A 70,544-nucleotide genomic window follows, 5' to 3' on the forward strand; every position below is an offset into this window, starting at 1 on the left:
ATGAAACCAGTGAGGGCTGAGATTGGAGCAACCCAGGCCACGGTGATCATGCGGGGTGTCTCCCAGAGGTGATGTCTGGGGCTTGCAGGTGGGGAAGGGAGGTGTGTGCAGAGGGCCCCGGGGGCTCCTGGTGGCCGGCTTATGTGTCCTGGGCTGGAGAGGGACCCTGGGCCTGATTGTGCAGACCGGACCTGGTAACTTTAGCCCCCTGACATCTGGGCCTCAGGGCCCCAGAAATTGTCCCTCAGAGCTGCTTCAGTCCAGAGAAGTCGGTGACCCCCACCAGGTCACACTGTGGTGGACCGGCTGGCTTCCTCTGCCAGCTAGTCTGAGAGGGTGGCTCTTTGAGGGCCCTGCCTCGAGGCCTGCCCTCCACCCTAGGGGGTCCACGTGCCCAGAGCATCTCCCCAGCGGGGCACTGGCCATCCTGCCACTCCCAGCAGTGCCTGAAGGACCTTGTGTTTATTTTCCTCCTGAGCCATGGAAAGATTTGGGTGCAAAGGGCCTGCCCGGAGCCAGCAATGATGGGAAGTGTCAGAGAAGTGTCCTGCCTCCCCCCACCCCCACCAACTGTGTGCAGCAGGAGGGCAAACCCTGTTCCCGATGAAGCCCCTCCCCATCGGGGCCCCTTTGCGCTGCCTTCCCTGGGGGCCTCCCCAGTCCCTGCACCCACCGCCCACGTGGGGCTCTTCCGAGCCAGCTTCCTCCCACTCCAACCACGAGGGAGTCAGCTAGGCCTCAAAGGATGCTGGTCTCACAGGCTAGACCAAGACGGTGACCCCAAGAGCCCCAAGAGGCAGCCGAGTCCTGCCTGGGAGCCGTGGGAGCCGCCAGCATGACATCACCCCCTGGAGTTTCCCAGCCCGGGAGGCAGGAGGCCAGGCACATCTTGTCCGTTCTGCAGGTAGGAAAGGTGACATCACACCCAGGGGGTCGCGAAGCCAGTGGAACTCCAGAGTCTGGATTTCTCTCCCGAGATACCAGGGCTTCCCACCTCTGGGGGAGCCTCCTGGCCTCAGGGTGGGCTGGGAGAAGCTGGGACCAGGGTTGGCTATGTTGCTGGAAGCTGAGAGCCTCAGGGGGACCACATGGGACGAGAGGGGGACAGCTGGACCCTGCATGGCCGAGGGGCATGGGTCCCAGGCCTGGGCTCTGGTCCACAGCAGGTGGCTCTTGGTTGATGAAGGAAAGTGTGTTAAGCAATGTTAATAAATCAAATCACAGTATAACAGCCCCACTCAAAGGGGGCGCAGAGTGACTGGGGTGTCCATGAGCTGTTCCAGGCCTTCCTTCTGTGTCGGGGACATTGTCACCTCCGGGTTTTGCCTGAGGCGAGGAGTGTCTGTGTACAGACATAGACTTCTGGGCTCTTGTTAATGATCCGTCCACCGCCTTTGGAAGGCCTTTCCAGAAAGCCGGAGAAGCCCCTCAGAAGAGGTCCCAGTTGTGTGGTGGTGTGAGGGAGCCCCCACGCAGGGGCCTTTAGGTGACCCCCACCCCCATCCACTCACCTGCGACTCTTGTCTCTCTGTGCTGCCCCGCACTTGGGCTGCAGAATTCATTTCTTTGTGATCAGGCTCCTTTTTTGTCCCCCATAAAACTGGGGTGTCCCTAGGGGCATGGACTGTCTGCCCCAGCAGGAGGGCTCTTAGGGGGTTGGGCTGAGCCCTGTGGTCAGCCAGGAGACTTCTGTCACCCTGGTCCCTCCAGAGCATCAGTTTGGCCTGAGGAAAAGAGTCCACTTCCCCAAGCACTCTGGCCCCAGGAGCAGGAAGGGGGCCATGGGCCTCAGTTCCTGATCACTTGCCAGGCCAGATAGCCTGGTCCCCTGGAACGGGGCCAGGATGGGCCTTGGGTCTGGTGCCTTCCCAGGCTCTGTGCCCACCTCCAATCTGGTTCTCTTTGGAGGTGGGGAGGAGCCCCAGGCAGGGCAGCTGGGTCAATTCCCAGAGCCCAAGTCTTCTTTGCAGTGTTGGCACACTCTGTCCTGCCCCTCGGTGCTTCAGGGAGCCAGCGTTCAGTGCCTGTCACTCTCCTTCGCTTGGCTAAGCTACGGGACAGAATTAGCTCTTTGCTCTAACTCTCAAGGCTCTCCAAGTGGCCGAACCATCCCAGGGAGGGAACTAGGATGCGGTCTCCTGGGAATCTGCCCAAGGCCTTTTCCCTGGTTCCTCTGGGAAAAGATCCAGAGAAAGACTGAAAGTATCCCAGTGGAGAAGGAGGGGGTAGGGTGGGAGCAGGCCTTGCCTGGCTGTCAGAGGAAGCCCCTAGGGCTCTGGGAAGACACAAGGTCCCACCGCAGCCATGACAGCAATTCTGTTCTCAGTGGTCCCGGGGAGGGCTGGCTGAGCCTCGTCACTCCCAGAGCCACTCAGACCCCTGGGTTCTTCACTGCATCCCTGGCTTGCAGGCCAAGTGTGATTTCATGGAAACCTCAGGAGTCAAATCCTCTCCAAAAGTTTGTGAGCCAGGCTGTGAGCATGGAAATGGGCCTGCCACTTGAGGATGGTCAGAAAAGTCGGGGCTCAGCAGACAGGACCCCCACTCCTTCCTCATCTATCCCTGCCCACTGAGATGTGCCATCCCCAACCTATCTCCTGTGACAGCCAGTGACGGGCACCTCGCCTGTGGCCCTGGGAGAGCAGGGGAGCAGGCATGCCCAGTGGACCCACCCACGTTGTGGCCACACGCCCAAGTGAGGTGATTGTGTGGGCAGGGACCTTCCAGGATTGGTGTCTGCAGCATCCCTTCCTGACAATGCACACTTTGGTGACACAGGTCCTCAAGGATCAAAATGAAAAGTGACAGATCCTGGCTTGGCGTCCCCATTACTTGCTGTGGTAAGCCAGGGGGTCAGATAGAGCTAAGTTCAAACTCTGGCTCTTCTGCTCACAAGCCCTACAAACTCGGGCATGCTGTTTCCCTGCTCTGAGCCTGTTCTCTCACCTCCAGAGTAGTCTTTCTAATACCACCCTCCCCTCAAAGGGCAGTGCCTCTTTGGGGCTCTGCTTAGAACCTGGTGTGTGTCCCATAGAGACCACCTCGTCCCTGGGGCAGCAGCCATCTGCCTCCATCCATCCTCTGCCTACGTTTCCATTTTTCCTTCTGTTCTTATCCAACAGCTCTTTCCACGGTGTAGCAGATTGTGTTACAGTTCAAAGTTACTGACCACTCCTCCACGGGGGTTACGTGCTCAGCGGCATCCTTGGCGGGCTTGACCACATGGCCTGCTCCGGCCAATGGAATGTGAGCAGAAATGATGTGTGTTGTTTCCGGGCAGACTTTCAGAGTCAGTGCGCAGGGGATGCCCAGGTGTGCCTGCTTCTGCCACAAAATGACATCATCCCAGACGGAGGCTCCTCTGTCAGCCGGGGCCCCAGCGTGAAGAGGACACAGAGCAGGGTCGCAGCCACCCTCAAAGGACAGGTGGCATCTGTAACACAAGCTCTATTGTTGGAAGCCGTGGACACCTGGGGGTCATATTTTGTCTGATATACGTTGCAGCTCTTAGAAGTCTTTAAGGGGGTTCCCGAGGGCTGTTTTTGGTCTTCAGCTGCTGCTAGGTGCAGTGGATAATTAACAATGAAGATGTTATGCCCTCAGGCGTGGTGGCCACTCGGCAGGTGCTCAATAAACAGTGGATGTAATCACGACTTGACATTTCTGCGCACAGACCAGACAGATGACCGTCTGAGCCGCCGGACGCGTCTTCCTCTCTCGTGAGTTGTGTGCAGGGGCAGGCTTTGTGCAACTCTCTGGCAAGCTCCTCCCCTGAACTGGGGCCTGTAGCTTTCTCGTCACCTCCTGGAACCGGCGCCTGCCCCCTCCCCCACCCTGCCACCCACCTGCAAGAGCTGCAGGGACAGAGGCGCCTTAGATGAGATTCCGTTGTCCACCTGTGTCCCCCAGCCCCCGGCCCAAGGTCAGGTTCATTAAGCTGGCTGCAGGAGGGGAGAAGGCACACCAAGAGGAACCACGAGGCACCCCTCCCCACGTCTCCTTGGCTGTAAATTCTCCCTGCTGACTGAGCCCACGTAAATCCCCTCCGATATTTTCAACCTCTCATTCTCCTTTGCCATTTCATGTCTACCTCTTGCAATCAAATCTGGCCCGGGGACCCATAGCAGCCCCCCGAGCACTGGACTTGTTGTGCTGGTGGTTGTCAGAGTTTTGGCTTCTCAGCAACACTCCCCTCTCAGCACCCAGCACATGCTAGGTAGACAGTGGGGGCTCGATAAAGCCTGGTTCTGCAATCCTGGGTTGGTAGCCTGGTGGCTGATGAGGCCGTGGCCGGGCAGAGGGCAGCTCTCTGTAGACCAGTTTGTGATGGTCCTATGACGGGTGCAGGTGGGAAGGCGAAGTGGGGACACCCCCCGACCCATGGCTGTTGGGAGCGCCCAGCAGAGCTGGCACAGAACCACCTACCCCTAGGTCTGGGCTCAATTTCTTTCCCAAGCCTTGCCTCCTTGCCTACATGACTCCTGGCAGCTGGGGACCATGAGTAGACCAATTCTCTCTCAAAGGATGGGGTGTTGTGCTTGGGACTGGTCCCCTTGCCATTGCCCACTAAGGATTTCAGCAAAAGAATTTGCAAAAGCCATCTATTTATTTTTCATTCCTGCCGTTTAACCAGTTTGCACAAGCTGAGGATGAGTGGATTTTGGAGGGGAAGGAGGAGCACATGGGCACAGACCCTCCCGGAAATGGTCTATGCACATTGCTGAGGCTGGTTAGACTCAAGAAGCCATTTAACAATAAACTCTACAGAATCAGAAATGTACAAAAGTGTCAAGGCAGCTGCTGGCAGGTTTCTTGCCTCCCCATGGGGGTCAGATTTACGGCTATCAGTCCTGTGCAAAGGTCCTGGGGCTGGCCTGGGGGTGGGCAGCCAGATTCTTCCCCAGGACAGGAGCAGTTCCGCTCACCCAGCAGAAGTGTGCCAAGAGACAGGCGTGTGGACATATGCCCAGGTACCCAGGCCCTCTCAGGTTCTGTGGCTTTCAAGCCTGTCTCTGCGTTCCGCCTTATGTCCGCCCTTTGAAAGTGTTCATGCAGGTGTAGGTTCCTGAGAATTTGTGGATCTCCTCGAGGGCAGCCTGTGGGAGTATGCTGGGGGAGCAGGAGGGAGAAAGGAAGACGGTCAGTGCGGGTACCAGTGGCCAGATCGCTGGTGGCCATGCAAGAAGCCTCGTAGAGTGATGATCCCATAAGCTCCCCACCCCTCTCTGCAACACACACCAGCTCCCCCGACAAGCCACCCACACCCACCCCTCCGTGGAGCAAGTGCTTTCAAAGTAAGTGGATACAGAGCTGATTACAAGAAAGATACAGGGTGGGTGGTAGAAACACTTTCAAAGCCACATTCTTAGCATTTTAGGGTCCAAAGGTATTTCCGAGATCAATTAACTCCAAATGCCACTTACAAATATTTACCGTGTGGGGCTGAGGTGTTAGGGGCTGGGTGTCACCTCCTCCAGGGAGGCTTCCCAGACTCACTCCTAGGCCTTGGCTAGGGTTCCCCATGGCCCTGCGCTTCCCCAATAAGCCCTGGAGTTGTCTTTGCTGTTTGCGTGTACTGAGGACTTCTCTGTGCTAGCCCCTGGGTACCTCTGTGGTAGGTATGTCATCTCTGACCCCAGCGCCTAGTGTGGGGCCCAGCATGGAGAAGTCCCCAGTACATCTGTTCAGTCAAATTGAAGGGCCCCACCCCACCCTAGGAGCAAGATGGGTTGAAAGGCTAGGTTGAAAGGCTCACTTCCAGCTGGAGCAATCTGGAAGGCTTCCTGGTGGTGGTGGCGGCACTACAGTGGAGCCTGTAACAGTTTCTCTCCAGGAAAGTGAAAGGGGGCACAGCACAGGGAAGGACCAGGGGTTCACCTCTGCTTCTTGTGGGAAAGTAGCGGGGGATAGACTAGGAAATGTAGGCTGGGGGCTTATGTGGAGAGTGCTGAGGTGTTCTAGACAAACTGGCTGTTTTCTAGAATGTTCCCAAAGGCTTCTAAGAAGCTTCTTGAGGGGGAGGTTCAGCTTGGCTTTGGTGAGGCTCCAAGTCTGCTCACGGAGCTCATGGAGGCAGCCAAGGAGCGTTTCAGGCAACAGTCAGGATGGCCTGAGGGAGGCTGAGGTGGGGCCGGTCTCCTCACCCCCATTCTGTGTCTCTGAAAGGGCCTTGAGTTTGGAGAAGGGACTGACTGACATGTCGCCTCCGTCCTGAGGTTTTCGTGCCTGCAGTTAGAGCGGCTCCTCCAATGCCCACCGCGACCATGGCAGCTGGAGGGGAAGCTGGTTTCCTGGGGGTTGATGTCTGATCAAGGCATCTGGGGGCTTCACTTCCCCAAAAGGCCTTCCAGGTCCGAGGGGTACAGTCAGCTGCGGGTTGGGGGCCCAGAGGAGCCGAGAGCCCACAGCCACTCGGGGCTCCAGAGTCGAAGCTATCCCCGTGCAGCATGACAGGACGGTGGGGGGGGGGGGGCCTGGAACGGCCCCTTCAGTGTGGGGCTGGGGTGGGAAGGGTTTGCTGCCCAGAGTCTGGAAAGTTCTAGGCAAATGTGACGCCGGGCAAACTCTGGAGGAGGACGGTCTCCTCTGTGAAGCCTAAGTCCTGAGGGGGCCTGCCCTGGGAAATCCCACCTGCCCAGCCCTGGGACGTGTCTGTGAATTCCGAGCCTTTGGCACCGAGGTCCCTGTCTTTCCCATTCGATTAAACTTCCTGAAGGCTGGGGCCAAGATTTAGTCTTTAGAGCGGCAGTTCTCAAAGTGTGGCCCAGGAACCCTTGGGGGGTACCTGAGATTGCTTCAGAGGTCTGTCTGCGAGGTCAAACTATTTTTTATTATACTATTGAGATACAGTTTGATTTTTTTACTCTCATTCTCTCACAAGTGTAGAGTTGAGTTTTCTGGAGGCTACCTGACATGTGACATTACAACAGATTCAAATCAGAAGTAGATATGAGCATCCATTTGTCTTCAACTAAGTCAGATAACAAAGAGCTTTGCCAAAATGTAAAACCATTGCATTCTTCTTATTACATTCTTTGTAGTGGGAAATATACTTAACTTTTCATTTAAAAATATCATTTTTTAAAACACTGAATGGATTCATTATTGCCATTTACAAATGAATACATGTATACATCCTATAAAATTTTTTCTCAGTTTTAATTTCTAGTAAATAGTAATAGAACTCACATAAACAAAAGCTCTTTGGGTTCTTTAATAGTTTTCAAGACTGTAAAGGAGTTCTGAGGCCGAAAGTTTGAGAACTGCCGCTTGGTGGTAAGGATAGTAAATCCACAGCACACAGGCCGCCACTCTCAGTTTTCGTGCCCACAGCAGACATAACTAATCGATCACATGGTACTTTCTCTTGCCTGAGGCCTCTTCCCAGCTAGGGTTCACTGAGAGAAGGGGGAATGGCTGGCATGAGCCTGACCCAGAGCTCCCTGCCCCGCCCCATACCTTTTCAAGATGATAAGGGCATGCATTGTCCAGGGGAGCAAGAGGAGGGCCTGGTTGAGCTGCACAGCTTCCACCGTCCTCCGGGCCACCGTCTCCGGCTTCAGTGGAGGGAAGAGATTGGGAAACCTGTATGCAGGAAGAGATGGCATGGGTTTCTCCTAAGAAGCAAGTACTTCTGCTGAAAACCAGCGTGGCTAACATGTCGGGTCATCCCCTTGGCTTCTCTCGTTTGGGAGACTTGAGACCCCCCTGGAACATCCTCTCCACTCCCCTGCCACCCCCAGATGTGTCAGGGGTTCCTCATCCCCTCACTCCGCCCAGTGAGGCTCCCCTTGAGAATCCACGGCTTCTAGCCCACCCACTTGGGACCTGTTCTCAGCACTTCAGAGGGCTCCTTAAAATGTCACTCTTGAGGGGAGGGGGAGGGGACAGCTTAATGACAGAGCGCATGCTCAGCATGCACGAGATCCTGGGTTCCATCCCCAGTGCTTCCACTGGAAAAAAAAACGTCACTTACATCATGTCACTGCCCGCCCTCCCAGGCCCCGGGTGCCGTCTTCAGCCTTGCTCACTCTGGGCCCCACTTCTCCTCCTAACTCCGCAGTCCTGGCCAATCTTGTCACTTAAGACCTTTCCCGTCTCAGGGCCTTTTACCAGCTGTCCCATCAGCCTGGCTCCCTCCTCCCATCCACTCAGAGTGGCTTCTGATCTCGTCCCCTTGATCATTCCCTTGACTGAATGTGCCACCTGGAATGGCCCTGTCTGTCTGCCGGTTTCCTGTGCGTGCCCTGTCTCCCCCGTGAGTTCCCCAAGGCCAGAGGTCTGGAGGGCCTTGCTCCCCGCTGTCTGCCCCGCGTGCAGAATCCGGGAGACAGTAGGTGCTCAATAGTTGCCGACCGGGTGAACACCGAACGACGTCGCGCTCCCCGCGGGTGTCCCGCCTGCCCTGTGTGGAGGTGGGGGCTCAGCCGGGGGCGCCCTTCTCTGCCTCTTGCTGGTTCACGCACTCATTCCTTGATTCACTGATTCGCTCAGACATCTACAGAGTGTTTCCACGGCGGGGGTGAATGAATGAACGAACAAGCAGACATCAGGGGCTTCTCACGCCTATTCAGAGGCATCTGACCTGAGACTCACTCAGTGACAACGATCCCTAGGGAGCCTGTGCTAAGTGCTCACCAGGCATCTATGCTAAGTGCTCACCAGGCATCATTTGCTCAGACTGACTGAGAGGGAAGCTGAGGCCCTGGGGAGCTGGCGGGGGATCCAGGATTCAAACCAGGCCAGCAGGAGCCCCAGGCCACTGCTCTGTCTCCGCCCTCCATCCCTTGCTCTTTGCCCCACCCCTCCTGGGCCTACAAGTGCAGGGCTGCTGCTGGCTCCAACCTCAGTCCCACAGAGGGCTGGGGAGCTGCTCCGGCACCAGGAGGACTGAGCGTGAGGAGTCACCTGGTGCTGGTGTCACCCCAAGAAAAAGGCAACTCCGGGGCCCCCAGCGTGCGCTGGGCTGGCCTCCGAGAGTCCACCCCCGCCCCGTCCCCGTGCTTCCTTTGCCATCGCGATGTGCTGCCAAGATGCCCACGATCCTGCAGCCTGGAAGGCCTTGGGGTCCTGCAGAGAAAGACGTTTTGAGGCAGCTCACGATGTTGGAACCCCATAGACATGGGACAGTCTGGGTTTGCAGCCCCTACCTGGGCCAGTTCTGCTACCAGGGGTCGGGAAGACAGGATGGAGAGACTGACCTCCGTGGGTTCAGGGGGCCCTTCCTGGTAAGACCCCGGCAGGAGAGCCTGCCAGAGGGGAGGCCTCACGCACGTCTGCTGGTGGACCCTCCTCCTTTCCCTCCCTGGGGTTGGGATGGGTACACGGGGAGCCAGCAGAGCTATTAACTCCCACGGAGGCTGCACGGACTCCTGGAAAGAGCACGCTCAGCTGATCTCTATCTGTGTGGCCTTGGGCAAGTAACTCTGCTTTCTAGAGCCTCAGTTCCCTCATCTCTGAAATGGGCATACACGCCCTCACAGGGTTGCTAAGGGCCAAATGCGGCAGCGTTTGTAAAGTGTCTGGTGTGGCTGGAACACAGGGTGGGTGTCAGTAACAGCAAATTACAAACAACAGCATCCACCTAATACAGCCAGTCTTACCAGAAAAACCATCAATTTTGTCCTAAACATCTGTCTCCCACGCTCAACCCTGGGAAGCTGCAAAGCATGATTGGGGAGGGGGGGGGAAGCCAATGCTTTTCTTTTCTTTTCTTTTCTTTCCCTTCTTTCAGGAAGTGAGAGTTGGTGAGGCACCAATCACCGATCAGCGATCAGCGATCAGCGATCAGCGACTCTTCTCCCGAGCCCTCGGGGCTCACCTGCAATCCACAGGTAACTCACCTTCCCCTGTGCTTACTGCTTGCCGGGGAGGCTAGTTGATTCACACAGGAGCTCATCTAACCCGCGAAGGAGGGGTACTGTTATCTATCCCTTCTTACAGACGAGGAAACCGAGGCTCAGGAAGGCCAAGTAACTCGCCCCAGGCGGCACAGAGCTGGGATCTGGCCCCCGCCTTTTGGGCCCACACTCCGAACCACAGTGGGAAAATGACTTGGGGGGTGGCTTTAGGATTTCCTTCTTTTTTGGGGGGAGGGAGATTAGGTTTGTTTATTTATTTGTTTATTTATGGAGGTCCTGGGGAGGTCCAGGACCTTGTGCATGCTAAGCAGGCAGGCTACCACTGAGCTCTACCCTCCCCCGGATTTCCCTCTTAAAGTTGTGGAGAGGAAGCGATGCCAGAAGGAGAAATAGGTACTGGGATGCGAGGTCTGTGACCGTCCCGCCCAGTTAGAACCATGGGTTGCCGCTGCTGCACTTCCATCCAACCTGCATTTATTGAGCACCTCCTGTATGCCCAAGATGAAAAGAAACCAAACCAAGATATCATGGGGGAAAAAACCAACATGGAACATTAACAGTCATCCATCCAGCCTCCTCTAAACTCAGGATCTATGATAATTTGCATGCAAGTCAGGTGGAAGTATATACTTCTGTGACAACTGAGATACCATCTGCAAGGAAGATTAATAACATGTGTGCTTATGAAGATGTTTATTGTTAGTAAAAAAGAAAGAGTAACAGTTCGTTACTGAGCATCTCGTTCGCCCGGGGCTTTGCACTAGATATGTTACATATGTTATTTTTAATTCTCCCAATAATCCTACGAGGTAAATATTATTTGCAGTGTTTTACAGATGAGCGAAGTAAGACTCAAAGAGGTAACAAAACTGGTTCAAGATTTCATAACCCTGCAGTAGCTGAGGTGTGATTCAAAACCAGCTGTTTTGATTCTTGATCGGCAAACCCACACACGGTGATAATAACTGAGGTGTACTGAGCGACCCCTCCCGGCACGCACCGTGCTACGTCCCTTCCATCACAGCTGTCTCACCAAAGTCCCGCAGTGGCCCCTCCATGCCATCCTCACTTTTGGAAGAAGGTGATGCATATCATTTAGAACTCAGAATTACTGTTTTTTGTTGCATTGCAAAAAAAAAAAAAAAAAAAAAAGCCAAGGAAAATTGTTTTGGGATGATTCCCCATTTTCGTCTATCTATAACCTTGAACTGGCCTGAAGGAGGGGTGGTTAGGCTTCAGTGTTTCTTTAAACTGAGCTAGCACGTACATACGACAAAAGGCATAAATCTTAAATGTACAGCATGATTAATTTTTACCTATGTAACCCTTACCCAAATTAGGAAGAGAGAACATTTCTAAACACCTAGAAGTTTCCCTGGTGCTCCCTGCCAGGCTACACCCCTACGCTCTAGGGGTGGCCCCGGTTCTGAGTCTTCCACCCTGGCCCACTGTTGCTCGTCCTAGAACTTCAGACAGATGGAATCACGCAGAAGGCACTCTTGTGTCTCTGGCTTCTTCCAGCCAACGTCATGCTTTTGAGATCATCCATCTCGTTCATGTCTCAATACTCTGTTCTCTTTTTATAGCTGGGCTAATAGAATGCCACTGCTGCAGGGACTTTGACAAAGCCCCTAGACCAGAGAAGCAGCGCCCTGAACCACTCTAGAATCCTACTGCCTTGCAGATGGAGAATCAGGTACCAGACTGCAGAGCCAGAGATAAAGGGCCCCTGGGTTGGCGCTCTCTGTGTATAATGAGCCTTTCCCCTGGCCCCACCTGCTGGAGGGACCAGGCTCGGGGAGGGGGTCCCAGGCCACTGACCTGACCCTCATGCCCTGGAACATCTCGGTGCTGGTGTGGAAGGGCAGCACAGTGGTGGCACTGACGCCCGGACAGTCCAGCAGCCCCAGGGTCAGGCTCTCCATGAAGGCGAAGGCCGAGGCCTTGGACGTGCAGTAGTCGATGGCGCCGGGGATGGCAGACAGCGCCAGCACGGAGTTGAGACACACGATGTGGCCATTCTGCAGCTCCAGCATCCGCGGCAGGAAGGCCTTGGTGGTCTGAGGATGGGCGGGGAGGTCAGCGTGGAGCAGCCGCAGCTTCCAACAGCCCCTCTACCCCTCTCTCAGGAGACAGACCACCCTGGACACATGCACTGCTCTGGGGACTGGGCTTTCTTGGGGCAGGGAGGGTGGGGGCCGAAGGCCGAGGCACTGAGCCCCACATTTCAAAGTCCAGATGCCTCCTGGGGCTGGCTGGTCATTCCTCTTGTCCCATCACCCATCCTTGGATAACCCCCCTGCCTGAGCCCAAGCCCTGGTGAGTTCCTCCCCCCTCCCTTACAGCTCCCAGGCTTCCTGGAGGGAAGGAACGTGTTGCTGTCATACGCAGGGCCGGCTCTGGCTCAGGACAGCCTTACCCAGAACTGGCCCAGGGTGTTGATGTGCTGGGACTTGAGAAGTGCATCATCATCACTGTCCATCAGGCTCTTCCCGTGGACCACGGCTGCGTTGTTCACCAGGATGGTGATGTCACCCACCTGTGGGCAAGAGGGGGTGGGTCGTGGGGCCGTGAGGGCTGCCAACCCCAGCGGCCTACATCTGCGGCGAGGGCCTGGCCTTGGGCAGCCACAGTGCCCTCTAGCCAGTAACAACATCGCCTCTCTGAGCATCAGTCTTGATTTGTCAGATGGGGTTGTTCTGAGGATCAGATATAATTTATGGCATGTCACATACCTGACATAAAGCACATCTATAATAAATGAAGTTACTGTTATGTAAAACCAGGTAACATTTACCATGTGCCAGATGCCTAACAGGGTGGTTTCTGCTTGCTTGGAGCTCACTGACATACTCGTTCTAAACAGATGGCTGGAGTTGGGACGATTTTCCCAGAGGGCAATGGAACATTTGCCCCCTCCCCAGGGTCTAGGATGGAAACTCACAAGGTCTAAACTTTGCAAAGGGGACAACAGGTAATTACTCCTGTTACATAATCAACCCACACACCTAATCCCTGCCCCTTGCAACATACACACACACACAAACACACAGACACACAACCTGAACCAGCCCCAGAGAAGACCCCTCCATCCGCCCCGCCCCCAGCCAAAGATGCTCTGAAAATGCCCATTCTGCCCCAAGCAAACTGTCTCCTAGGCCATGTGAGGATGTGCTCTTTGGCCAGCACGCCCCCGTGCCCAGCAGAGCTGAGGCCAGCCCTCCCAGGCTACCCACCTTCTCCCGGACAGCTTTGGCTGTCTGGTACACCTCCTCCCGGTTGCCCACATCGCAGATGAAGTAGTGGCACTCAGTGCCCATCTGCCGGATCTCCTCCGTCGTCTCCTTCAGGCATTTCTCAGTCCGGCCCCAGAGAACGATCTGGAAGGAGACAAGACCAGTGCTGAAAAGGTGGTCATTAAGGAAGCCATCGTGACCCAAAGATGGCCATCAGAAATTCAGCATTTAAAATAATTTGCCCCAGGCCTGGCCTTCCTGATTCCATTCAGAAAGAGTACGCAAAGTCACAGTATGATTTTTCAAAGGGTTAGAACCTACTCTGAAGGGAACTAAGAGTTTCCGAGCCCATCAATGGATGTGTTATTCACAAGTCTTTCTTTTTGGGGGGGAGATTTGGTTTATTTATTTATGTATCTATTTAAAGGAGGTCTGGGGATTGAACCCAGGACCTCGTGCATGCTAAGCACGCGCTCTACCACTGAGCTATAACCACCCCCTCAACAAGTCTTTCTTACGATTCCTTCCTGAGGGACGTCTCCTGCTGGCCCAGTTCCAGGGATCTCAGTTAAAAGTGGCAGCACAACTCTCTCTGTACAGCATCCCAGAACGCTCTCAGCCAGGAACAAGCTGGCCTTCCCACCAACGAAGTCTAGAGCCAGGTCTATGAACGGACTGCCAGGTTCCGGCCGTGAGCACTGGAGGCTGAGCAAAGCCTCTGCTTCCACCTGCTGTGGTCACACGGGGACGGAGGGCGGGGAAGACAGGTGGCCGGGCTTCCACTGAGAAGGAAATGCGGCCTCGCCCCACCGGCGCTAAACAGAGGACTCATTACGCCAGGAGGTGACCCTGGCAGGACCAAGACATGAGGCCTTAAAGGGGTTGGACAGATTTATGAATGGCTGGCCGTAAAAGGCTCAAACGAGAGGCCAGGCTAATTCTCAACCTTGACCTGCAGGAAAATGACACTCCTTCGCAGGACACGGTGTTGGGTCCAGAGAGGCCCCTGTTGGTAAAAGAACCAGGGTCAGGTGATGGGGAACTAAGACCCTTAACTGAGACCCAGCTTATCCAGCACAGAGCAAGGAAGGCTGGGGGCTGGAGAGAATGTGGGAAAGGAAGAGATAAAGGGCTCCCTGCAGATTCATATAATGGGTTTCTATTCTTGTTTCTTCTCTTTCAAATTATCAACGAAATTCCTCCCTTCAAAAAAAAAAAAAAAAAACCACCTGGAAACCCCAATGTGTGAAACCAAAGGGATAAATTACACGTCCAATTTCATATTTTCTCACCCTAAAAGCAACGAATGAGAACAGCAAGTCCGTGCTGGGAAGGCAAACAGTTTCAAGTGGGGGTGACGGAGCTCCAGTCACACCAGACCAGAAACTGACTGATTTCTCTGTTTCGCTCCGGGACTCGAGATGGAGAAACTCACACAGATAAACAGTTGTTGGCGGTAACAGTTTACCAGTTGTTAACCTCGAAATCGCAGAACTCTCATGTAGCCACGAAGGGCACAAAATGAGGGTAGCTGGAGGGACACGCGAAGGTGCTGGTGGCTCCCGTGGATCTGACTTTTTTTCACTAGGGTTTCTAGAACTTTCGAAATATTTCTTAAAGGGAAATAAAAGTCTTCTTGCAAACCCTGAAACACCTCTGGGGAAGCCCAGCTTGGAAACCCCACCTTGCCCAACCACTTTATTTATTTTAATTGAAGTCTTGAAATACAGGAAGAGCTTTACGAGGGAGAATTCCATCAGCCGCTCTCTGCGACCACAAGTCCTTCAAGAGCACATGGACTGCAGTCAGACAGGCTCCAAGGGACACCTCCTTGTCTGCTGAACTGAAAACAGGCCGAGAATGTGCTTCTCCAGGAGAGGCTGGGGAGACTCACTTCACGGGGAAGAAAGAGATAAACCTCTGTTCTAGGAGGGCAATTTGGCAGGCCTCCTCCACCACACCAGACCCCTCCGTTGCCTTGTAGGCACTGTCACCCAAGTTTCCTTTCATCCTCCCTTGTCACCCCATCTGTCTATCCATCCGTCCTTCCTCACAGCCAACTCATCCACCCATCCATCCACCCCTCCCTCCCTCCTTTCTTCCTTCTACCCAGCCCACCCCACCCCAACATCCATCCACCTAATCATTGCATATGTCAGACTGAGGTGAAGGAAATCCTTGGCCTCCTCTCTCCTGCTCTGGTCCCTGCCTAACCCCATCCTGCCTCCTGCTCAGGTGGGGAACAGGAGTTTTCTACAGTCTGGCTGAGGCAGAGAGAGGTGCCTCTGGGACTCTAAGAACTTCTGGACAAGTCGACAGAGAAGAGAAGCTTAAAGTGGGTGCGTGTTGGAAGGTGCAGGGGTCCAGACTCCTGGGAGCGCAAGGAAATTGGCAGACAGGGAGCCAGAGAGGCCAGCGCTGTCTCCATGGCTGGAAGGACGCCCTGGAGCGGGAAACAGGGGCTGGGGTAAGGGAGACGAAAGGAAGGCAGTGCCCCACGGTCTTCCAGGTGTGGGGGACTACACCCAGGCGGACACTGAGGTTTGGTCACTTCCTTCCAGGGTCTGCTGAGGATGCCTCTGGTGGGCTGGGGGACTGACCTCCTCCTGCTCTGTGCTCAGAGCCCCCGCCTCTCCCTGGGAGCTGTGACAGGTTTGTTTTCTGTCCTCCTCACCCCAGCCCCTCTGAGCTGGGAGCTCCCTAAGGGCCTTGATTCTGCCTTGTTCATTTCATATCTTGGTGCCAGCAATGCAAGTGCTGTTTGTTGAGTGAATAAATGAAAGTTCAGGGCCGCGGGTGGGATAAGGAGGGAGGTGCTTAAACGGCCTCTCTGAGGCTCAGAGGAGCCCAACTTCCTTCACTGAGACATTTAGGGTCCCAGAACCTTCAACACAGAGGCTACTTAGACCAACAGTCAGCGAGACCCAGAGTTTCACCCAGAGCATCAAAACCACCCTGGGCTGAGCTGTGAGGTGAGGAGCCAGGTTGGAGGCTGGACCCTTGAAACAGGGCAAGGAGTTAGTCTCAGGTCTTTGTGTGCCTTGTTGTGTTTCTATGCGTGTGTGTGTGTCTCTGCACGTGTGTGCATGTGTGTGCAGCCTTTGCACTGCTATGCATTTTGCCTTGGGCCCGTGGTGGACACTCAGAGTCCCTGGGGATGTCCCCATCTTAGCACTCAAGTGCATCTCCATGGTGATGGGGTGGCCAGGGCTGGCCATCTCGACTCAGCCTTCGAGGAACTGAGCCCCTGGGGGTGGGAGGTGAGGGAGAGGGCGAGTGGAGGGGACGGGGGTCTTCCTGGGTTGGTGCTGCCTGATTAGAGCTGCTGCAGCCACTGTCCCTCCTCCTCTGGTCCCCTGTTCAGTCCCCTCTAGGGACCCAGAGTCACTGACCAGGAAACAGGCAGGTACAGCTCAGCAGGCCCACCAGGGTGGCTCCTCACCAGGGGCAGCTGGAGGGTGCAGTGACCCCAGACAGCTGGCAGGACAGGAGTCCCACCCAGTACCCGAGTGAGGGTGAGGACCGGGCAGGCAGGAGGCAAGGGTCTGAGGAGTGTGGGGTAAGCAGCGGGGGAGGGGGCAGGTTTGCGAGCCCTTGGAACCAACACAGGGCCTCTTCTTAATTAACTCCCAGGACAGGGAGCAGCTGGGGAGGGTCAGTGGCCCTGGGATTTACTCTTAAGCCGGGTTTATAAAATAAGAGCTCAGGGTGGCTCGACACCTCCTGGCCTCCCCTCCCCTCGGGGGTGAACAGCTAGCTTCTGTCCTGGAGAGGAGGAGGAGGGAGGAAGGCGGGTGAGGACCTCTGGCCTCCCGGGGGTGGGGGGGCTCACACTGGCCACAGCCACCTGCCCGGCTGGGCCCTCCTAGCAAAGGCACAGGGTCCCCCTCTTTTCCTCCTTGGAGCTGCCCTCACAGCGAGCCTGCACCCCTGAGCAGCCCCCAGAGTGAAAGGCCACCACAGTCCTCTTTGTGGAGCTGAGGACACTGGCTCAGAGGAGCTAAGTTACTGCGCCCAGAGTCCCACTCAGTGGGTGGTGGGGACAGGATTCAAACTCAGAGGCTTTGTCCTCCACAGATGCACCCCTGAACCCCCAGGCACCATGGGAGTTTTCTGAGCTTAGAGAATTCTGCCCCCAAATGCCACACATCCTCTCACCAGTGTTTATTCCCAGCCCTTCTTCTCAGCTCCATCTTACTCCCTGTCCACAGCCCCATGTGTCTGCCCAGCACGACCGTACGGAGGTCCTCCTGCGGGCTGGGCGCTGTGGCCTGGGGGGGATTTAACAGAGAACAAAACAGACATGGTCCCTGTCTCAGGGAGTCCACGTTTCAGTGGAAGAAGACAGCAAAGGAAGGAGACAGTCGGACACAAACTGTGGGATAAAGAATAAACGGGGAGCATCATTGAAACTAGGGCGTTTCTGAGGTCGCTCTATTATGCCCAGTGTAGAGCTAAGGAAGCTGCAACTCAGAGAGGCTAAGCAAGTTGTCTGAGCTCCCACAGCAACCAAGGGGCAGAGCTGGGATTTGAACCGAGGTTTTTTCACCACCGTTCATGCTCCCAGTAGGAGAAAAGCCATTTCCTCATTTCATGGGGTTTTGTGGGGACTAAGTAGGCAGAAGCTGGCACCCACCTCGTGTTCGGGGTGTGCGGTCTCTGTGATTACTTCCCATGGAGAGGAGGGGCTGAGAACATCACAGCTCAGCTTCTTAATAATCCCTCCTCTGCGGCCATCAGAATGATGAGCGTTCACGTCGTGGTAAAACGCTCAGGAGAAAGGGGTCCAGCATTATCCATATGGGATAATCTCAGCTCCATGAACGTAACAAGTGGGTGGACGTCACCAGGCTACATAGGAGCAGGGTTGTCTTGGGGCGGGTGGGCTCACAGGTTTGCTTCTATCTGTCTGTCTATATAGTGGAAAATGCCTCCAAAGGCCAAGTACAGTTATTTATGATCTTAAAAAAGGAGGATGGAATAAAAGCTTTCCCACAGATCATTTCCACACAGGGGACTCAGCACTGCAGTTCCAACCCCTGCTTGCTCCCCAGGCCCCTGGCAGTGCCTCTTCAGGGCTCCCATCCACTGAGAGGTGACTATTTGCACATCTCTCCCCATTACTGAGTGAATGCATGAGGGGGCTCACTGGGGCTCCAGGGATTCCAGTCCACACTCACTCGTTGCACACTGCACTTGGCCCTACATGTGCTGTATCCCCATTTCAAATCTACACACTCTCTCTTGAAGGGCAGGAACTAAATCTCACCCATCCTGGGTTCCCTGTGACCCTACCTAGTGCCCAGCACAGACTGTTTACCTTTGTTTTAAATGTCAAGGCTACTTGTGGGCTCCTATTTATCCTGCAGAACCCTGCTTGAATGTCCCCTTAATCCCAAAACTTCCCTGACTGCTCCTTCCATCATCCCAACAACAGTAACAGCACCACTAATACAATGAGCACTTCCCACGGGCCAGGAACTGTGCTGAGGGCACCCAAGTGTTTTCTCCTTTCATCCTCACAATTGTACCATGCATGAGTGGGTATGGTCACTCCCTTTGTTCTGCAGGTGAGGCACAGACAGGTAAAATGACTTGCCCAAGGTCACACCACTTACAAGCAGTGGCACAGTGTGACTCAGAACTCATGTCCCCAAGCGCCAACACTAACCCTTGTTCACGAGTCCACTGGGGCACAGAGGTGAGTGTGCAGGCCCTGCCTTTCCCAAGAGCTCCGGACGTCGTCCAGAGAGTCCAATTCATCTCATAACCTCAGTATCCAGGATGCGCCAGGCACAGGGTAAAAGGAAACAAGTGCAGCCATGTGGCACTGGCCCCAGGAGGATTCCCGAAAATTCTGTTGGCCAGAGAATAGTGAATGTCTCTTCTCCACCCAGCCTTGCCTTCCTCACCCAGAGGGGCTCATGCTTCTGCCTGCCCTTGGTGTTCATTCCTGGATTTCAGCTGTGGCGACGAGCACCACCATGAGCTGGGTGGTCTTCAGGTGGGTCCCAGGAGAAGCCCCAGAAAGACCCAAGTCCCTGAGCAGGTCTTTGGCAGGCCAGCTCATGTCCCACGCGCCCCGTGTTCTGGAGCAGAGCCGCGCTGAGCTGGCTTCTCAGAAGGGAAGTAAATCTCACCAGAGACCCCAAACCACGGCAGGGTGGGGAAAGGTGAGAGGTCACAGTTTGGAGGGCACACAGCTCTCCTCTCCTCTCGGCACCTCCAGCAGGAAGACGTTAACAAAAATCCATCCTGTGGGCAGATGAGAACCAGCAGGCGACAAAACCCAGTGTGTGATACGTCTCAGGTCAAGCAGGGCACCGACGGGACAGGGAGGTGGGCCGTGCCCGCATGTGGCCAGGTCCTATTTGCAACACTGACACGCATGCTCTTAGTAGGTATGCGCAGAACAGAAGTGACATTTTGCCCTTTCTCCTCTTCCACATTCCTGTCCACTCCCAAAAAGAGACCTTGCTCTCTTGAGTAGAGGGGCCTAGAGAATCGGCCCAGGAGTCAGACCGCCTGGGTTCAGTTCTCTGACCTCCCACTTACACAAACTTGGAAAACCCACTTAACCTCTCTATAAATTAAGGTTCTAAATCCCCCACTTGGAAGGGTGGTTGGGAGAACGAAGAAAGGACATGAGAAATGCTAGCTATCATTATTACTACTACTGTTGTTGTTATTATTATCAACCCAGGAACAGAAATAGAACCTCCCTTGCTCGCAGAAGGTCCCTCTACCCTCCACAAAGCTGGAGTCACTGGGGCGGATGCTGGATGCCTGGAACACCCCAACCGGGGCTGCTCTGCCTCACCTGTGGGCACAGGCTGCCCCGGGGCTGAACCCCAGGATCTCAGAGGCCTCGTCCTTCCGCCAGACTTAGAGACCCTCCTCTGTCCACACGCTGGCCCAGGAAGGAGGGGGCCAGCACCGAAAGCATCCAGCTGCAGAACGGGCTGTGGATCACCCGTTAGGAGGGTTTCTTGGAAGGAGAGCTTCTCGTGCGGAGCTCTGGGGAATCTGGAGGGTCTAGTGCTTCCGGGGCAGCTGAGGGGCGGGGGGCTTGGCAGGCGGGCCCCAGCCTGCCTCCCCTCCCCCCTCATCCAGAGCAGCGACACTTTCATTAGGCTTCTGTAATAGTCACTGCTACAAAGATTCTATTGCTAAAATCAATCAATAAACCAGTTTGAATGCCATGGCTCCTGATCCACAGCCCGTCCCCCTCCAGGACAGCAGCGTTTTTTCCCTAGGAATGAACCGGCTGGACACCTCTAGTGCTCCCTCACTGTGGGGGCCCGGCCTGTCACCCCTGCATCCCCAACAGATCAATCAGCCCTTCTTCCAAAAGACAACCCTTCAAAATCGATGACATTGATCGGGTACTGCCTTCAGATGTCTCCTTCTAGAACTTTCTTCTTGCCTTTTCTCCCAGGAGCCCTGTTTTTCCAGACTCTACAACCCCTGTCTGCCCCCTGCAGGTTCACTACCTGTGTCCCACCTACAACTCATGACTTCAGCAGGTCACCCCGGGTCTGTTTAAGACAGACTTAGCCCAGCATCCCTGCCCTGCTGAGCTCCCGCAGTGACGGGCAGGACTTCCCACGTAGCCACGTGTGGTAGAATCGCACAGGCTCGTCCCCCGCCCGGGCCAGCCCGCCTGAGAATGGTCTGGCTACTGCTGGCTCAGCTGTTGGAGAGGATTGTTTCGAAGTTCCTCAAATTAGATCGCCGGCTGTATCCTCCTCCCACAGTCCCTGACCACAAGCTGGAGCCGGGCAGGGACTTCCTCTCGGCCGCCATCCAGCCTAGAACCGGTCCCTCGAGAGGCACAGGGAGGACCTCGGATGCTCGCTACTTGCCCGAGCCGAGCGCGCCTGCTCACCTCGTCCTCTGACGGCTCTAGGAGGGGCGTATTGTACCTATTTCATACAAGAGGAAACCGAGGGACAGAGGGCTATGTGATGCACACAAAGTTACTCTGCTGGTGGGCGGCAGAGCTGGAACTCCATCCTGTGCCCTCCGCCTCTGCCCTTGGCCTGCCGGAGCAAAGTGACCCCAGGAAAGGACAGAACCATTCATTGCACAGGTGTCACTGAGCACATGCCATGTGACAAGGACTGGACTGCGAGTCATCCACATCCCGGGGAAGGAAGGAAAGATGCTGGCCGCCCTGTCCTGGTCCAATGCCTGACCTTGCTGACCAAGTATTTGCTGAATGGGTGACAGTGATGATCCTTGCCCTGCTGCAAGGATACTGGGGGCCTTTAGAGGCTGGGGGAAGAAGAGCTGGGGACAGGAGCTGCTCTCCTGAGCACGGGCCAGCATGATGCCCAGGTTTGGGGGGGAACGGGGGTGCCAGGAGCATCCTTGGTTCTGTTGCCTTCTCCACTGCTGCTACTCTGGACCCAGTCCCCATCACCTCCTCACCTGGACTATAGCCGTGGTCCAAACAGGTCTCCCTGCTTTGACCTGCCCTGGTACCCCTATCCCTGCCTCAGTCTGTTCTTAACACAGCAGCCAGAGATATCACTCTGGAAGGCAAGTCAGAATTTGTCACTCTGTTCACAATTCCCAGTGGCTTCCCATCTCACCCAGAGTGAAATCTACAGTGTTTACTATGACCACAGGCCTTTCCTGCTCCGATATGCTCCCTTCTCTCTGCCCTCAGCTCTTCCCCTCCCAGGGCTGACTGGTCTCCACCACATTGCTCTCCTTGCTTGCATAACAACACCACCCACTTCTACCGCAGGGCCTTTGCACCAGCTGTTCTCTGTCCTCGTCCCCCAAGCAGCCCTCTCCCCATGCCCTCTCTTCTTACAGGTTCTGCTCAAGTGTCTCTACCTGCAAGGACTTCACGTGAAATCCTCCCGAGCCCCTCCTCCATTCGCTCCCTAACACTCTCTCTCTTTTTTTAAAATAATTTTTATTAATAGTAATAAAATTACTTAAAGAAGTGCATGTCTATCATAGAGGATTGTAGAAGAACACACGGAAGAAAATAAAAATCAACTGTTATTACCTAACCAACCAACAAAAACACAAAATATATTTTTTAGAGCAGTTTTAAATGCACAGCAAAACTGAGCAGAAGGTACAGAGATTTCCCATACATGCCCGCCCCCACCCATGCACACAGCCTCTCCACGCTCAGCATCACTCACCAGAATGGTCCATGCATTACACGCGATGAGCTTGCCCTGACACATCATTATCACCCAAAGTCCATAGCTTACTTTAGGGTGCACTTTTGCTGTTGTACCTCTGGGTTATGACAACATATGATGACGTGTATCCACCACTGCAGTATCAGAGAGACTTGTTTCACTGGCCTAAAAATCCTCTGGGGTCTCCCCCCTCTCCCCCAACCCCTGGCAACCACTGATCTTTTCAGTTTCCCTCGTTTGGCGTTTTCCAGAACAGCATGGAGTTGGAAGCAGAATGTAGCCTTTTCAGACTGGCTTCTTGCACTTAGTAATATGCATTTAAGGTTCCTCCAAGTCTTTTCACGGCTTTAATAGTTTATTTCTTTTCAGTCCTAAATAATATCCCATTGTCTGAATGATCCGCCGTTGATTTATCCATCCATCTACCGAAGGCTGCAAGTTCTGGCAATTATGAATAAAGCTGCTATAAACATCTGTGGGCACATCCCTGCTTTTTTAACTTTCTAGGTCTCTTCTTTTTCAGCAGCTGGGATGCACACGTTCCCCTCCATGATGAACGCCTTGCGCCCTCCAGGACAGGAGGGCACCACCCTCAAAGCTAATACGGCCACCTGCCAAGAGCCGCAGCTCAGAAACCAAGTGTGACAGCTCGGCTAAGTTCTCATCTCATCCCTGAGTGCGATTCTTGTGAAGCTTTTTGGTTCTGAGGCAACTGGGAAAACCCTTCAGGGAAACCATCTCAAAGGCCGACTGTAGGAGAAAGCAGAACAATTTCTCACATCCAGCCAGAAACCCAAGGGCTGGGCCTCAGAGCCGACTGCCGTCAGAGCACACTTGGCAAAACGCAGGGGTAGGGACTCTCAGGCCAGAGTCACTGGCTGCAGCCCAGTGACCACTGCCCCAGTTCCTCCAACTGGACCTCCTGATAGAGAACACCGGGTAGCCTTGAGGTGGGGCTGCCCAGGAGGGGAGAGGAGAGTCAGGATTTACAGACCGCTCCCCAGCCTGCTGTGTGTCTTCAGTATTACCATCCTGAGAAATGGTACCAGAAGCCTAGCATGTGCATCAGGCCCAGACAGGCTGAGTAACCCACGCAAGCTGTACTGCCAGCAGTTTCAAAGCGACATCTGAATCTGGACTCCAGAGCCAGCCTCCCTCACTACTCCCTGTCCTATCTCATTCATTCATTTGTTCATTCACCCACTCATTCAAGGAGGTGGGTGATTGTATGTCAGGCACTGTTGGAAGGATAGAGTAGGAAATAAATTCATCACACCCCCCTGGAGTTTGCTTTCATGTAAGGGGAAGATGGGGGACAAGAGACTCATAAATGATTGACCATATAATGTACAAAAGTGGCCAAAAGTGCAAGGAAGGGGCAGGAAGCTTTGCAGGGAGGCTGGATAGAGTGCTCAGGTGGCAGTGGTACTTAGGTGGGGGTGGGAGACCGGGAAAGCCTCTCTGATAAGCTAACATGTGGGCAGAGACTTACGGGAAGTGAAGGAGGGAGTGAGGCAGACCTCTAGGGAAGGAGCATTCCAGGCAGAGGAAACAGCCAGTCCAAAGGCCCTGGGGTAGCAATGAGCTTGGTGTATTGCATGGATAGCAAGGAGGTCAAGTGAAGAGCTGAGTGGGAGATGTGAGGCTGGGGGCTGTGGCCATGGTGAGCGAGGGGAGAGAGGGGCTTTGAATTCTATTCCCAGTGAGATGGGAAGTCCTTCCGATGGTTAAGGACAGAGAAATGACGGTTCTACTTGGATTCTGGCACAAGTTCTGACTGCCACACTAGAGGTTTGGAAGGGCAGTGGAAACCAGGACAGTGGACCCGGGCCAGTTAGGAACTGCTACTGTACACGCAGATGACCGATGTGACAGATGGGGGGGAATAGGGTGGGAAACTGGGGTGGAGGTGATGGAAAAGAAGAGATTCAGCATGGCTGTAGGTTTGAGCCAAGGGAAGAGGGGTTCTAAGAGGACCCTAAAGAGGAACTGGAAGAACAGGGCCCATGAACTGAGGCCCTGGGCCTCCCTCTCCTGGGAAGGCTGGGTTTGGCGAGTCCCAGGTATGGAGCAAGAGAGAAATCCTGACTTAGATCCCGGGTCCCTTCAGCTTCCAGAACTCTCAGCTTAAGCAGAGGGAGTGGAGGGGCGGTGAGCGAGGAGGCAGGTCCAGGTGGCCAGGGCAGGCTCCTCAGGAAGAGGGTGCCTGGATGTGGGCCCGAGCTGGCCAGCTACCCACCTAGCCCGCCCGGGTAAACACACCAGTTTCCAATAACAAAGTGGCCGGCCGTCCCAGCCGGCTCCGTGCGGGGAGGCGGGTCTGCGCTCACATGATGGGGTGAGGGGGCGGCAGGAGGAGCCGCCGGGGGGAAACCTCAACGGATCTGGCAGGAGGCTCCAGGAAGTCTTCTGAAAGTGGGCCCAGGGACCGGCGGAGGGTGGGGCTCGCGGGGGTCCCGGGAGGGGGTGGGGTGGGGCTGGGCTAGAGTCCTGGGTGGGGACTGGGCTGGGTTCCCATTTGGCGGATGGGAAATGGGTGGGAGGGGGAGGGGTGGGAGGTAGACGGGGAGGCTGTGGGGCAGGGCTGTGTCCCCGAGGTGCCGGGGTGAGGAGGGGTGGGGCGTCGCGCAGGGGTCCCGAGCGCAGGTGGGAGGTCAGGAGGGTGAGGAGGGGCGTCGTGTCGTCGTGTCGGGGTGGGGGTGGGGATGCGGAAGGGAAGGGGGCAGGGGGCAGTGGGGAGAAGGGTGGGGTTGGGGTTGGGGCGTGGATGGGGAGGGGGTAGGGGCGGGCTGGGGTCGGGCGCGCGGATGGACGGTGGAGTAGGGAAGGGGTCCCCTCCCGCTGCAGGGACCGCCCGCGCTTCCTCCCTCCGGCCGAGCGGTAAACAAACGCCGTGATGTCACCCGCGCCGCTGACCTGCGGCTGAACCCGGAGCTGTAAATGAGATGCAAGGTGCCAGCAGCCTCCAGGCCGCGCGGCCTGCGAGCCACACACGCTCCTCCGCGCCGGCCCGAGGTTACCCCAGCTGCACACACGGACAGGATGCTGCAAACGCCACCAGACATTGCAACACGCAGCCAGTCTGCTGGCCGTAGCGTGAACCTTCCCGCCGCCTCCTCCGCCGCCCCCTGGGCAGGCACCGGCCCAGCTGGAGCTCGGCCTCCCTCCTCCGGAGCATCCCCGGGGGCTGGCAGCTTCCACTTATCTGGGGTCAGCCTCTCCACTACGCACCCCATCCCCTGCCTCCCCAGGGGGCCCCCAGACCCGAGAGCTGGGCCTCTGGGGTCAGCTTTGGGCTTTCTGCCTAACAGATTGGGGAAGTGCCTGCTTTTGCACTCGGCTTTCTGGGAAGCTCACTCCTCTCCAGCGTAGCTGGGGCGGGTGCAGGGGGCCCTTCCTCCAGGTGTAAGCAGATGCCAAAGTGTCCGGGCGGGGGCTGCCCCCTAGCCACTCCCTCACTCTACAGGGCAGGGGGGCCACCGTTTCTTCCAGAGAGCTCCCAGAGCGGTCCTGGACTGCATAGCCTTGGCAGCCTGGGGCTCTGTACTGCCCTTGGAAATGGAAATCTGCCTGGCCTGGGCCAGACTGGCCAGCACTCTGCTCTGGAGTTGATTTGCTGTGTGACTTTGGGATGAGTCACTTGGCATCTCTGGGCTTCACCGTCTCCCCCTGGGGAAGTGGGGAGGATTGAAACTGGCTTCCCTTTGCTGGTGCAGGGAAGGTCAAAAGTGCAAGCAACCCTCACGGGGCTGTGAGGGTTGGTTAGAAGCCTCAGGTGCAGGGCTGGCCTGGTGAGAACTTGGGGTCCCTCAGAAAAACCAGAGCAGGCCCGCTCCTCACGCTCCTGCCTCCCCTCCCCAATTCAGCCTCTGCCTTGACTGTGAGTGAGAAGCTGGGGCTGTGGGGGACATATGGGTAAATAGTCCCCTGTGCCCAAGGAGCCCCCACATGGACTCCTACTTGGACCCCACTAACCCAAATCCTTTTAGGAACTGGAAGAAACTAGAATGACCCCAGATCTTTTAAAAGCACCCCAAAAATGCAGCGAGACACAGCTTCGCACCAGACCAGATTTCACCTTACCGCCCACGGAAGTAATATTTATTTTTAAAAATTTATTTTTTTCTTAAAAATTTTTTTTTTAGTGGAGGAAAGTAATTAGGTTTATTCATTTATTTAACGGCGGTACTGGGGATTGAACCCGGGACCTTGTGCATTGCTAAGCATATGCTCTACCACTGAGCTACACCCTCCCTGTGACAGTTAATATTTAAATCCCTCTCCTTCACATCATTCTGTTTTATTGTCTATCAGCATTTTGTCACTATCTGAAATTTTAATGTTATTTGTTTGTTTGATTGTTTGTTTTCTGTCCCCCTGCCCCAACGCACACACAGTCTAGAATGCAGGCTCCCACAATGAGTTCCCAGCAGCTGGGTTGGTAATCAGGTGCCCGGTGAGTATGGGAATAACTGAATGACATCCTTTATCTCCCCCGTGTATCGGGCGATAACATTCCTGGAAGGGACCTTGGGTGGGATAAAGTTGACAACCCAGGTAGTATGGCTACCACGAGGATCAGCCACATCGTTTGTAGGACCCTGGGCAAAAGGAGAATGCGGGACCCTTCGTTGCAGAATTATTGAGTTTCCTGAAGGCGACAGCAGGGCCCTTCTGAGCCAGGGGTTGTGTGTGATGGTGCAGGTCGAACACCCAGGAAGCGAGTTCTCAGCGGCAAGTCCCCAGGAGGGGGGAGCTGAGTCTTGGGCCTCCTACACCTTCCCTGCACAGCAGGAAAGTCGCTCCATCAGGCACTCCCCGCTGCAGAATGGGCAACACATCCCAGACAGACAGCTGACAACAGCGAGCTAATTCAGGGCGGCCTGCACATGCACGGGACACATGCAAACAGCAAAAGCAGGCGGTGTTAGATTTCGAGGCAACAGGAACCATATAACGGGCGTCGGCATGGTGAGCATTTATCCAGGAGCTTCTCTAAGGTGCTACAGTGAGGTCCACAGCCCTTTAGCCTCACTTCCAAAATCCAGAATGCTCTAAAATGCTCCCTTACCCTCGCCATATTTGACCCATACATTTAGGCAAGTCCTCGAGGGGTTATGGAGCTGAGCTGTTGGCCCATTTTAGAGATGAGGCACTGAGGCCCTGGATATGTCAAGGGCATGGCCAGGAAGCGGCTAGGCTGGGACCCCAACCCTGGCAACCCTTCTGGGAGCTGCTGGCAGAGGTGAGACTGTAACTTGTTTTGGGTAAAGAAAGGCAGCCTTTTTATCGGGGTAACTCTGCATCCCCTCCCACCCCAACCTGAAGTCCCAAGGCCCTTGAACTGGTGTGTCCCAGGAAGACCTTCAGCTAATTAAGCGTTATTTATGGACTGGCCTCCCGAGGACAAGCTTTAAATTACTTGCAGGCTGTGCCAAGGTAACTATCTATCCTACAGGCTATTAATTAGGAATCAGTTTAATCTCTGCTGGACGGAGGTCAAATGCTATGGAGTTGACCCTTCCGGCTGGCTGGCGTCTCGCTATCAGGCTGGGGATCTGGGCCCGGAGGGCTGGGGGATTCAGGGGAAGTGACAGGACGTTGCAACGGGAAATGACCTGGTCAGCACATCCTGCAAAGGCCAGGATGCTGAGAGCAGACACACACGGGCCTCGGCCCAGGAAGCCTGGTGAGGTGGGGTTTCCCTTGAGGACCAGACCCACAGAAAGTGGATTTCAGTGGTCCTCAGAGAGTGTCCCCGAACCTGACACCATCAGAGAATTCTGCTGGAAATTCAGGCTTCCTTCACCTGCCATTATCCCACTGGTCATGCATCCTGTATAAACCCTTCTGTGGCTCCCCAGTGCTCTCCCAGTGAAGTCCAGACCCCATCCCATGGCCGCCAAGCTCGGTGAGGTCTCCCTGTCCATCTCCCACAACTCACCACTCACACTTCTGTTTCTAGACACACTCACTCTTCCCCTTTGCCTGGGATGTTTCCTCCTGTGGCCCCAGCCATTGCCCGCCTTCCTTACGCAGAAGCCAGACGACCTGGATTCAAATCCCATGACTGTGTGTGCTGTTAGGCAAGGGTTTAACCTCTCTGAGCCGTAGTTTTCTCATTTTTAAAATAGGGACAGTCATAGTTCCTACCGTATTGGGTTGCTCTGAGGAGCAGGTCAGTGTCCCTGTAGATCATTATTATTATTACCCACAGTGGCACAGACTGGTGAGAAGCCCCACCCTGTGCTCTTAGCTGTTTCCTGCCATGATTTGCTCCATCAAAGCACCCATCACACCTCAGTGTCACGGGTCCATTCTCCCAGCTAGACTGAGGACGGGACATGGAACTCTGCAGTGCCCACCTGGTCCCTGTGACCTAGGAGGGCCCCCCTGCACGCCCTTCCCTACTGACAAATCTACCCCCATAAGAAGCCTTGGAATGACCCAGAGTTTCCTCTTCAGTGAGGCAGGGCCAACCCAGTGCCGAGTCAATTAAGGCCCTTTGTTGCTGTTTTGCTCCCTAAGGACAGACCCTCCAGATGAATTTCTACTGCTTTAGCCACATTGCCAGCTGCTCCGCGGCAGGGCCTGTGACATCTTCCATGCCTGGTGACTCGGGGGGGGGGGCACCTGGAATAGAGTTTCGCATTCAGCAGGCGCTCAGGGCACATCCAACCAGCCTTTTCTGAGCCCCTGGCCAGTGTGTTCGCCAGTCTCTGGGAATTGTCCCAGTGGCCTTGGGAGATTGGGACTAGCACTGTCACATTATAGATGAGAAAACCAAGGCTCGGAGAGTGTGGCCAGCAGAATAATGGCCTCCACCAGGACACTCATGTCCTGATCCCCAGAACCTGTCACTTTACATGGGGAAGGGGGAATTTAAGGTTGCAGATGAAATTAAATTTGCTGGCCAACTGACTTTAAAATAGGAAGATCATCCTGGATTATCCAAGGGAGCCCCGTGTAATAACAAGGGGCCTTAGAAGTGGCAAAATGAAGCAGAAGAGAGAGGGAGGTGTGACCACGGAAGCCGGGTCAGAGTGATGCAATGCTGCTGGCTCTGAAGGTGGAGGAAGGGGCCAAGAGCCAAGGAATGTGGGAAGCTTCTAGAAGCTGGAAAGGCGAAGGAAATGGATCCTCAAGCTTCCTGAGGAAACGCAGCCCCAACACCTTGATCTTAGCCCAGCGAGACTGTGGAGGCCTGCTGACCTCTAGAACGTGAGAGAATAAATATGTGCTGTTTTCAAACACTGAGTGTTTCGATGTGTGTTTCAGCAGCATGGGGAGAGCTGGAGGAGCTGGACTTGAACCCCAAGTCTGTCTGCTCCAAAGTCCGTGGGCTCTCGGTGACACCGCCACCCTACCCCAACACTAACCCATGAGCGTCAGTTAAACCCTGTCACAAACGTATACCCCAGAGGCTTTGTAGAGAGCACAACAAAGGGGTGGCTGTAGACAGTCAGACGTGATCTACAGCCTCGCTAGTGTGGCCAGGACTTTGGATACATTCTCTCTTCGAATCCTTGTGTTACAGATGAGGAAACTGAGGCTGGCTCAGAGAGGTCTAGTAACTTGCCTGGGGTCACTCAGCAAGTGAGTGGAAAAGCCAGCATAAGAACTTTGGTTTGTTGACTCCTGAGCTCAAAATCTGAATCACTATTCGATACTGGTTCCTTAAGAAGAAAAACAAACACGGGTGCACATGCACACATACATGCACACATGCATGCACACACATGGACATACACACCCACAAACACACACACACCTACCAACACGAAGCCTCAAGAGGTGGCCCCCGAATCAAGACAGTGGGTCAGCCACTCGAGGAGGCGTGAGCCCTGAGGGCACATGGCAGTCCCAGTCCACCTGCCCTGTGTCCCTAGGGGGCCTAGAGGCCCCCCCCCCCATCTTTCTACTGTGATTCCACAGGGAAGTGGCCTGGAGGGGTGATGTGAGACCGCCCTCTTTGCCAAGTGAGACATGAGGACATGGCACGTGGGGGCCAAGGGTGGCCTGACTCCACGTGGGTGTGTCTGGCAGGACTGCCTGCCTGCAGGAAGGTCACACTGCCCTTTGTGGTCACGTTGGCCCCAGCCCCCCATCATGACCTGCTACGTGGCCTGTGAGAGGGCAGGGCAACTGAGCTGGCCAGCTGGGCTCGACTGTGTCCCTCAGTCCTGGGAACTCGAAAGGGCCCAGTATCAGCTCCCTTCTGCCTACCTGCCTGCACAGAAAGGAGGGAGAGCTGGCTTCTCACATGCAGGGAAATGCCACTATGAACAGTGACCTAGCATAGGGGCTTCCTTTAGTCTCCTCTCCAGTGGTATGAAATCTTCTAGAAAAGGTTACAGAGAAAGTCTGTTGACAGCCTGCTTGACCACCTTGTGTGGCTGCTCACGTTGCCTCTTTGAAGTACAAACTCCCTGAGGGCAGAGGGTTTCAGCTCGAGCCTGAAGTCTATTCTGTCCTTGAGCTTGGGTCAGTTAATGACCTGATAAGGTCTGCAAAACTAGACCTGGGAGGACTGGCTAACAGGCAGTCCTGGATCTCCTGGAAGTTTTTGCTTGAGATGACTGAAAACTGGATTGGTCCTTCCACAAGGAGGAGTCTAGACGTCTGCTCCTGGTTTCCCCCGCGGAAGCCCACCTCCCCACTCTCACACGCTGTGGCTTGGCTGGGGCTGCTATACCCCTGGCTCAGAGTCACCCCTGGCTCAAGTCTACCCCTATGACCCACAGCTGGCCGGCCAGTCTGAACCACCACCAGTGACTGCTTTGGCTCAACCCAGTCACAGCCGGGGAGACTCAATTCCTGGAACCCCTGGAAATGCTGGGCAAGGGACACCAGTCTCCGCACACAACTGGGAGCTGTGGAACTTAAAGCAGCGGGAGGCAGGTTTGAGTAGCCCCAGGGCATGGAGTCCTGACAACACCATTTGAGCCCTGGGAGCTATGCCTGGACTTAGATCTACGCAGGGACCTTCTGGTCACCCGACTCAGTAAACCATCTGAAGGACACCTCCAGACTCACCATTGGAAAAAGCGGTGCTGAATGTTTTGGACCCATTTAGACTCCCGACTGCTTAAAAGCATGCGCTGCCCCCACTCTGCTAGGGGCTGTCAACGTGATCTCTTCTGTTCTGTAGAATGATTAACCGAGAGGCAACAAAACACACTAGTTCAAGAGCAGGTGCCCCAGGTTCAAATCCTACTTGGTCACTCACAAGCTGTGTGATCTTGTTAGTGACTGTCAGCATCGTGACCAGTAAGAAGAGGATGATAACAGGACCCACACTAGCGCTCACTGTGGGGTGTGGCTTTATTACACGTCAAATGCTGGCACATAGTAGGTGCTCAGTAGACACCGGCTCTAACTAGCTACGACAGGTCGGTCATGCCTTCACTCGGGCAACACACAGTTATTAAGCGCCTACTGTGTGCCAGGTGCCTAGGACATTTGATAAGTAAGAGGACATGTCCCCTGCCTCCCAAGGATCTCACAGTCCTTTGGAGGAGACCCATGGCAACGAGCAGCCGCAAGCATGGTGAGTTGCCATGGTAACCCATGACTCTGGCCTCACCACAGCCCAACTCTGACCAATTGAGCTGCTTGGACACAGAGAGGCAAATGACTAAAGGGGAGGCTGGGCGGCTGTCAGGGGAGTGGGCAGCCAGGCCTCCCCGCCTGGGCTGTAGGAGGACCTATACCGGACCAGTCCCTGTCCACGCAGAAAGCCGCCATCGGCCTCCAGTGGGAGGGAAGATGACGGGCTCCAAGCCCTCCCTGTGGGGAGACTGATGCCTCTCACTGACTTCTAGAAAGCGGCACGAGCTGAAATTCCCAAGGGGCTTCTGCGGCAGGGGCAGAATTCTTCCCTTCCCGCGGAACCCCAGACCCAGGGCGAGTCCAGCCAGTGGGTTCTTCGTCTTTTGCCCCTTGTGCCCAGCAGGAACCTGGTCCAGTACATAAAAGGTGCAGAGCTGGGGCTGGGAGGTGTCCCCTGTCACCCCACCCCAACCCCTACCCTGACTGGAAGGAGCCATCCTTTCTCGCAAACCCTCTGGTGCCGAACTAGGAGGTTTATATATGTTAGTTCACTGAATCTTTCACACTTCTGTTTTTCAGATGAAGGAACCAAAGCCCAGAGAGATCGTTACTTGTCCAGGATCACACAGCAGGTCACTGGGAGGCTTCCTAGGATTTAAGGGACTGGGAACTGGCTCCCAGCAGGCTGGTTGGCACTACGAACTGCATGCCTGCTCTGGCCAGGGGGCTGGCTGCTGCCACCCGAATGACTTCAGCGGCTGTGACACTACCCACGGGCCAGCCCTTGGCTTTGGGGCTAGGGTGGCCGAATCACTGGGACTGGGAGCTGAATTTCAGCTTGGTTCCCTTGGGGAGGCTGTCTCAGCCCTGGTTGAGTAATTAGGGCTTCTAAGCTCAAGGGCTCCCTGGTAGTGGCGGAGAGGACCTGGCTGAGGGGCTGAGCAGGGCCTGGGGTTCCACATGCCTGGGGTGGAAGTTTGGGGGGGGGTGCTCTCCTGAGGGGCAAAGTCTCTAAGAGGAGGCTGCTCCAGTCCACCAGTTCCTTCACTTGGAGCAAAGAGCCACAAGTTGAGGACCCAGTGAGATGACACTTAGCAGATCCAAGTAGGGAGCAGTGGAGGCGAGGAGTGTGTCCTAAGGAATTTCCCAGAACAGTTACTTTTTTTTCCCCTTCTCTTTAAAGTAATAGCCTTCTTTTAAGATGAGACCCAAAATCTTACGCAGAATTCTAAGCTACAAGGCCTCAGTGAAGCTGATCTAGTTACATGAAGGTGAGGGCCCCTCAGAACTCCACCTGCTCCGCTTCTGGTGGGGTTCCACCTTCTTGGAGCCCCTCGGGCGTTTAAAAACTTAGCCTTAGAACTTTGTCGGGATCTGCCTGGGGGCTTTTGGGGCTCAGATGGGCCAGAGGTCTGTGGAAGAATAACAGGCAGGCAGGAGACAATGATCTATAAACACCCCCCAGGAGTATGTTTCAATATGGACCAAATAATCATACGGTCCATTGATCTAAATGCCTTTCCAGCCCCTTCCCTGAAATGACCCTGAAAAAGGAATTCAAGGTCGAATACCCCCAAAGCAGGGCATGACCAACCGACTCTGGAAGGCTTGGTGGCCTCTGCCAGGCTAACCCTTATTGGCATGAAGCAACACCAGGCCACAAATATGTCCCCTCCGTCACCCTGGCTTGGCTGTGGCTTTGGGTCGCAGGACACCAGAGTCCCCTGCCTCAGACATAAGCTCCAGTCCTGGGCCTGAACCCGAGCCTGAGGGAGTTAAATGGGTTTTGACTGAATTGGGTCCAAAGCCCTAGTGTATGGGATAGACATCGGGACTCCAAGGACCCCTTAAAAGTATAAAAATGTGTCTCTGCGCATTCTTCTTGGGACTTTCTTCAGATTCTCAGATGGCTCTGCAACCAGCAAAAAATTAAGAGTTACTGCAACCTCTTCAGTTGCCACCTCCTTCAAGAAGTCTTCTAGGATTTCCCTCAATTGACAGTGATCTCTCCCATTGATGTACCATCAATGCTCTCAGTCTTGGAGGGTCCAGCTGCGTGACCTGAGGTTTAGCTGGAAGGAGCCAGCGCTCACTCCTCCCTCAAGCTGGCTCCCTGCTGGAGGTGCCTCCCTGGTTGTAAATTGATGAAATACAACTGTGCTGTTTTCTTGCTTATCAGTTCCTTGTTCAAAGCAAACCCTGACAACCAGTGACTACCTCTATCCTTTGGCAAGTATCCCACTCATTGTATGCAAATACTGCTACTCAGTGCTTAAAAAAATGTTTTGGTGAGGGCAAACGTAACTACATCCTGTTGACTCCTGTACAGCTCATTAGTCTCTCCCGAACCCTCTGCCTACTAGGTAGTTCCCATTATGAAACAGCTTGTCTCTTGACCTCTCCATAACCCTGACTGGGGTGGGCCGGGCCAGGCTGCGATTATTTGACCCAGGGAAAGGGCCTACTTTGGAAGCTAACATCCTGGGTTCAAAATCTGCCTTAGGCCCAGCAACCTGGGCAACTCACTTCACTTCCGTCTTAGAAATGGGCCACTGATCACCACTGTGGAGAACAGAATGGAAGTTTATCAAAAAGCTAAAAATATAATGACCACAGACCCAGCAATTCCACCCCGGCCATGTATCTGAAAACAACGCAAAACACTCATTTGAAAAGATACATGCACCGCAGCGTTCATACGAGCACTATTTATAATCACCAAAATAGGGAAGCATCCTAAATGTCATCAACAGATGAGTGAAGATGTGGGATATATATATATATATATATACACACACACACACAGTGGAATACTACTCAACCATAAAAAAGAATAAAATGTTGCCATTTGCAGCAACCTGGATGGACCCGGAGGGCATTAAGCTAAGTGAAGTCAGACAGAGAAAAGACAAATCCTGTATGATCTCACTTACATGTGGGATCTAAAAAATACAACAAACCAGCGGATATAACAAAAAAGAAGCAGAGTACAGATGCAGAGAGCAAACCAGCAGTTATAGGGGGTGGGAGGGACAAACGGGGGTGGGGGAGTGGGAGCCACACACCACTGGGTGTGAGGCAGGCCACAGGGATGTAAGCACGACACGGGGAATACAGCCAACGTTCTGTAGTAACTGTACATGGAAAGTAACCTTTAAAACTTACACAAAAATTTTAAAAATGTTTTTGATTGGAAAAAAAGAGAAATGGGCTGTTGGTCACACCTGTCTCTGGGTCTGGGCAAGACAAAATGAACGTGAAAAAGCACTGTGCGGTCCTGTAGCATATGGACCACAGTCCCGTGTCCAAGAGGAGCCCGAGGAAGCCAGTTTGGGTCTGAGTAATGACTGACATTCAGAGTGAAGGAAGTGAACACAGGCCTGACCTGCACCCTCCGTTCTCCTCCTCTCCTCTCTTCAGCACCCGAAAAAAAAACCCAGACCAAGGAGTGACGCAGCCGTGGAAGGGCCCCACTGAGGGGTTGTTTGATTGTGTTGGTTGATTGCTGCTGGTGGCCTCTCTTCCTTTTGGCCCCTGACCCCGTGTGGGCCACTGTCCTCACTCACATCACTCTGAGAATGATGATTTCACAGAATCTAAAAGGTGGATGGGACCCAGGTGGTGGTCCGGGACCCAGGTGGTGGTCCAGCACCCAGCCTCTCAGGATGCAGGAATCTACAGCATCCTCTCTGCAGCCTGCTGACCTTTGCAGAAAGCTCCAGAGGGCGGGAAGGCACCCAGCCTGGTGCGGCCATCCACCCTACCTGGAAGGCAGCCGATACCATCTCCAGCCCCTGAAGCAGTCAACCAAACGCCCACGGCTTTGCCATCTGACCCAAGTCGTGACTTCCTGTCCTTGTCATCCTGAGCCGGCCCCCTGGATGCCCCCCAGTTGCTCCAGGAGCCTCCAAAGTGTTGACCAATGCTGACCACGACGCTCCAGAGGTCCTTTGACAAAATAGAACAGAAAAGCATCTCCTTCTCTCTGGGCACCGATACAGTTGCTTTTATCTTACTTTTAGAGGAAGTTAATTTTTGGTACCATTAAAGTCATCTTGCTGGAGATGACACCTCTTTCCAAAGCATCAGGGACTTTATCTGGAGATGGTCATTGCACCAGGACGTAAGTGCCACCAGAGAGAGCCATGTTTATGTGGTTCCCTGAGGCAGCTCCATGAATCAATGAACAAATCTGACGTTGGGACAATTCCCCAAGTTGTCACCCAAGTTGGTTGGCATTTGTCACCCAAGGCATCAGCGAGAACAGACCATGACTTGTGAGCTTAGGTCTCCCAGCAGACTCTGAGGCCTGGGTCTCAGATGACTCCCACCCACCCCTCCAGGGGCACACCAGCCTACCTACACCCCCTTTAGCCCACCCACTTCCATTTGATGGTAAAGGTATCACAGAAGACTGGCAGCATCTTCTAAAACCCTAGTGCAAAGCTGAGAGCAAAGTCTACGGCCATGTTCTTCGGGAGCCTGGGAAGCGTCCCTAATCTCTCTCCTGCCCCTGGCCTGACACCCCTTCCCCACTGTCTTCCCATCACAGCAGCCAGGGTGGTCTTGCCAAGACTTAGATCATGTCACTTCCCTTCTCAGAACCCTCCAACAGCTCCCAGCTTCACTTAGAGCCAAAGCCAAAATTAGTTCTAGAGATTGCTTGGCCCCACCTGCCCCGCCCTGCACCCCCTCTCCTGCCTGTCCTCTCACCCCAAAACTGCTCCCCCCACCCCCACCCCCTTCCTCTCTCGCCCTCCTTGCTCACTCTGCTCCTAGGTACCTTCTGTCTCAGAGCCCCTCACTCTTCCCTCTTGGCCTGGAATGTGACTCCGTCCATCCCCACCAGGTCCTCTTCTGTCCCCAGTGCCTCATTTGTTTCTTCCTTAGCACTTACAGCACTCTAACCGGGTAGTTTCTGTATCCTGTTGATTATCCATCTCTGTCCCCAAACTGCCTGGGGGTTAGGGGGTGGGGTGGGGGGTGATATTTCTGTCTGTTTGCTCACTGCTGGATCCAAGAACACTGCCTGACACACAGAGGTTGCACCCTAGATTTGTTGAATGAATGAACGTAAGAGTTCCCACCAACCCCTCATTTGCTAACTTGTTCTGGTCCCTGTCATTCCCTTTTTGAGAAACTGGAACTCTAAGACCTCACTCGTTTTAAGAGACCTCACTGGTCCGATGGCAGATGAACACGTGCGTTTGGGAATGCTACCGTCTAAATAGATGGGCTGGTTTCCTTTTCGTCTGGCTTCAACTCTTTCTTGACCTTTCTGCTTCATCTGAATAATATGTTTCAAATGTTTCTTTCCAAGTAGCTTATACACTAGGGGTATTTTTCAGATTGTGTCTTCTGAAAGCAGCAGGGAAAACATCTTACAACGTTCTAGGTATGGCTGTGCTTCTGCCGGGGGATACAGGACGACAGGTTGGGTCTGGCATCCTTCCTGCAGTGGCGCCCAGGACTAAGCGGGATTTTGAGAGTGGTGGGTTGGGATAAGGCCCCCAGGGACAAGTTATAGTGACTGCAGCAACCAGCTCTCTTTCCAGTGGAGGGCGGGGGAAAGGATGGCTGAAGGCTCCTTTCTTATCAATACGGCTGCGATCATTTTTTCAAAGTGATGACCTCAACAAATCACAAGATGGAAATGGAGCAGAGAAAGTAACCATCTTGATAAAGAGGGTCCGTGTAGGGATAAACCAATGGCCCAGGCTCTGAAAAGCTGAAAGTTCAGAAGAGCTTGGAGTCTGCGCAAGAATGAGCAGACGGGTGGGTAGATGGACGGTGGACTTCCTGACTCAGGTTCCGTTTTTCTAGATCCAGAGAGCATCCTCTGAAGCCCAAATAGACACTTTGGTGATTTTAGGATAAAAACTGGATGTTCCACTTGACACGTTGGTTGGGAACCTTGCCTGTTGAAATAAATCCTTGGCAACTGGCTACCTGGTGGCTGTTAAGGGAATTCTGAATTGGGCATGGGGCCCCCTCGGGTTGGAGGGCACGTGCTCCAACTCTAAGCTCCTTCTTTTTCATTCAGTAGGATCTGATAAGTAGCAGCAAAGGCTGAAAGCCGCAGTGAATGAGGATCAGTGTTTTTTGCAGAAGTCTCCTCCTCCCAACTCAGAGAGCTTGGCACTCAGTTGCTTTCCTGGGATGGCTGAGCCACAATATGAGAGTTTTAGAGCCTGCCAGGATCTTAAGGATCATTGCATCCCCTCTCATTTTATGGGTGTGCTTCTTTGCTGCAGCCTGGAGAAGGGAGTGACTTTTCCAGGGTTGCAGCAAAGTCAGGTCTAGAACTCAGGTGAGCCAGGCCACAGTGGGTGTGGCCCCAGATGTGGGCACCTTTGTTCCCCAGGGGCAGGGGGTGGGGCAGTAATAGGGAGGTGTTTGTCTATTCAGGAGACAGTCCCAATTGTAAAGCCCATTGTTTGAAACCCAAGGACCAGGTGCTACAAGCCGGAAGACTTTTCCTAGATGCCACAAGTAGGACAGGTAGCCTACCTTCCTGCTCCCAGGCTGCAGTGAATGGGAACCTGGTACTTCTCCTAGAAATTCCCAGCAAAGGCTGCATTCAGGGTGAGGAGGGGGGAGGTGAGCCATTGCTGTCTCCCCTGCCACCCCGGCTTTGTGGCTTTCATCACACATCAGTTGTTTAATGCAGCTCTTTTGGCCTGATGACTCTGGGTCCCAAGATTACCTATCTGGACCCTTCTCCTCTCTTTCTCCTTTTTCTTATTGTCGTCAGTACGGGCCTGACTCAGTCTGAGATACACACTGCTCACCTCCCCAGATCCCTAATCCGTTCTACATTGTCTTTCCTCTTTGTCTTCTGCCTCCCTTCCCCAGTTTCAGCCAGGCGCACGGTCTTTGGTCAGGTGCTTTCTTGCACCTGGATTGCCCTTCTCCCATCCCTCCTGGTTGAGACTCCTGACCTTCTTCAAGGCTCACTCAAATGCCACCTCCTTCATGAAGCCTTCTGTGAACCCCTATTGTAGATAAATAGCTCTGGGCTGCTTCTGTTTAGTGTCTCCCCCAAATTCATGTCTACCTGGGACCTCAGAATATGACCTTCTTTGGAAAGAGAGTCTTTGGAGATGTTATTAGTTAGACATCTCAGGATGAGGTCATACTGGATTTAGTGTGTGCCCTAAATCCAAAGACTGCTGTCCTTATAGGAAAATGAGAGGATACAGAGACACAGAGAGAGACAGAGAACCAGCCACGTGGACCAGACCAGGGAGCACCAACCAGGAGCTGACAGGGGCAAGGAAGATACTCCCCTAGAGCCTTCAGAGGGGTCCGGCCAACAGCTTGACTTCACGTATCTGGCCTCTAGGACTGTGAGAGAATAAATTTCTACTGTTGCAAGTCACCAAGTTAATGGTAACTTGTTAAGGCGGTCACAGGAAACTAATACACACAGTAATTTGTGCTTTGACTATAAGCTCTTGGCCATGTCTCTGTGTCTTTTTTCATCTTTGTGGTATCCATCCCTCTCCAGGTTCAGAGCTGCATCAAAAACCCGACAGCCTCAGGCAGGTTTGCTGGACTAGGTCTCTCCGAGATGGTTGTCCAGAGATAATTGGGCCTGGGCCTGCCCCTGGGCCAGGAATGGGAAGGATGTGGGATTTGCTGAATGGATGTGATGGAGAATAGAATTCACACATTTCCATAAAGGGCTAGTTCCTGGCAAGCGGCTTTAGGAACAGGTCTGTCGACCCACAGACTGTGAACGCAATCAAAGCAAGGCAGGTATAACTCTGAGCCAGTTCTCACCCTAGCTCCCTGACATGGGTCCCTGAGTCCCGGCTCTACCCCTCTTCCACGGAGGAGCTGGGCCCTGGTATGTTGCCCCTACCTCCACGGGTCTGCAGTCATGGCCCACGGCTCTAGTCCAGCCGCTTGCCTCAGACTGGACCGGACGCTGGAACAGCCACTGCAAATACTTCTAAACAATTCACTTCTCTCCTCCAGGAGACACCTGCTAAAACCATGGCAAGGTCAAAGGCTGGAAGCTGGGCCGGCCACTAGCTGGCCAGGAGCCTTGGTGGGAGAGGGGTGGGTCCAAGCTGTATGAATGCTTTCATGGAAGGAATTCCAGGAGGACACAGAAAATGAAGAAGGAGAGGAGTGGGCAATAACCCAGCAAGAATCTGCCTCTTAGAGACCCAGACCACGGCTGGCCCTGCCCAAATGAACCTCGCCCATGGTGGGTAAACGGAGACATCTCCAGGTGAGGAACTTTCTAAATCCCAGTGCCTTTGTGTCCCTTTAAGAAAAACCCTCATTTGCGTCACCTTTGCCACTCAAGCTGCTCTAGCATACACAAATATTGCCAAATCTTGTTTGACCCAAGGTCATTATGGGAAACTGGGTTGTCAGTCCCCCCAAAAGTCAACAGACCTCTTTTGGACGTGCCAGCTGTTTGCAGAGACCCTGGTCCTCCTCCCTTCTTTCTCTTTAGGGAACCTTTCCTCTCAGGTCCACTCCCACCCAAACTGAGGCTGGAAGGGCCTCTACGTCCACCCCTGGGGAGGAGTAGAGTCATTGAGGTTCATCATGGCTCATCTTGGTCACCTGTCTTGCATCACTGCAGCCTGCGGGTGGCGCCCCCCTCCCCAGCTCTCTCCAGCTGCTCCAGGACCACCTGGAGCCCACCATTCACATTCAACCCTCTCAACCATCTCCCATCAAGTCCCCACTCCACAACACTTGGCTTTTTGTCCCCAAGTCCACTGGCCCCCAAACACTCCTACCACTGGGGGTTGTCCCACTAGGCCCCAGATGGACTCAGGCAAGAAGGCTTGGTTCCAAATTCCCCACCGTGACAGCGAGCAGAAAGCTCATTAAAAAGTAGCTCCAGTAATTGGTCAGCTAATGATGAATTATAGGAGGGCTCTTGGGCACCCTGACTGGTCTGATGACTGAATCTAGCGTGAGTGACTGGAGGTTTCATAAGCCTCATGGATCCTGCTTCTGGTGACCCAATACCAATTTCAGACATATTTCCCATCGGCCCTGGGTTTATTCCCTGGGAGAGGATATTCATTCCAAGTTAGGTGGGGCATGGTTCCCAGTATATGGACCTGCGGGTGGCTCTCTGTACTCTTCTACCTTCCTCGCCCAATTCCACATACTTCTTTCAATTTAGGCTTGTTTATAGTCAGTCAAGTTTTTCCAGATTGGCTAAAAGAGTTCTTCATATGCCGACTGCAGCCAGATACAAGAACAGAGAAAGAGACCCAGGCCTTGGGCCAGCTGGAAGAGTCAGAAGAAAGTTTCTGTGGGATGCGGACAGCTAAGGAATGACAATCACATGCAGTTGTCCCAGCCCCCACCCCCTCACCCCACAAGGACATCCTCATCTGCCACCCCTCCACAAAGAGCCTCGGGAGCCCTTCAATGGGGCATCACCAGGAGGAAACGAAACTGCCGAGAACAACTTTTACTTCTCCTTTTTCGGGGTGTCCAAGGGTTAAAAACACTTCCGAACTCCCCTTCCAACTGTAAGGTCAAGCAGCTGTCCAAACCACCCAAGGAGAAGCAGGAGCTCCGGACTGCCGACCCCAGCTCACTCGGCCTTGACAGCCCCCTGCCCAACACGTCCCGCCCCGTGCCCTGCTCGGCCGCCAGTTCCGGGGAAGGAAGAGTTAATCGGCAATCGGCTTTGGCTGATAGTTCAGGCTCCAAAGTTCAGTCCCAGTCAGAGCCACCCCGGAGGAATTGTAAATCTCAGGGCAGTATTTAACAAAACAAAAGCAACCTGGAATTACATGCAGGTTTGGTTTTCTACAGTACATATTTACTTAATCCCCTAGGTATGTGGCTCGATGTCAGATCAGCTGGCTTTGCCGGCCCTTTACCCCCCTCGCTCACAACAGTTTAAATTTCAAACTAATTCCCTGTTTTTGCTCTTCCTCTTCACAAGGCCGGCTGGAGACAACCCAGCCTGCTGGCCTCAAATCTCCCTCTCTATTGCTCTAGTCACTGGGTGAGTCAGCCTGGCTTGGGTTGGAGTTGGGTGACAGCTGGCTCACCCTCCCCACTCTGGGGCACAAGGTCTGGGAAAACTGGAGGAAGAGGTGCTGGGACTACCAAAAAGTTAAAGGCAGCGCTTGGATGTATGTGGGGGGGGGCTCATAACAGTGCCACCTCCCCGCTTGATCAGGGGGGATCCCCTCTGGGGCTATATTTGGGTGGGGGGCGCAGGCAGCATTGAAATGAGAACAAGGGCTCTTTATCAGCTGCTGGTTACCCTTATCCCTTCCTTCCAGATTTCCAAACACCTGGGCCTCCCAGTGCCTATCAGCTTTAGGCTAGACCATCCAAGACGGCTTCCCCAGTTTCAAGCCCAAACCAAGTTTCTGCTCTCCTCCAGCCTCCAGAGCTGCAGCCGCCCAGGTTGGGACTGGGAAGCGGGTTGCCAAGGAAAATACGAAGCGCCAACTAGCAGGCGGCTCCCAGCTCTACCCAGGAGCGCACACACCCTGCACTCACCAGGGTGGTGGCAAAAGAGGGAAAGGCGAGGGGGAAAACGTAACACCTTCCTTTGGGAGGGAGGAATGGAAGAAATGGATAGGTCAGCTAAGTTTCGAGGTGGGGATGAACAGCCAGCCACAGATCCCAAAGGAGCCGCTGAGCTCCGGACCTGCCAAAGTAGACAGCCCGGTGCCCGGGAAATGTACAAGGTGAAACTGACTAGCTCAGCACTCGCGGGTGGCGCAGAAAAGTAGGGTAGCCGGCGACTTTCAGACCCTGGGTGCGGGTTCCCGCAGCGGCAGCAGGTGGGCGAACCCCCAATCCTCTCGGTGCCCCTCGCCCTCAGCCTCCACCCTCTGGAGTCGAGACGTCCCAGTACCTTTCTGGCGCCGCGTTCTGCGAACTCGCGAGCGAGCTGGCGCCCGATGCCTCTCCCGCCGCCGGTGATGAGGACGGTCTCCCGCGACAGGTCCCGCAGCTTGGCGGGCAGCACCAGTCCGACGGCTGCTTTCACCACCAGATAGATCATCTGCAGAGGGAACACCACCAACGCGCCCAGCCGTTTCCACACCATCCTCCGCGCCGCGGAGCTGGGCAGCGGGGGGTGAAACTCCCCGGACCGAACAAAATAGGGCTTAAAAAAGAAAACACTCCCAAACAATAATAAATAAACCGAACAAGGGGGAGAGAGGCGTCCCACCTGGCCACTCTTGAAATCACCTCTTCCCAAATGCAAAGCAAGCACAGGGTGAGAAAAAGGGGGGGAAAAAAGATAAATCCTCGGAACGAGAAAAAGCGTCTCAGAAGCTTGGGACAGTAAGAGGGGTGGAGGGGAAGCCGGAGGTGGAAAGTTCTAACAAGAACTTTCTTGCCCCAGCAGCCGTTTCGGCTGGGGAATTCTCAGGTAATGTTTACAGGCTGACAGAGGAGTTTAGGCAGGGGAAGAAAAAAAAATGCACCAACCACACGCGCGCACCCTGCTACAGCCCCGCGGTTTCAAAGTGCAAGATTAAAAAAAAAAAAAAAGCCGTTTCCAAATTGTAGCGCCCCCCCCAACCCCTTCTCCGGAAAAAAAAAAAAAGTGGGGGGGGGGGAGGAGTGCTTGGAGCTCCCAATTTCAGCCCGCGAAAGTCTCCCGACTCATTGCTATTCTTGGGCTCAGGAAATTGCTTAAACGCGATCTGATTGCCAGCAACGTGCAGGAGAAGTGGGGGGTCCGGGTGTCAGTTTCTTTACGTGCATGGCTCGCCCTCGCGCGCGCTCGCTCTCTCCGGCTCCCTCCCTCCCTCTCTCCTCCAACGGAGGCTGGGAGTTGCCGCGCGATCCGGCTCCCTCTCTCTCCCTTGTTAGCATTTATTGCCTTCTTTTTGTCCTTTCCAACTTGGAGAGGGCCCTGGTGCGGAGCGCGCGTGGATCGGACGCCCTCGTCTGCGCCGCCTTATCCATTTGCTCCCGGGGCAGCCGCGGAGCGGAGCGAGAGGGCGGCTCTTTTTCTCCCCCATTTTTTTTTTTTAATACCCCATTAAGTCTGATTGACAGTTAAAGTTGTTCCGAAGCTTCACTACCGTTCCTCTGAGTGGCTGCCGCGGGCTCCCCTCCCCCTGCGCAGTCGCAGGGCGCGCGCGCGGGCGCGCACACGGGCTCGCTCCGACTCGCGCTCTCCCGGGGCCGGCTCCCCTGTCTGCAAGCTGGGGCTTGCCGGCGGCGTCCCTGAGGGCTCGCCGCTGCAACTCGCACACGCTGGAACCGACTCCTGCGAACCGTCTCCGTCCTCGAGATGTTTCTCCTTGCCCGGGACGCTGTCTCCCCGAACAGGGGCTCCTGCGGGCCAGGTGATCGCCCCTGCGTGCCGGGCACGGCCCGGGGGAGCTCGCGCCTGCCTTGATCCATCCAGGTCGCCCAGGGTTTATTTCGGGTCATTTGGTCACCCCCTGCCTCCAGGTAGGACCAGGAAGCCACTTTCGACCTTTCCCCAGGCGCCTCCTATCTTCACTTAGAGTGCACTTTCTAAGTCTGCCCCGAGTCCGTCACGTTGCTTGCGGGGAACAGCCTGGGGGGAGGGGGAGGGGGGGTTTGCTTTGAGGGGCGGGGGTGGGCAGCATAAAGGAACCTCTGCCCCCAAGGTGCCAATAAAATCTCTGTAAGATTAGCTGGGAGCATATTTATTGCTCATCTGGGCTAGGATTACCTTGACTGACAGCAATTTCCTTAATAACAAACGCCTGTAAACAAAACATATCAAACCAGTGCCCCCTGTCTTGTGCTGGCAGCGACTTCTCTTTGGGTCTCCCTGGGCTGCTTGAGTGGGGCACCCACCTTGTAACCTCCTATTTCCCCCAGCAAGAATGTCTTCCCTGCTGGTGGGTGGGACCCAGCTAGTTACAGTTGCCTGTTGCAGGAAGTCTGTGAGGTGAGTCACTAAAAAGCAGCTTCAGTTAAAAGTGCTGATGGGGCTTGCCTCCTGCTGCCCCCGATGGTCCCAGGCCAGGAGGAGAGAGGGTGAGCCAGGAGCTGCCCTGTAATCTGGGACAGCGGTTCTCCAGCGAGAGGCTTGTTCAGACGAGGAGTGCTGGGCCTTAGCCCCAGACATTCTGATTCAGCAGGGCTGGCTGTGCTGGAATCAGGTCGTTGAATGCCCCGCCTGGTGGCTCTGCTGAGGACTGGGTGAGAAAGTCACTTTGAGGAATGCTGATTTGGGGAGAGGTGGCTGGGGTTTACCTCCTCCCTGGGCTGCAGAAGCCCTCTAGTTCTGGGGAGAAGTTTTACAGGTGAGGTTTTCCTTCCGTGTGAATTGGGAAGATCATTATCTGGGTCTCTGGAAGAGCAAGAAGGGTTTGGAAGAGTGGGACTGGATAAGACTGTCCTACACTGAGGGCGTAGATTCTGAAATTTAATCCTCCCACTGACCTTCAGTGGCGGTATTATTATCCGCATCTGCCAGGTTACCCTGCCAGGAAGTGCGGGAGGGAGGGATCCAAATCCAGACGTGGTTCCTCTTCCCGCCCCACCCCACCCGGGAAGGAGGGGAGGAGAGCGGTGGAGGACCAGGCTCCCTCCTGCCTCCATCCAAACCTCCAAAAGAGTGATTGAAGGGCAGGCCATTGCCTTGATCTGACTCCCAGGCCACGGCTAAAGGCAGGCCTCCGTCAAAGTGTCGGCCTCCTCCCACCTTGGAGATCTGTAAAAATAGGGAAAAAATCCCGACCCTGGAGAGACAGGCTCTTCCCACCCAGCGGTGGCTGGTGTCTGCCAGGCCTGCCAAGAAAACAACTGGGAAAGTCTGGAGCTGGAACCCCTGCGCTCCGCCTGTTCTCATCTGTTATCCTCGACGCCACCTAGTGGTCGGGATGCGGCACTGCGCCTTCCAGCTGCCGAGCCTCCCGTGTTCCTGCCACCCAGCTATCTCTCCTTTCACTTCCAGTTTCTCTCCACCTAAGGGTAACGCTCCCAGCCTGAAAAGGCTTGCAAAGATCATGGCTCCACTTCCCCACACACCTGCTGCTTTGTGGAGGAGGAAACTGAGGCACAGAGATGTGAAGCAACTCATAAACGCAACAGCGTGTCCCCGATTCCCACCAGCTAACCCACCCTGTCCAGACGCCAGACCCGCTGGGTGACCGGCCACCAGGCCCCACTGACATTTGCGCTGGGTGTGAGACGGAGTGGGAAGGGGGTCGAGAACCCAGAGGGACCGTCAGCATATCAGGCCCTTTACGTATATTCTCACTGAATGTCCAGAGCAGCCCGAGGGGGTGGGCGTCACTGTGCCCACGTAACACAGGACGAAACCCAGGCCACGCAGGGTGCCACCCTTACCTCTTCCAAACATCAGGTTTGGGGTGGAATCACAAGAAAAAGGCTTGGTGTTGGACTGCTGGCTGGGAAGCAGACACCTTTTTCCTACACGTTCCACCATCAGGATGTGGGTTTTGTGGGCCTGGCATCCTGTGAGCCTCAGGCCTCTTCCATCATCAGTTGCCCAGAGAGATGCCGTCTGTCACCTCCTGTGTCCCCTAAGCTCCCCCCCCCCCGGGAATATGAGGGCCATGGGGCACTGGGCTGGGGGATGCACAGTCCAACGGGTTGGCCCAGAGGGTCCCTGTCACTTGGCTTCAGTGAGAACTGCATGGGACACTTTCCCTCCCCCTCCTCCCCCTAGCTGTATTTTTTGCTCTTGGTACCCCCTCCTCCCTTAGGCGGGAGCAGGGGGTGGGGAATTTAACTCCAGTGAAGTTTGAAATTTCACATCCCAGCCTGGGGAGAGGGCCCCACGGTTTTCTCCCCTCTCCTGAAAACGTGAATGGAGCCTTTGTGGGCTAGATGGAGGAGGGAGGTGAGCTGCAGCCTAGGGAACTAACTTTTTCCATGACTCAGCTCTCCCGGTGTGGGGTGGGCCGGGGAGGTGCGAGGACCCAGCAGGGCAGGCTGGAGCCGCCTTCCAGCCCAGGTCCAGGGGCCCCAGGGTTAGAGGTGGGCCCCCAGGAGAGCCAGCCCTGTGACCTGCAAGGGAGCTTGCTGGCTCCGGACGGGCCACCAGGCTTTAACGGCCCCCACTCCTCCAGGGCTGGTCCCATCTTTTTAAAATTATTTTTTATTTTTTAATTGAAGCATAGTTGATTTACAGTGTTTCAGGTATACAGCAAAGTGATTAAGTTTTATATATATATATATATATATATATATATATATATATATATATTATATATATTCTTTTTCAGATTCTTCTCCATTATAGGTTATTACAAGATATTGAGTATACTTCCCTGTGCTGTGTAGTAGGTCCTTGTTGTTTATCTATTTTATATACAGTAGTGTGTATCTGTTAATCCCACATTCCTAATTTATGCCATCTGTGGCATCCCTAGAGCCAAACACATGAATGCTCTTGTGTAGTCCTTTCACCAGGAACTTTCCTTATCACCATCTCAGCAGAGAGCTGGGAAAACAAACAGGTCTCAAGCCTTGCCTTCTACTTATCTGAGGCTTAGGGAGTTAAGAAAATCACTTAAGATCACATAGCTAAGAGATGGAGGTGGGCTTTGAACCCTGGTCAAATGCTCAGCTCTGTCTCCTTTATCCACGAATGTCTTCGAGAATGTATAGGATCACCTGGGGAGCTTGTCAAAACGCTGATCCCTGGGCTCCCAGCCTAGATGTCCCGAAGCAGCATCCTAGGCTGGGGGTCCAGGTGTGTGCACGCAGGTCAGGGTCCCAGACCCTCCCGGCGCTGCCTCTCCATGGCCTCTCATCATCCCAGCTCCTGCACGAAGCCTTCCTCGCCTCTTCCACCACTGCGCAAGGTTCTCCCTCCTTGAACTGAGTTTAGGGTTAGTCATGACACTGAGCCCTGACCCATAGCTCTTCTGGGCCAGCGGCTCTTGTCAGCTCCACAGATACCTAACGGGGAAGAAAGCAGAAGCTGGAGGAGTAGAGGGTGCCTTCAGTTGGTCAACCGCTCACTCATTCGTGGAGTCTCTCCCTGCGGGGACCACAGGGTGGGAGGTAAGGCAGGAGGGGTCAGAGTGGAGGGGCCATGATTCTGGCTTTTGGAGCCGGGCAGCTCGGGTTCAGATCCCAGCTCCGCACTCGCGTGCTCCCATCCCCAGCTTCCTCATTTGTAAAGGGAGGGTAACAAGGAGGGTAGGATTAGCTACTCATAAAACCCCAGTAAACGCCAGCTCTCATTTTCCCAGGGGCGTGGTGCCTGCTTGCTGGGGACCCAGTTCACACCGACAGAGATGCAGGGCGTCCGTGGCTGGTTCCTGGGCTGCCCCAGAGCAGGGCCTCTGGATTAGCCTCAGCCGAGGACTCCCTCGTTTCACCTCGTTTCCTTCCCCCACTGCACACCCGCCAACACACTCTCCAGGAGCTTTTTCCTTGGGCCAAGGAAACCCGTATTCATCTGGCAAGGTTTTCTTTAGCTCATGTGGTATTTTTTCCAGGAAGCTCTTCCCGGCTGCCCCCTCTGCCCCCAGTGCCCACCTCCCCAGCCAAGACCAGCCCAGGGATTTCTGCTCTTGGCCCCAGTATTTCCCTCTCTCCTAGCACAATCACACTGCACTGTAACTGCTGGGTTTCTCTGAATCTCGGGAGATTCTGCACGGGAGCTTCTCAAGGGTAGGGGTTGGGTTGGCTTGGTGGGCCTGTTGACCTGTGTATCGGAGCAAGGGTTGATGCTCTGCTGTCCCCATCTGGTGGCAATTTTGTCTTTACCTTGTGTTTTGCAAGTAACTTGCTGTCTCTCAAGGAGGAAGTTGAGCTGCCTCGGGAGCAAAGATAGTGAAAGATTTCAAATGTGTCCATTCATTCATTCATTCATTCATTCATTTGCTTATTCATGCACTAAATATTTATTGAGCAGTGACTGTGTGCCAGGCCCTGTTCTAGCAGATGGAGAGACAGCAGTGAGGAAAGCAAAGTCTCTGCCCTCGTGGGGCTGGCGTTACCACATTGCCAGGAAGTGAAGAGTGCCAGGAAGAATACAGGCAGTGTGGGGGACAGAGACATGAGGATGAGGCAGAGAGAGATGGGGGTGGGTGGGGGACAGAGTGATGGATGCGGCTGGGCAGAGAGAGATGGGGGTGGGTGGGAGACAGAAATGAGAGTGGGTTGGGGACAGAGAGATGGGGGTAGCTGGGCAGCTGTTTATGTAGGGTGGCCAGGGAAAGCCTCTCCAAAGCGACACTGGGGCAGAGACCTGACTGGAGTGAGGAGGGAACTGGAGGAAACCTGGATGCAGAGCCCAGGTGGAGGGAGAGGAAGTCCACCGTGGGAGGATGCCTGGTAGGCTGGAGCAGCCAGCGGGGAGGGGTGGGGAGGGGGAGGAGGACGTGGGTGGGGAGCTCACCTGGGGTCTCCATGCTTGCGTGGACCTGGACCAGCAGCCTCAGCGTCACCTGGGTGACGTGTGGGAAATGCAGAATCCCAGGCCCCACCCTGGGCCTCCTGAGTCAGATTCTGCACTTTATTTACGGTGACCCCCAGGCACGTTCTGTGCACGCTGACGTGTGGTGTTTGAGGAATGCTGAGGTAGGGCCCCTGTAACCATGCGGGTTCCGTCCTCAGTGTGACAGGAGCAGAGGGGTGACGTGAAGGGAGGTTTCAGAAGCAGCATCCTGGCCACGGTGTCCAGAACAGCCTGTGGGGAAGCGAGAGTGGACGTGGGGCTGGTGGTGAGGAGACCGCGGGGTGTTCGTGTGAGAGACAGCAACAACTGCCAGGTGAACGACAGGTGGACAGGACACCTAGAGGCTCTGCTACCACAAGTGCCCAGTGAGGGGACCACCCGGGAGGTCCCAGCTCTGCAAGGGACACTTCTGCTGAGCAGGGTTTTAAAACCAATAACTTGGCGCACAGACACACAGACACACACATAGAGACACACAAACATGCTCACACACACACACACACACAGACATATACATAGAGAGGCACTCACACACACATACACACATACACACTTTATCTGACCATTGCTGATGTTGCCCCAAGCAGAACAGCCGGCAGTACTGACTGAGGAGATTGGATCTGGAGAACCTTCTGGTCGAGCAGGAACCAGTGTTCCATGCAGTTAAGAGGGGCTGCCTTGGGAGGGGGTCTTCGTGGAGACAGACACCCTGGAGGACAGAAACTGGGTGATGGGGTGAGCTGTCTACCCTGCCAGAGGAGACAGAGAGGGGAAAGCAGACTTTGGAGGGTGGAAAATCTCCATGGGGAGGGGACACTTGGTCTGCAAAGACTGGAGACGTTTGAAAACCTTATAAAACGCCTCCCCTTTCTAATAGAGAACGTTTGCCAAGGGGGCCCCTTTTCTCCTTGCTGAGGCCTGGTTAATAGGACAGGATACTCAAAAAAAAAAAAAAAAAAAAAAAGCAGAATGACTCCGTTCAGTCCAGGAAACCCCCCCACCCCCTCACACAGGTGTGCGTTTTCCATGGACTCAGGTCGCCCATCTCCCGGCCCGTGTCGCTGTCCACACGCGCTCACAGGTTTTCTTTTCCATCACTGCGGCCCAGGGAGGTGGGCTCTGGGGCTCCGTGTCAGTGGACTCTGGGGCAGGCTGTGTTTATTCTGGCTGCCAGGGTTGGGTGGAAATGCAGGCCGGAGCCAAGGCTGGGAACGTGGCAGGAACACAGACGGGGTGGGGTGGGGTGGGGTGTAACCTGAGAGAGCTTGGGCTAAGGCCAGGAGGGCACCCAGCGGTCATCACCTGCCTCCTTCTGCCTCCCGGTTGGTGGGTCAAATACTTCTAAATCAGGGTGTGGAGTATGGGTGTGAGGATGGCTCTGCGGCTGGCCAGGCTGGGCTCAAATCCAAGCTCTGCCCCTTATTAGCTCTACAAGCTTGGGCAGTCTATTCCCCTTTGTACATTTTTAAAAAATTTGGTGGGGAGGTAATTAGGTTTATTTATTTATTTTTAGAGGCAGTACTGAGGATTGAACCCAGGACCTCATGCATGCTAAGCATACACTCTACCAATTGAGCTACACCCCTCCCCTTATACCCCTTTCTGAGCCTCAGTTTTGTCATCCCTAAAATGGGAATTTTGCCACGGACTGAGATGATGTCTTTTAACATCAGGGAGATGCTCAGCAGGTGTTCTTCTTCCTCCTGGCTTCATGTCCTCAAGGAACGCACTATCTGGGGTGGGGTGGGCGTGGGTGAGGAGCCTGAGAGGGGAACTGTCCAGGGGGTAGATAAAAGGTGAGGGAAACCTGAGTGGCAGGGGTGTAGAAAATCTTCCTTGGAACTGGAGCTGGGGTCATAGGTATCCTAACCCTGGACCAAGAGTTGGCAAACCTTTCCTGTGAAGGGCTTTGGGGGACATACATTGTCTGTTGTAACAACTCAAATCTGCCACTGCAGCAATGGATGATATGCAGATATAGACAATACGTAAACAGATGATGTGTAAATAGACAGCATGTAAGTAACATGTAAATAGACAACATACAAGGAGCTGTAACACACCCTCTCTAATGAACATGGCTGTGTTCCAGTAAAACTTTATTTATGGACACTGGAATTGAATTTCCTATAACTTTCACATGTCACAAAATATCATTCCTGTCTTGATTATTTTCCAACCATTTAAAAATGTGAAAACCAGAGGGGAGGGTGTAACTCAAAAGTACCGTGCGTGCTGAGCACGCACAAGGTCCTTGGTCCAATCCCCAGTACCTCTGTTTAAAAAAAAATTTAAATAAATAAACCTACTTGCCTCCCCCTACCAAAAAAAAAATGAGAACCATACTTAGACTTGCAGACTATACACAGAAAGGCAACGGGCCAGACTCTGCCTGTGGAATATCGTTTGCCAGTTTCCATCCTAGACCACCACCTGACGTCAGGCAAACATCAGTCTCTCAGGGCCTCAGAGACGTTGAAGTGTGAGCCTCAGAGAAGCAGAATCTGTTTTCTTGCCCTCGTTCTGGAAATGTATTTGTAAGGACTGAGCCAAGTTAATGTCCACTGTAAGAAGTAGAGGGTCACTGGAGAAACCAAGTTCACTGAGAATTTTTTTTAAAGCAATAAAGAGGGGTAGGGTATATATAGCTCAAGTGGTAGAGTGCATGCTTAGCATGCACGAGGTCCTGGGTTCAATCCCCAGTACCTCCTCCAAAAATAAATAAGTAAACCTAATTACCTCCCTCCTCCAAAACAAAAACAAAAACAAAAACCCCAAACAAACAGAACTTAAAAGGGGGGGGGGGAGGGGATATTAAATAAAAAATAATTTAAAAAATTTTAAAAACAATAAGAGCGGGAGGTGTAGCTCAGTGGTAGAGCACATGCTTAGCATGCACGAGGTCCTGGTTTCAATCCCCAGGACCTCCATTAGAAAAATTAAATAAATAAATAAACAAATAAATTGCTGTACGCCTGAAATTAACATTGTAAATCAACTACACTTCAAGAAAAATTAAATTAAAAAAAAAAGCAGGAGACTTGAGAGTCATGAGAGTCTAATGATGGATTGAAGTCATCACAGCTAACTGACATTTACTGAGTGCCCATCATACCCTGGGTGCTGTTTCCAGCTCAGTGAGTCCTAACCGAAGGGGTACTAAGACCCCAAGTGTTGAATAACCTGCGTGAGGCCACAGGCTGGTAAACATCCCAGAGGGAGGCAGAACCTGCAGGGTCTAACTCAGGACCCTGGTGTCCACCCTCTGTTTCTCCTCAACAGAGAACCTCCCCTGAGGTTTGTTATCCCTCTGCTGTTTATCATGAAGATGCCCAAAGACAACAAAGAAAGCCCAGACCTCGCCTGCAGATGGGGAGACAGGAGGCCTCCTGGTCCAGGCACTCAGGACCCCGGTTCCTTTGCCACATCTGGTCAGCTGTCTCCCAGCGGGCAGATTCATACTGAGAGGGCGCCGGCCAGCTCTGGCTACACTGTTGAAAAGCCCTACTTGGGCAGTTATTGCAATAACTTATTATACGTTGCCATAATCAGTTTCTAAAAACAAGTAGGAGACAGACAAATGGAAGTGGATATATTTCTAATATGAAGGTTATGCCCCTTCAATGGGAGAAACATAATAATATTTGTTATCGTTTTACCTTTCACTGAGCTCTTACTAGGCACTGGGTCCCATGCTTTGCCTAGATCCCCTCGAGTAGCCGGCACAGCCACCTGCTGAGGGGACACCATTGCATCCCCACTTCACAGATGAGGAAACTGAGGTCCAGGGAGGGGGAGTAATTTATCGCAATCATGCAGCTTTAAGTGTTGCTGGGACACGGATGGAATAATCTGATCTTCTGGACATTGTGAATCTGCGGCCTCAGTCTGTGCTTGTTCAGCGTGTGCTGGGGGGTCAATGGGAAGGAAAAGCTAAACAAGAAAACCCCCAAAGCACGTATGTGTGTGATATTGACAATCTGCCACAGCATTAGAACTTCAGCCGAAAGGGCAGGGTGTAATTGGGAATTTTTTACTTTTTGGGGGGCTCAGTGGGACTAGAAGTCTGTTTTCTCAGTCATAGCGGAAAAGCCCTTAAAGTGTTAGGGAACAAATTCGTGTCACCAGGATGGTTCCACTTTTGGAAAGAAAAAGTCTACAATCCACACTTGTATTTATTTAGTTACCGTTTGGTCAGGATTTACCAAGTGTCAGGCAGCTTACTAAATGCTTATATTCATTGGATTTAATCTCATTTAATCAAAAGAGCCCCTTGGAGGTGGGCTGTGCATTCTCTATTTACATCTGTGGAACTGGAGGTCAAGCAGCTTGGCCAAGGTTGTGGAATCACTGAGTGGCAGGTGTGGAATTGAACTTGAGCTCAGTGTTACTTCAAAGCCCATTCACTCCACTTCTTTCTCTCTCTGCTCTGGACCTTTGTCTTTCTCTCTCTCTTTCCACACACGCGCATGCAGGCACACAGGCATGCGTGTACCCATGCAGGTGTGTACACGCAGCCACGCACAGAAAGGGGATGCATCAGAATGTCAACAGGGACTGTCTGTTGTTTTTTTTTTTGGGTGGGGGGGGAGGGAATTAGGTTTTATTTATTTGTTGGTTGGTTGGTTTATTTGTTTAATGGAGGTACTGGGGATTGAACTCAGGACCTCGTGCATGCTAGGCATGGGCTTTACCGCTGACCTATACCCTCCCGCCCACACCCCAACAGGGACTGTCTCTGGATGATAGCAATACATGTAACTTTTCATCTTCTTATATCTTTTTGCATATCCCCAATCTTCTCCAATGAGTTTACATTAAGAAAAATCCACTCGGTGATCTTCTTGCACAAGTATGCTTGCTTGAGAGTCAGCAGGATACTGGAGTTCTGGTGTGAGGCCACAGAGCCCCTGACCACGGGCCTCTTTAAAAAAAATCTGCTAAAAAGTAAGGCGGGGGAGCGAGAACCTTTGCTTCTTGGAACTCTCTAATCCATCCTATAATACCTTGCTTTGTAGGAAAGTTCTGTGCATAAATCCCATAAAATCCCGTAATGTGGAGCTGACACTGAGCCTGCCCAGGACCAAACCTGCTAATGATCATGGCTCGCCAGGAGCCTGCAGAAGGATCAGACATGTCACAACCCCCAAGCCTGCCTCCCGCCTAAGCTCTTTCTAATAAGGACTCTTTTCATGAGTTTATAAAAACACTTTGTTCACATCACGTTGGGTCTTTATTTCATCCTACTTGAATGTTGAATGTCTGGGGGCCGGAAGGGGCTGAGGCTGGCCCTGCTTTTGGGACCCAAAGAAAAACACAGGTTGGTAAATCCAGCGATAATGACCTACCTCCCGGCAGGACTGGACCTTCTGGGCGGCTGCTTTGGGTGATGAGGGTGGCAAGACTGGGATAGGGTGGAGTCAGTATTGGCTGCCCCCCACCCGACCCCCCCGTAGTGGTACCTGGGAGTGGGCGCTGCCCTGCAAAACTGTAAATGAGTTTGAGACAGCCGTCTCCTCAGATTGAACATGAGAGTTATATTAATTACCTTGCTGGTCTCTGGTAAGACCATAGAGGCTGCCTGACACTGATGGGTGTCCTTCCCTCCCTCCCTTGCCCCCTCCATATTGCCCCCAGATGGTTCCCTACTGCTTAGGTTTTCATAGCAGTGTGTTTAAAAGGTTTTAAACTATAGGTCTGAAAAAACTTACAGGGAAACCAAGAATTCCCGTGTTCTCTTCACTCACGTGTTAGTTAACATTTTACATTTGCTTTGTCCATTTGTCCTCTGTCTGTCCATCCATCCACCCATCCATCATCCATTATCTATATATTTTTTGGCAATACACTGTGGACCCGAATCCCCAATAATCCCAAATACTTTGGAGCATATTTCTTAAAAACAAGAGCTTTCTGTTCCATAACTGCAGTCCTTTCTAATCAAAATCAGGAAGTGGACATTGATACAACTCTCTTCTGTAATCTACAGGCCTTCTTCAGATTTTGCCAGTTATGTCACTAACATCCTTTATAACAAAAGCAAAACAGTCTTTTCCGGTCTGGGATCCGGTCCAGGAGCACACGTGGCGCGGCCTTGCTGTGCCTCTTTGGGTGCCTTCTATCTCTGGTCTTCTGCGTTTCTTTGTCTCCCATGACCTTGACGTTTTTGAAAAGCACAGGCTGTTATGGGCTGAACTGTGTCCTCCCCATACTCGTGTGTTGAAGCCCTAATGTGCAGCACCTCAGGATGTGGCTGTGTTTACAGACAAGGCCTTTCAAGAGGTGATTACATTGAAATGAAGCTGTTAGTTGGGCTTTAATCCAACCTGTCTGGTGTCCTTATAGGAGGAGGAGATTTGGACCGAGAAAGAGACCCCAGAGACGTATGCACACAAGGGAAAGACCATGCGAGGACACAGGGAGAGGGTGGCCGTCTGTAAGCCAAGGAGGGGGGCCTCAGGAGAAACCACACCTTGATCTTGGACTCCCAGACTCAGACCTGTGAGAAGATACATCTCTGTCGGTTAAGGTGCCCAGTCTGTGGTATTTTGTTATGGAGGCCAGAGCAACATAATCCAGAGGGCAGTTATTCTGTAAGGCATCCCTCAACATGGTCCTGCCTCCTTTTTAGCTGTTCCTTCTTGCCATCCCAGATCCTCCTTCAACTTCAATAAAAAGCAACTCCTATGTGCCAGGCTGTGCTGAGAGCGTTACTTGCACGGCCCTCAGAACAGCCAATTGAGGTGTGTATTACTATTGTACCCACTTTACAGATAAGGAAAACTGAGCATGGAGGGCTTAAGGTCACACAGCTAGGAGGTGGAGGAGCCAGGCAGTTTGGTCCCCGGGGTCAGTGGGCCAGAAAATGTGGGTCCATGAAAGGTAAACTAATTTGAACTACATGATACATAACAAAGAAGATGAATTCACCACCCCAGCAGTCCTGTACATCAGGTGCAGATGCTGCAGAGTCCGGCTCTGCTTGTAGGGAACACACATCTGTACTTCAAGGTCCCACTGACCCAACTTCACTTCTAATGAAGTTCCTCTAGTTCAGCACCCCCCAGTAGGCCCTTCTCCCCTTTTTTTGAACCTATTGGAACAGTAACAGCTATCATTCAGTAGGGGTCTATTATATACTGGTTTCTGTTCTGGGAGGTTTATAAATATAATTCATTTGTTAAAGAGAAAACCACAGGCCCAATATGGCGTCACTTGTGCTAAAGCCCGTGATACGGAACCTAGACTTAGTGTCTGACTTAATGGCTGTTCCGACCTCCCCCAGAAATGTAATCTTAATCAACCAGTTTGGAATTTTCTGGGCAGCACCAATGAGGTCGTCTGTCCTGTGGGCCCTCTCCATCCTCCATCCCCTCCGCCACCATCAAGAGGCAATCTGTGTGATAAAGACCCCTGCTTCCTCGCCCCCACCCCAGATGTCTTGGCCCCAAATAACCTTTTCTTTTCCTCTTGCTAATGACTTCCTCGCCCTGCCCACCTTTCTGGAAAAGCCTTCCATTTTGTACCACTCCCCAGGGCAGTTATTCCACGATCCAGGTATATCTTTTAAAAAAAAATATTAACTGGTGTAGTTTTTTTCTTTGAGGGGGATCATTAGGTTTATTTATTTATCTACTTATTTATTTTAACACACTCTACCACTCAGCTGTCTCCCTCCCCTCAGGTACATCTTCTAGTGGTTAGATGAGACGGAGCCTGATCCATGAATCATTGAGTAAAATCAATTAGACTTTCAAATTTCCTGGGTTGGATTTCATTTTCGTAACAATTTCATGCTCACAATAACCCCGCTGTAAGAGGCAGGCACAAAAGCAATTTACAGATGAAGAAACTGAAGGCAGAGGTGAAATAAACTGTCTGAATCTTACATCAGCTTGAGAGCGTCTTGAAGGTATGGGCTGGGCGGGCTTTGTGGTCATGTGACCTAGGCAGGCATACACGGCCCCACACTTGGTTTAAGGCTCTACATCTTGAAATCCTTAATAATTTTTGAAGGAGGACAATGAATTTGCATTTCGCATTGGCCCTGCAAATTATGCAGCCAGCCCTGTGTCTGGCTCCCGAGACCTTGCACTGTTTCTGCTCTGCGCCCACTGAAGATGGCTATCTGAGTGCCAGAGACATTTTATTGCATGTGTTTATCTACATGTTGGTCTCCCTCCCCAGCCTGGGGACCCCCAGAGGCCGGTTGGTGTCCTCAGCACCCAGCACAGAGCTTGGCACAGTGGAGATGTGCGGGAAATGTTTCCTGAGCAAACTGACTAATGAATGAACAGACTATTCTGAAAAACAGAACAATTCTAAAAAACGAATATGCAGAAACCTCAATTAGATAGAGTCAGGAGACCAGAAGGGGGCGCTCTCATGCCCTGTGATGATGGCTGAGCCCAAGAGGAAAAAGACTTCTCTTCTTTCCTGGTACCAAATCGGCCAATGAGAAGCCATGGACAAATGGTTTATAACAGCCCCTCCCAACTTCCTCTTCCCCTCTATAAAAGAGTTCTTCCCTTGCAGTGGGGGGATGTGCACGTGGGTCACCATGGTTGCAGACCTTGAGATGCAATTCTCCGCTGATCCCAAATAAACCATCTTTTCTGGAGAAATATCCAAAAGTCTGTTTTAGATCAACATAACCGAGACAAAGGAGGGCCAGGCGCCCAAGATGGAGATTTTCCCCAAGGCTGGCTTGGGAGCAGAGCAGCAACTTACCATGCTCTGCCTCTTACCTGCCCCCAGATTGCGACTTTCAAAGTAGTCCCTTGTCTGTGGCTGTGGCAGCTTGTGGAGAAGGGAGGGGAGGATGAACTGGAAAGAAAGGCTTTACCCAAGGAAACAAAAAGACTTCTGTTGTGGACCGGGGAGGGTGCGGAGCAGGGAAGTGCCTGCTGCTTTGCATAAAAACTTAGCTCACCTAAGCCTCAGGCACTCCCCAAAGGCAGCCTGGATTTGGAAAGCCCGGTCAGTTTCCTCAAGGACTCACACAGATGCTCCTTTCAGAAGGTACAGAAGCCACCCAGAGAGTTCCCGATGATCATGGGCTGGAGAGCAGCCAGTCCCTCCTCATTTCTACCCACCCTTCAAGTCCCAGTCAAGTGCCACCTCTTCCCAGAGCCCTCCCAGATTGTTCCAAGGTAGAACTGTGTGTTCACACCTTGGGTTTCTAATGAATTTAAAATTAGAGTCTTGGATTCCCTTTACAGGAATTGACTCCCAAGATGATGAGGACATAAATAACCAACATGGCTAAAGCCTCCATCTCTCAAGTTTCAGGCCCTCCCCTCCTCTGGGTGTTTGCTCAATGTTGCCTCCTCCACAAGGACTTCCTGGAAGCCCCTAAACACTATGACATCACCTTGTCCCCATTTTGCATCCCCATGCTCTCTGTCTCCTTCTCTGCCTTATTTTTCTCGGTAGCCCTTCTCATCTGACTTACTGTATTTAAATTATCTGTTTATTATCCGGGTCCCTGCACTGGGTGTCAGTTGCCTGGGTGCAGGAATTTGTCGGCTGATCACTGTTGTGTCCCAGCACCTAGAACAGGGCCCAGCCCATAGCAGGTGTTCAATGTTTACTGGGTATGTTACACCAAAAGGGGAAGGAAAAAAAATTCCTGTTCTTGTTTTACTCGAAAGATAAGAATTCAGACAGGAGACTAAAGCATTGTGTAGGGAAAAATCTTAAAGGTTTTATTAGCAAAGGGAAAGTACACGTCCAAGAACAGGAGGCGGGCTGATCCAAGGGCAGAGAGCAATGGTCTTTGCCCCTTGTCTCATACCCCGACTTAGAGGTCGTTTCTTGATTGATCGACAGCTCTTGCCCCTGGAATGCTTAGTCATGCTCCTCCCCTTGTGTGCATGTCCTTACCCATGATGCACACGGAAAAACCCATGGTGAGGCCTAAACCACAATGCTAACTGGATTACAGTGAGCATTGGGGTCATGTCTTGGTTAGGTCTTTGTCGCCAGCATGCAGTTGTGGCTGTCGGGGTCTAACTGGTTTCTTGCTGGCACTCATTTAGAGGAAGTAAAGCCCCTTTATGCTGAAGGTGGGCATATCTCCATCTTCTGGACTAGCCTCCCTCTCCTCCACCTTATCTGCCTGGTGCCCCCACTTAACCTAAGTAGCTAACAGGTGGGTCAATTCCCATTACACGGATGAAGAAACTAAGACTTGGGAAGGTTGAGTCACCAGGATAAGGTCATGTGGCTGGTGAGGGGCAGTCAATCTTTCATTAGAAACCCACAGGAGCTCAAAAAGTCAAATGGCCCAGCCATTCCTGTCGTGGGTATACACCCAGGAGAAATGAAAACGTATGTCCACACAAAAACTTTTACATGAATATTTGTAGCAGCACTATTCACAATAGCCAAAAAGTAGAAACAACTCAAATGTCCAGCAACTGATGAATGAATAAAACACATGCGGTATGTCCATACAGTGGAATATTATTTAGCCATAAAATGAAGTGCTGGTATATAATGACACGACATGGATGGATCTTGAAAACATGCCACATAAAAGAAGCCAGACTCTGAAGACCACATATTATATGATTTCTTTTATATAAAATGTCCAAATTAGGCAAAACTCTTACAGATAGAAAGTAGATCAGTGATTGCCTGAGTTAGGGAGGAAGTTTGAGAAAAATGATGGATGAACTGCTAGTGGGTACAGGGCTTTTTTGGAGGGTGGGGTGATAAAAATGTTCTAAAACTGACTGTGGTGATGATTGCACAATTTGGTAAATATATTAAATGCCATGGAATAGTACATTCTAAATAGGCAAATCATATAGCATGTGAATTATATCTCAATAAAGCTGTTTAAAAAAAAAACCCCATGAGGGCTCCACCCTGGATGTTGGAGCGGTAAGATGTCCAGTGAAAACAGACGTGGGCCCCTGCCCTCCCTCCTCACATGCAGTGGGGAGACAGAAAGAAATCGTTGGTCACAAAAGCAAATTTACACTTGCAGGGGATCTCCCAAGGGAGAGGGAGATTCAGGATGCAGTGTGCAGGGCAGGTGAGTGGGGGCTTGCCCAGCGCAGGGTCGATGGGGTTGGGGAAGCTTTACTGGAGGTAAGAAGGCCACCCAGGCTCCTTGTCCCCCAAGCTATCCCGTTCCTGTGCAGTCGGGCACACCGTGGACGTGGGCCTTGTGTGTTTCAGGCTCCACTGGGGCAGGCAGGAGCCCCTCCCTAGGGGCTGGCGTCTTGGGCCCTTGTGGGGATGACTCATGCTTTGTAAAAGCCTGGGTGGTTGCTAGACTGGTCCTAGTCCTACTGTAGTGAGCTGAAATGCGGCCCTCCTAAAGATGTGCTCACATCCTAATTTCCAGTTTGTGGCTTAATTTGGGAAAAAGGTCTTTGCAGATGTGATTGAGCTAAGAATCCAGATCATCCCAGATTATCCAGAAGGACCCCAAATCCAATGATATGTCATTATAGGAGAAGAGAGAGACAAAGAGAAGAGGACACCCACGTGAAGGCAGAAGCAGTGATGGGAGTGAGGTGGCCACAAGCCAAGGAGGACCAGGAGCCGCCAGAAGCTGGCAGGAGGTTGGAGTGCGGCCCTGCCCACACCTTGACTTTGGGACTTCTGGCTGCTAGAATCTGGCTGCTAGAGAGTAAATTTCTGTAATTTTAAGCCATGTGGGTGGTCATTTTTTACAGCAGCCCTTGGAAACGAAGACACCTGCCTCCTGCATTTACCAGCTGCCTTACCTGGAACTGACACATTTCTTATGCTCCTGAGCCTCGGCTTCCACATATGTGAGATGGGGACACCCCAAGTGCCTAAGTCACCGGGTGTGTGAGGACTTGATGTACGATGAGGACAAAGCTCTTAGGGAAAGTCCTGGTACCCTCCCTAAGTGCCCCTCACTTGTAGCAAGATTTCAGGTTATACACCAAACAATTCTGGCCCTGACGAGTCCTGTCTCTCTGCAGGGGCACAAAGGGACTTTAGAAGTCCCCATGCCAGCCTCCACGCGTGGTTTGTCACACCTAGCACAGGACCCCGGGCTCATCACGGGCCATCAAGGTTGTGTTGTACAAAATGGTGCTGATGACCCCTTGTGATGTCATTTTTCACCCCCCTAAAAGGGATAACAGGATCTCTAAGTGGTCAGAGCATGGAAATTGGTGGTAATGACCCCCCACGATGTCATCTTTAACACCCCATTAAAGGGAAGGCAGGATCTCACAGTGGTCAGACCACAGACTCTGAGTCAGACTCCCTGCGTTTAGATTCCTGCTCTGTGACTCACTTGCTGTGTGACCTTGGGCAAATTTCTTAACCTCTCTGTGCCTCTGGTTCCAAATGAAAAATGGGCATGATATGCAGTGTGCCACTACCCCATCATGTCTGTAAATGCTGGTGTGAGAAGATGCCATGTGGAGGTTACATAAACGTCAGACCCAATAGAGAGGACATTCCTTTGAATTTGAAACCTAACCAAGTTTCCACTTGAGGCCAAACTGCCTCTTCACGGCTTGCCCCCGCCCTGCCTCCAAAGGGAAGCTCACCCCCCAGGAGAGCTCTCAGGCTGCACGTTGCTCAGGATTTTCCCGGCCAGCTCTTGTGAAGCCTGGGAGCAGTAATGAGCGCCTTGGCACTTGCCGCCCACATTTCTGGAAGACGCACCCAGCTTCGCGGTGTGAGCCCTCCCAGGCCAGGATGGAAATGCGGCATCAGCATGGGCTTAAAGATCAAGTCGAAAGGTCTGTTTTCTCTAGGGCTCCACCCCCTGAATTCTTGGGATTCTTGGTTAACGGGAGTGCCCCCAGGGGGCCTGCTTCCAGGGCTGAGCCAGCAGAGCTGACTTACCCCACACAGGGCTAGGGCTGCAGCCCAGAGTGGGATGGGGTGCGGAGGGGGCACCGAGGACAAGGATTCCCGCTGTCCCACGAGGCCAGGGCATCCTGCTGGGGCTTAGGCCCCACCTCACCATCCCCAGCAAGCTGGCGTCCTAGAATTTTGTCTTGTGCAGAGGGCAGGGCTGGAGCTAGCACGCAGCACACCCCAGGAAATGTAACACCACTCCTGAGGGACCAGCCTGGGGAGCAAGGGACGCTGAGCCCTTCAAAAGGGGAGCTGGCGTCTGGGCTGCCTGCCTGCCATGTGATCTGGGCAAGTTTCAGCCTCCCTGAACTCTGGTTTTCCCAGGGGTAAAATGGGGTTCACAGCATCACCTCCCAGCACTGGGTGGAATCCTGGCCACCACCTAGTGTTACTGAAGAATAGGTTCTAGTCTGGCGTGCGAAAGGATTCAAGTGCGAGGCATAGTAAAGTGAAAGCAAGTTGTTTTAGAGAGAGATACACTCCATAGACAGAGTGTGGACCATCTCAGAAGGAGAGGGCGAGGGGGAGAGGGAGACCACAAGGTGCGGGGTGCTAGTTTTCATGGGCTCGGTAATTTCATGTGCTAATGAGTAGGAGAACTAATCCACCTATTTTGGGAAAGGGGCGAGGATCTCCTGGAAGTGGGTCCTGCCTACTTTTTGACCTTTTATGGTCAGCCTAGGAGCTGCCATGGTGCCTGTGGGTGGGCCATGCGGTGCAAGGTTTACTGGAAGACGAATGTTGCACCATCTTGCTTCTAACCAGTTTGTCCTGTTCTCAACTGCTGTGTCGTTCCTTCAGTGGTTGTGCCCTGACCCCTTCCCCCTTGTCTCCCTAGTGGTGTTTGGTGTCCTGAGGAGACAGACTCTGGGGGTGTCTGGGGGAGACGGGGTAAGGTTGGAGCCCAGCCAGGATGCCCTGTCTTCTCAGCACAGTGGGAACCTGGGCTGGCTGTGTACGGGAAGCAATGAGTTGCCACCCAGAACGCCCTCTATTTTTCTTCCCCTCTGGAGTCCGTGTTTGGAAACTTGATTCAAAAGCCTGCTGTGATCAGCGATGCTCCGTGTGGCTCCGGATTTCCAATTCCAGAAAGGCATCTATCCATCAGTTCAGGTGTGGCGAGCAGCGTCTCCATGCAGGCACTGGCCTCAGGAGGCAGGGAAGACCTGGAGGGTGAGCCTCCCTCTGTCCACCTGTTTGTCCCTCGGTCCACCTTTCTGTTGGTCTGTCTATCCTTCAGGGAGTAGATGGGCTGAGCCCTTCTACTTCCTGGCTCTGTAAATGTGGGCAAATTAATTAGGTGATTGTGGGCCTCGATGTGCTTGTCTGTAAAGTGGGGATGACACCAGTACCTACTTCTTGGGTGGTTTCTGGCATTAAACAAATCCACACAGGCGAGGGACTTAATAGCTGTGCTGGCTCATGGTAGGCACCAAACTGGTGTTGGACCTTATATATTAATATTATTGTTATTGTTGCTATTGAAACTTGCACAAAATTAACATCTGGCTTCACACACTTGGCAAAAGCTTCTTCAACTTTGGCAGTGATCTTGAATGCAATCTTGCATGAATCTATTTCACAGCTGTGCATTCACTTCAGTTGGCTCTTGGTAGGACACGGGCTTGGCAGGTCTCAGTAAATGGCAAACATTTCATAGTTGCATTACTGCCTTGAGCAGCTAGAGTTCCAGCCACAAGCAACCCCACTGAATAACTCAACAGCCTGTGCTTCTTAATTTCCGCTGCGTTTGGAAATTTCAGGATGACACTGCATACTCCCCCTGCTGTCCTCACAGCTCCCTGAGGAGCTCCCTCAACCCTCAAGTTAAATCCACGCCTCAGTGAAGCCACACGGGTGGAGGTCATGGGCAGAGAATGGTCTGGGAGTTAAAACCCCAAAGCTTTGCACTCTCCTTGTCCTGTTTGTCCCTTACACACCCTATATTGGGAAGAAGGATAGTATTGGTTAAGATTGTGGACAGATTAAGCTGCTTAAATCAAAGCCCTGCTCTAATGGCTGTTAGTCTAAGACTGCCCTTCTTTGAGGCTCAGTTTCCTTATCTGTCAAATGAGGATAATGATGCGCTGTCACCTAGAAGCTCTACTGAAGAGTAAACAAGATAAAGGGGGAGGGAAATAGCTTGGTGGTAGAGCACATGCTTAGCAAGCATGAGGTCCTGGGTTCAGTCCCCAGTACCTCCATTAATAAAAAAAGATAAACCTAACTACCCCCACCAAAAGCTTAAAAAAGTAAATAAATAAAATTTTAAAAAATCATGCTAAAGAAACATTCACTGATTTCTCTCTTGTTAAAGTGTTTTTATAAAAAATGGAAATTGAGTTCCAGTCAATGCCTCTTTATTAGCTTTGTCTTGAAACCTATTAATATGATGAATTCTACTAACAGATTTCCTAATGTAAAATTATCACTGTATTCCAGAAATAAACCACTCTTGGTCATGATGATCATTATTTTAATGTACTCTCAGATTCTATTTGCTAATAATTTGGGATTTTTGGAAAAATATTTACAAATGAGCCATATCTGTAGCTTTTTTTTTTTTTTTTGGCAGTTTGTCAGGTTTTGTTATCAATGTTACTCTTGCTCCAAAAAATAATTTGGAATGTTAACAAAGATGTGGCATAAGTGGAACGCTCCTTCATCATCGATAAAAGGGCAAAATGGTAAAACCACTTTGGAAAAAGATTAGCCAGTTTCTTATAAGAACCAGACATACACCTGCTCCGTGATCCAGCAATTCCATCCCGAGGTGTTTATCTAAGAGATGTAAATACATATATCTAAAAAATGACTTGTGACAAAGGATGTTCATAGCAACTTTATTCCAGTAAAAAAAAACTGCAGATGGCTGAGGTGTCCATAAACTGAAGAACGGATGCACAAACTTACACATTCAGATGATGGAATGCTACTTAGCAAGAGAAAGGGAAGCCCAGAGATACACAGGACAACAGGAATGGATCTTCAAAATACTGCCCTGCGTGAAAGACACTTTACAGAAAAGATCACATATTGTGTATTTCCGTTTATATGATGCTCTGGAAGAAGCAGAACTAATTCATGGTGGAAAAAAATGCAGACCCTCTGGGTGGAGTGGAAGAGAGGATTGATTCGGAAGGAACATGAGAAACTTTCTGGAGCGGTAAGCCAAGCATAGTAAAATATGAATTGTGGAATCAATGTAGTGAGAACATAGGTGTTAATGGTAAAATTCTTTCAATATTTCTGTAAGCTTGAAATTTTTTATATTAAAATATCAGATAAGAAAAAGTAATTTGAGATTTCTGCTTCCGACTGTAACAGAATAACTGGTAATGGAATTATGTTCCCGTGGAAAACAAGTCTAGACAGCCCAGGTCTAAAACCACTAATCTGCTTTCTGTTTCTATGTTGCCTGTTTTGGACATTTCATAGAAATGCAATTATGCAACATGTGATCTTTTGTGATTGGTTTCTTTCATTTAGCATAATGTTTTCAAGGTTCATCCACATTGTAGCATATATCAATACTTCATTCCTTTTTATAGCTGAATAATATTCCATTGTATACCACAATTTTTTTGCCCATTCATCAGTTAACGGGCATTTGGGTTGTTTCCGCTTTTTGGCTATTTACAAACAAAGTTGCTACGAGTATTCATGTATAGGGTTTTGGGTGGACATGTATTTTCAATTCTCTTGAATACTTAAGTAGGAGCAGAATTGCTGGGTCATGTGGTAACTCTGTTTAATACTTTGAGGAACTGCTGAACTGTTTCCAAAGGGACTGGACCATTTTACATTTCCACTAGCAAGGTAGGTGAATTCTAGTTTCTCCACATCTTTGTCAATACTTGTTATTATCTGTCTTTTTTATTATAGTCAGCCTCTTGGGTGTGAAGTGTTATCTCATTATAGCTTTGATTTCAGTTTCCCCAATGGCTAGTAGTGCTGAGTGTTTTTCATACACTTATCGGCCATTTATATATCTTGTTTGTGTCTATTCAGACCATTTGCCCATTCTTAAATTTGATTACTTGTATTTTATTATTCAGTTATAAGAATTTATATATTCTGTATATGTCATTTATCAGATATATAATCTGTAAATACTTTCTCCCTTCCTGTAGGTTTTCTTTTAACTTTCTTGATGGTGTCCTTTAAAGCACAGAAGTTTAATTTTGATGGAATGTAATATATTTATTTTTTTCTTTTGTCTTTTGTGCTTTTGATGTGCCTAAGAGGGCTTTGCCTAATCCAAGGTCACGAGGATTTACTTCTGTTTTCTCCTTAGAGATTTATAGTTTCAGCTCTTACATTTAGGTCTATGATCCATTTGGAATTAATATTTGTGTATTATGTAATGAAAGGGTATAAATTCATTCTTCTGCATGTGAAGATAGAGCTGTCTTGCTACCATTTCTGGGAGAATTATTATTCTTGCCCCATTGAATTATCTTGCCATTCTTGTCAAAATTCAATTGACCGTAAACATGACGGTTTGGTTCTGGTCTCTCAATTTATTGCGCTGATCTGTGTATCTATCCTAATATGCTGGGGACCACACAGTCTTGATTATAGTGCTTTTGCGTTAGTTTTGAAAAAGGGAAGTATGGATTCTTTTTTCCAACTGTGTTCTTTCTTTCAAGATTGTTTTTGGTATTCTGGATCCTTTGTGTTTCTATATGCATTTTAAGATCAGCTTGTCAATTTCTGCACCAAAAAAAAAAAAAAAAAAAAAAAAAAGACCGCTGGGATTTTGATAGGGATTGCCCTGGATCTGTAGATCAATTTGACAGGTTTTGAGGGGAGGGTATAGCTCAGTGGTAGAGCCCGTGCTTAGCATGCATGAGCTCCTGGGCCTGTTGTTTATATCGCTTGCTTATTTATTTGTTCGGTGACTTGGATGGACTATTTCAATAAATTCTGTTTCCCTCTGTGTGTAGCTCTGACTCAGGGGGTGCAGCCTCGAGCAGCTTATGATCAGACCAGTGTTGAATCACATTGTTTTCCTTTGGGCCCTCGACTTTCCCTGACCTCGCTGGGGAAGCTGTCTGCCTCTTTGGTGTCACACCCAGCCATTAGTCTCCACTAATTGCAAGAAAGACTCTATTGTTTTCACCAATGCTCTGAGGCACGAATTGTTCCAGGAGCTTCTCTAGGCTCCTGGACTACGGAGGACTTTCCCATCCTTGGATCCTGCTGCACATGTGGCTTTATTTTTTAACTGAAGTATGTAGTCAGTTACAATGTGTCAGTTTCTGGTACACAGCACAATGTCCCAGTCATGCATACACATACATACATTTGTTTTCATGTTCTTTTTCATGAAAAGTTATTACAAGATATTGAATATAGTTCCCTGTGCTAAACAGAAGAAATGTTTAAAAATCTATTTTTATGTATAGTGTCTAAAGCTTGTAAATCTCAAACTCCCAAATTTATCCCTTCCCACCCGCTTTCCCCCAGTAACCATAAGCTTGTTTACTGTGTCTGCGAGTCTGTTTCTGTGCTGCAGATGAGTTCATTCGTGTCCTCTTTTTTTCTTTTCTCAGATTCCACATATGAGTGATATCATATATTTGTCTTTCTCTTTCTGGATTTTTTAACTCTGCGTTCCTGCTAGGCAGATGGCTTCTCCTGCAGTAGCTTCCCCTTCCAGGCCACTTGGGCTGTTTCATTTCCAAGTGCTCTGAAGTGGCTTTTCCTAGCACCCAGGAGGGCAGATTTCCAGGAAATGTGGGGGGTGGGGGGCAGGGGGAGGGGTAGATGCCAGCCTGCCTCAGTGGTACAGCAGCAGAGAAACTATTAACCAATTCAATGAGTCACACCAGAGCCTCTCCAGGGAGCTCTGGGTCTCCATCCAGTGGGGTGAGAGGTGGGCTCTCCTGTGGGCGCTCTTTTCTCAGGGAAGAGTTGTTCCTTATATCTGCCTTTCCTCTGAGCTCTCATTACTTTGCTAGCCCTAATCTCCTGTGACTCTGTCATGGTTAATAATTCCTTGCATCGCACTATTCCTCACACACCGCTGGGCGCTGGTGAGGCCCCGTGGTCGGCAGAATCCTGCCGTCTGCGCACCCAGAACCGGGAAGCAGAGCCCTTCTCTCCTGAGATATCTCTCCAGTACCCTTCGGTGCCAAGGGACAAAGGGAAAATATTGAAAGGTTCCAGCACCATTTTCAAGAACAGGCAAAAATGGTGTTTGGAGCTGAGAGGCAATGAACTGATAACCGACAAAAACTCAGATGTCCAACGGTGGCAGAAAGGGACAGAAGTTGTGCTATATTCAAGCGATGGAACGCTAGACAAGGATGAGAACGAATGAACCGATATTTACAACACGGAAGATGCGCGCAACACAGTGTTCAGTGAAAGAAGCCAGACAAAAAGGGACACTCTCTGCATGATTCCATTTGTATAAAATTCAGACACAAGCCAAGTGAGTCTTGGCTTTCAAGGAAGGGTGGTGGTTACCTCTGGTGGGTGTAGTAACTGGGAGAGCGGGCGGTGGTGACAGTGAGAAGCGATGTTCTAGATCCTGGTTTGGGAGCTTGGTTACTTGGGTGTGTGTACTTTGTGAAAACCCCTCAAGCTCTGTGCGTATGATTTAAGCACTTGTACATATGCACATGTATGCGCACATTTATTTATTATAGCTCAACAGAACTGACTTGAAAAATGAGAGGTTATTTCCACACCCGTGTTCATTGCAGCCCTGTTCACAATTCCTCAGTCAGGCGCTGTAATGATCTCCTTCTTACAGGAGAGGAAACGACATGCAGAGAACAGACATCACTTACCTGAGGCCACAGAGCCAGTACACAGAAAAGGCAGGATTCAAGCCAGGCGGGCTGGCATCTGGGTGGGTCCTCTTAACCTTAGCTGCACTGCCTTTGTCCGGGTCTGGATGGGAGCATCCAAGTGGGGTCGGGACAGCCACCTGGAACCAGATACACTTTGCCCGCTCTGACCAGATGCCCGTGAGGAAGGCTGGCTGTGTGCCTCCTATTTTATTATTGAAAGATCAGGCCACAGAGGCCTGGGCAGCCCACAAGAGGCCTCTCCCTCGGTGCTCAGGTAGGGGTGCTGTTTGAGTCTGATCTTGACTGAGGCGGTGGGAAGCTCATGTGCCCCGGGTCCCCCCGGTGACTGGCAGGCTTGGTTTTCCTGGTCCCTGTATTCCTTGGGGAGCGAGGTCCCTCTGGCTCCCATGGGTGGGGCTGTTTATGTAGAAGAAGTCAGGTCAGGTCACTAGTCAAAGTTAACACAAAAAAGTGGGAGGGAGGAGACAGCCCATAATACCAGCCCAGGTCCTAAGCTCCTCGTGGCCTCGGGAACATGGCTGTCCTGTGGTTTGTGCTCCCAGAAGCCCTGGGCACCTGCTTCCTGGGGGTCTTTATCTGGGCTGTCTTGGAGCTCTTCCTCACCTCGGATGTCCCCCCTACTCTGCAACCTCCTGCCAAGTTCAGTTTCTGCGTGCATGTCCTTCTCCGCGATCACTCTGCTGAGTCTGTGCTCAGGCCCTGTCATGGGCTGGGGCTCTCTCTCTCTCTCTCTGTACCTTGCCCCTCCTTTCCCTCTTTCATTTGCCTTCCCTCTCTCTCTTCAGACTCCGCCAAGAGAGACAGACTTTGCCATTCAGTGAGCTCTCTGTATCTGTGGGTTCCGCATCCATGGATAGAGGGTTGACTGTAAAGGGACTGAGCATCTGAGGATGCTGGTGTCCGTGGGGGTCCTGGAACCCATCCCCCACAGATACCGAGGGACAGACTGTACTCTCTTTTGTATCTGCTATTCTGTTTCCCTCCCTCTTTCCTTCCCATCCTTCCTCTCACCTCCTTTCCTGCCTTCAACACCAAACATTTGCTGAATGCCAATCACCAGGCTCGTTTCTGAGGATCCCCATCCCAGACCGCTTATAGCCTGGCAGTGAACGAGCCTGCGCAGCCGCAGTATTTTCCACCCTCAGTGCACTTCATGGCATACAGGCGTTTTGCCCCTGCCTCGGCTGTGGGCACCTGGAACGCAGGGACCACCTTATCCATCCTTGCAAGCCCAGCCCCCAGCCCAGGGCCTGGCACCTAGCAGGTGCCTACTCACCATTTGCTGATCAATCACCAGGGAGTTCACCCAGCATGTCAGAGTGGCCCCCCAGCCGGGCTCTGAGCAGGGATTTGGAAACAGCATTTAGAACGGCATACGCCCAGAGCAGCAGAGTTGAAAACAACAGTTTGGCACCGAGTTAAGAAGCGGGCAACTTGACTTAACCACAGTGTCCCAACCCTGGTGGAGACCTGCTTGCAGCCAAACCGTTCACACTGATGACCTGCGGGGAGAGCAACTGTCCCAGGAGGGGAGGAGGAGGCCAAGCTCACTCGCTGGCTGTGTGAGTCTGGGCAACTTACTTCACCTCTCTGTGTCTTGGTTTACTCATCTGTGAAAGGGGAACAATTGTATCTCTCCG

The 70,544-nt window shown here is 52.3% G+C and overlaps 1 protein-coding gene across 4 annotated transcripts; it reads right to left on the bottom strand.

Annotated features, from left to right (window-relative positions):
* Positions 1-4,587: 4,587 nt before the first annotated feature.
* DHRS3 (dehydrogenase/reductase 3) lies at positions 4,588-43,808 on the bottom strand. 4 transcript variants are annotated; one of them, XM_032495224.1, is made up of 7 exons: positions 43,543-43,808; positions 42,686-42,835; positions 13,097-13,240; positions 12,280-12,399; positions 11,682-11,920; positions 7,459-7,584; positions 4,588-5,109 (listed from the first exon to the last, which is right to left on the bottom strand). In XM_032495224.1, exons 1-7 carry the CDS (start codon positions 43,657-43,659, stop codon positions 5,025-5,027), a joined length of 981 nt encoding a protein of 326 aa, XP_032351115.1. In that variant the 5' UTR covers positions 43,660-43,808; the 3' UTR covers positions 4,588-5,024. The 4 variants fall into 4 exon arrangements, with proteins under 4 accessions (XP_032351115.1, XP_032351116.1, XP_032351117.1 ...); XM_032495225.1 differs by having other exon boundaries at positions 43,270-43,807; XM_032495226.1 differs by having other exon boundaries at positions 43,667-43,798.
* Positions 43,809-70,544: the final 26,736 nt, after the last annotated feature.

Source organism: Camelus ferus, chromosome 13, assembly GCF_009834535.1.
Source record: "Camelus ferus isolate YT-003-E chromosome 13, BCGSAC_Cfer_1.0, whole genome shotgun sequence".
NCBI lineage: Eukaryota > Metazoa > Chordata > Mammalia > Artiodactyla > Camelidae > Camelus > Camelus ferus.

Excerpts from the sequence above, each read along its gene's own strand:
- DHRS3 (XM_032495224.1), bottom strand. The coding sequence starts at position 43,659 with ATGCTAACAAGGGAGAGAGAGGGAGCCGGATCGCGCGGCAACTCCCAG. Across the intron at positions 12,400-13,096 it reads CCAAAGCTGTCCGGGAGAAG|GTGGGTGACATCACCATCCT; the intron begins GTGGGTAGCCTG and ends TCTTGCCCACAG. Across the intron at positions 11,921-12,279 it reads ACACCCTGGGCCAGTTCTGG|ACCACCAAGGCCTTCCTGCC; the intron begins GTAAGGCTGTCC and ends GCCCATCCTCAG.